Source organism: Zingiber officinale, chromosome 3A, assembly GCF_018446385.1.
Source record: "Zingiber officinale cultivar Zhangliang chromosome 3A, Zo_v1.1, whole genome shotgun sequence".
In the NCBI taxonomy this organism is placed as follows: domain Eukaryota; kingdom Viridiplantae; phylum Streptophyta; class Magnoliopsida; order Zingiberales; family Zingiberaceae; genus Zingiber; species Zingiber officinale.
Genome location: NC_055990.1, coordinates 114153756 through 114225844, shown reverse-complemented (window position 1 = coordinate 114225844; position 72089 = coordinate 114153756). Strand labels below are relative to the sequence as shown.

The 72089-nt window shown below is 36.1% G+C and overlaps 3 protein-coding genes across 4 annotated transcripts; 1 reads left to right on the top strand and 2 right to left on the bottom strand.

The window, feature by feature from the left end:
* Positions 1-17379: 17379 nt before the first annotated feature.
* On the top strand, positions 17380-22982 carry LOC122052309. The gene is made up of 6 exons (XM_042613780.1): positions 17380-17765; positions 17833-17930; positions 18774-19055; positions 21319-21367; positions 21444-21576; positions 22748-22982. Exons 1-5 carry the CDS (start codon positions 17440-17442, stop codon positions 21517-21519), a joined length of 831 nt encoding a protein of 276 aa, XP_042469714.1. The 5' UTR covers positions 17380-17439; the 3' UTR covers positions 21520-21576; positions 22748-22982.
* A 747-nt stretch (positions 22983-23729) lies between these two features.
* Positions 23730-26429, bottom strand: LOC122052311 (mitochondrial inner membrane protease ATP23-like). The gene is made up of 5 exons (XM_042613781.1): positions 26285-26429; positions 26067-26197; positions 25226-25363; positions 25031-25114; positions 23730-24148 (listed from the first exon to the last, which is right to left on the bottom strand). The coding sequence occupies exons 1-5, from the start codon at positions 26427-26429 to the stop codon at positions 24014-24016; spliced, it is 633 nt and encodes a 210-aa protein (XP_042469715.1). The 3' UTR covers positions 23730-24013.
* Positions 26430-35663: 9234 nt separating this feature from the next.
* On the bottom strand, positions 35664-40341 carry LOC122052308 (F-box protein SKIP14-like). Of its 2 annotated transcripts, XM_042613779.1 has the most exons (4): positions 40244-40327; positions 39010-39619; positions 35977-36680; positions 35664-35898 (listed from the first exon to the last, which is right to left on the bottom strand). In XM_042613779.1, exons 2-3 carry the CDS (start codon positions 39595-39597, stop codon positions 36195-36197), a joined length of 1074 nt encoding a protein of 357 aa, XP_042469713.1. In that variant the 5' UTR covers positions 39598-39619; positions 40244-40327; the 3' UTR covers positions 35664-35898; positions 35977-36194. The 2 variants fall into 2 exon arrangements, with proteins under 2 accessions (XP_042469713.1, XP_042469712.1); XM_042613778.1 differs by having other exon boundaries at positions 39010-40341.
* Positions 40342-72089: the final 31748 nt, after the last annotated feature.

The following is a 72089-nucleotide window of genomic DNA, read 5'->3' as shown; positions in this document are numbered from 1 at the left end:
TAAATAATCAGCATGATGATAGGTATGAAATTAGTCCAAGTATGGTGCATGATAATCTAGATTTAAATGATTTAGATTCAAAATCACAAAATAATCTAGACTCTGATCAAGTCAATCAAGACTCTGATCAATTTGGCATTAACCTTGACTTGGTCAAACCGAACAATGACCAAATCAATTCAAATAATTTAATCAATTCAGAAAATTTAAAACTAGGTGAGCATTTAGACATAAATAAGTCAAACATTAAAATAAATTTGAATTTAAATGCTAAAAATGAGAAAATGGATAAAATCAATAAATACCTTGATAAAATATTTAGTAATCAAGATAAAATCAGTTTAGAAAATGCTATCCAAAACCAAGATAATTTAATTAATAAAAAAATAAACTTTAAAGATAAAACTAATCTAATAAATTCAATTAACCATATCAATTTAAAAGGCAAAGAAAATGTAAGGATAAAATCAAACACTTTGATAAAATCAAAACGGAATTTAACAAACTTAAAATTAAATGTTAAAGATAACATATTAAACAAAAATAATCTAGAAATTTCAAAATTAACAATTAATAAAAAGCTATTAAAGAAAGATAATTTGACCAATTTAATTAATTCAAAATTAAAAACTTAAATTTAAATTACACATTAAAACTTAACTAAAACCAACTCTAATTATACAAAAATCTTAAATTAAATACCAATGATTTAGGGGGAGGCTCCAGAATAGCTGGCACCTCCAAAACTAACTTACCCGATAGGGTAACCCAAACAAACTAACCCGGTAGGGTGATTAGGATTAGTTAAAAAAAGACAGCGTCTAACTTGAATCCTGGTACTGGTGAAGTTTTTGGATGATAGTACGTTAGGGAAGCTTGGGCATCGCATGTCTAGAAAGATATGGCTTCAATCTGGTGCATTTGGCCAAGTGGAACTGACTGAAGCTACCCTTAAATGGATCCTAACTAGTTAGACCAAGGTTTAGTACTAAGCTCCGTAGATAGGACTATTCGGAAAACCTCGAAAGGTTGGTTACTTCTAATGATGTCCAAGTGACTCACCAAGCTTAGAAGTTCATCCGAAGAATGCCAATTTGTTGAGACCAAAGCTAAACCTGAATCTAACATAAGTTAAACCAAACTCTATAATTAAATCTAATTCATCTCACAAAATTATAGGATTCCCTGATTGAAAACTTAGATCGGGTGAGATGACTAAGAATCAAAACTAAATTTCGAATTAAATTAATTAAATTAAATTTCGAAATAAGTTAATTAAAATAAATTTCAAATTAAGTTAATTAAATTAAATTTCGAATTAATTAAATTAAATTTCGAATTAAGTTAATTAAATTAAATTTCGAATCAAATTAATTAAATTAAATTTCGAATTAAATTAATTAAATTAAATTTTGAATTAAGTTAAATAAATTAAATTTTTTACTAAATTAATTAAATTAAATTAAACTTCGAATTAAATAACTAACAAGAACTACGATTAATATATGTTAAATTTTAAATTAACTTTAAAAATTATTTTAAAATTAAATTAACTTTAAAAATTATTTTAAACTTAAAAATATTTTAAAAATTTTATATTTAACTAAAAAATTTAACTTTAAAAATTTTATTCTAAACTTAAAAATTATTTTAAAAATTCTTTAAAAACTATTTTAAAAATTCTTCAAAAACTATTTTAAAATTCTTTAAAAAACTCTTTTAAAAATTCTTTAAAAATCTTTTAAAAATCCTTTAAAAATTATTTTAAAAATTCTTCAAAAACTATTTTAAAAATTCTTTAAAAACTATTTTAAAAATTCTTTTAAAACTATTTTAAAATTCTTTAAAAACTCTTTTAAAAATTCTTTAAAAAATTATTTTAAATTTCTTTAAAAACTATTTTAAAAATTCTTTAAAAACTCTTTTAAAATTCTTTAAAAACTCTTTTAAAAATTCTTTAAAAAATTATTTTAAATTTCTTTAAAAACTATTTTAAAAATCCTTTAAAAACTCTTTTAAAAATTCTTTAAAAATTATTTTAAAAATTCTTTTAAAACTCTTTTAAAAAATTCTTTAAAAAATTATTTTAAAATTCTTCAAAAACTCTTTTAAAAATTCTTTAAAAATTATTTTAAAAATTCTTTAAAAACTCTTTTAAAAAATTCTTTAAAAAATTATTTTAAAATCCTTTAAAAACTCTTTTAAAAATTCTTTAAAAAATTATTTTAAAATTCTTTAAAAAAAACTCTTTTAAAAATTCTTTAAAAACTATTTTAAAAATTCTTTAAAAACTATTTTAAAATTCTTTAAAAACTCTTTTAAAAATTCTTTAAAAAATTATTTTAAATTTCTTTAAAAACTATTTTAAAAATTCTTTAAAAACTATTTTAAAAATTCTTTAAAAACTCTTTTAAAAATTCTTTAAAAAATCATTTTAAAATTCTTTAAAAAACTCTTTTAAAAATTCTTTAAAAACTATTTTAAAATTCTTTAAAAACTCTTTTAAAAATTCTTTAAAAACTATTTTAAAAATTCTTTAAAAACTATTTTTAAAATTCATTAAAAATTATTTTAAAATTATTTAAAAACTCTTTTAAAAATTCTTTAAAAACTCTTTTAAAAATTCTTTAAAAACTATAACAAAATTCTATTAACTTAAAAAAAAATAGTAAAAAATTATTTCTATAAATTATTTTCACTTTAAAATTTATTTTTTTTTTACTTTAAACTCATTTTTAATCTTAAACATCATTTTAACCTTAAAATTATTTTTTAATTTAACTTAACTGAAAATTAAATCTTAAATTAAAACTTAATATTGAAATTACAATTAAAATTAAAAATTTTAACTTAAACTTAAATCTTAACTTAAACTTAAATTAACCACTAATATTAATTTAAATCTAAAATCAAAACTGAATCAAACGTATGTTAATTGACATAAAACATATTATAAAAATCATTTTAAATTCTTTTTAAATGCTGTTCTAGAAATCCCTTTAAAAAAAATTAATAAATAAATAAAAATAATAATAATAATTATAACTAACACTTTCATTGACCAACTCAATCAGGTAATATGAAATTTAAATTATTTCACTAAGTATTAAATTATTAAATCAAGTAAAAACTAATCAATAAATTATTGATAATTCTTAACTGTTATTGAATTAATAAAATCCTATCTTATTTAACCTTAAACTAAAGTTAAGCGTCTGAATCTAAAATTAATTAATAATTGATTAATCAAATTCAAATAAACAGTTATACCAAGGATACAGAGATAATAACATAAGTGTTACTAAATTAGACAAATGTGTTAGGGCTTTGAAATTTAACATAACTAAACCTTAGTATTAACTTAAAGGGGAGATATTAAATTAAGGGGAGTAACAAATTCAGGGGGAGGTTCAATTTTTTCTTTTTATCAAACTTTCTATTTAAATCCCCTAGAAGAATTAATAAATTAAGGGAGAGTAATAAATTAAAGGAGTATCTAATTTAGGGGGAGGTTTATTTTTTTAATCTCCTTAAGTGTTATTTTTTTCTCTTTAAAATATCTTTAGAAAATTCTATCCCAATTACTTTGAAAATCTTATATTAAATATTCTTAGCAAATATTTTCAAAAGCTTTATTTTAATTATCAGGTTTAGGGGGAGGATTAAATCAATACTTAGCACCTAAATTATTTTCTCCACCTTAAATTTTTTTTGTTTTTTTTAAATTAAATTGAATCTCGGTGTTCAAATTTAAAGGTTTTACAAACCTAGTCAGTATTGAAAAGTAGATTTTTTTTTCAAACTTAGTTTTGAAATCCTTAATCTTGAGAACTTAATCTTTATAAACCTATTCTTGAAAACTAGTTTCTCTAAAACTAAATTCTTCAATTTGACTTTATAAACTAAGGCTTTGAAAATTGAATCTTTTGCAAACTCAGTCTTGAAACTTTGATTTTGAAAACTCATGGTTGAAAAGTGTTTCAAAGTTGAAACATATTTTGAAAATTTAAACCTTGAAATTTTGGTTTTAATAATTCATGTTTTAAAAGTTGAAACTTACTTTGAAAATTTGATCTTAAAATTTGTAACTTATAACCCCATGTTTAGAAATTAGAATATCTAAACTTAGCGTTCCTAAACTTAAGCTTGAAAATTAGCTTTCAAAAATTTCTCTTAAGTTTACAAAGTCAATTAATTTTGCAGATATTATCTTTCAAAATTACTCAAAATGTACTAAATACTAAGTTATGTTGCTAAATTAGCTATTTTCAAAACTTAGTTATTTTACAAAAGTTAAGAAACAAAAGCTAAATTACTATTTAAACTCCCCCAAGTTACCTTGACATTTTTTTTACAAGTTTTACTTTTTCTGCATTCCAAAATTACTTGGCTTATGTTCGTATTTGATGAATGCCAAAGGGGGAGAGATATGTGGTTAAGTTAGAGCAACTAAATGCAAACTTGAAAAACTAACTTAAAACCTTAAAAACCTCGAAAATCATGCTTGATTTTTGCATATATTTATCACTAACTTAACCAGGTTGTTATTCCATCAAAAAGGGGGAGATTGTTGGTGCAGTTAGCACTAACGGTCTAACTCAGGTTTTGATGAATGACAAATCAGGTTAAGTTAGGTTCGTCGTTATCTAACACTCTGATCGAGTGTGCAGGATAAGTCCAGACAGGTCGACAGGCTGACCGGATGTCTGGCACGAAGTCCAAGCGGGTCGACGGGCTGACCGGACGCTTGGCGAGAAGTCCAGCTAGGTCGATGGGCTGACCGGATAGCTGGCGAGAAGTCCAAGCGGGTCGACGGGCTGACCGGACGCTTGGCGAGAAGTCCAGCTAGGTCGACGGGCTGACCGGATAGCTGGCGAGAAGTCCAGACCGGTCGAAGGGCTGATCGGACGTCTGGCAGGTAAGTGAGGTAAGTCACTAGAGGGGAGTGATTGCGAGGACGCGTTCCCGGGAAGGGAACATTAGGCGTCGATCCGGCTTAGATCCAGTTCGGATGTCTAAGTCGAGATCGTGACTAGATTCCGGTCTCGGAAAGACGGAATCTAAGTCATACTATTTGTGCTAATTTATACTATTATAAAATGTGCTAACGATCTATTTTGCAGGATATATATTGCCTCGGACTAACTTTGTTTTGCAGGAAAAGGGAGCTTTCTGGAACAAAGTGGTCCGGACGCCCGGAGGGGATCCGGGCGCCCGGAGGTCCGGACGCCCGGAAGGCAAATCATATCCAGCCAAGTCGTCGCCACGTGGAGCATCTCGGTTTGAGCAGCTACGTCACATTCCAGGCGCCCGGAAGGAATCCAGGCGCCCGGAGCAACATATAAAAGAAGCCCCAGGCAGGAGCTTCAGAATCATCTTTTATCTGAGAACTCCGCTACTGCTGGTTCTGCTGCTCTACGTTCTTGCGACGCCAACAAGCTCCGACAAAGTGCTCCTTCGAGTTTTAGTTAATTTCCTTGTCAGTATTTTTTCACTAGCATTTCCTGTACTTATTTTGTAACTATATTCGAATTGATAGTGATTGCCCAACGAAAGTGGTCAAGGACCACGGGCCTTCGAGTAGGAGTCGTCACAGGCTCCGAACGAAGTAAAAACAACTGTGTTTATTTACTTTTCCGCTGCGTATTTTAACTCAACTTTTCGAATCGATATTCACCCCCCCTCTATCGAACGATCACGGTCCTACAGTTATTATATGGGGATTAAGAGTATGTACATCCATAATAACAGAGGTTTTGTTCTTTTATATAGTCAGTATAAAAAGAAACTACCTCAAATAGTCCTGCTCAACGCACACATAGTGTACTAGTGTAATTTTATAGTCAAGATAAACTAATACTAAATTACTATACAACCACTCCAATGGTTTGTCCCATTCCATCTTAGTTATGAGCTACTATTTATAATTTATAAGGAACTGATAACATGATCTTCTATGTGGCACCACACACCATGTTATCTACAATATAAATTAAATGGACAACTGCATTTAACATAAATGTAGACATTTGACCAATGTGATTCTTATGTTCATACAAAAAGCTAGGCTTTTAGTATACATCCTAACACTTCACTCACCAGGTCTTTCCACTACCTGACTTCACTCACTGGGACTTCTACCTGCCTGGCTTTACTCACCAGGACTTTCCATTGCCCAGCTTCACTCATCGGGACTTCTACCTGCCTGGCTTCACTCACACGGACTTTCAACTGCCCGGCTTCACTCACCAGGACTTCTACTTGCCTGGCTTCACTCACCAAACTTTTCTCTACCTGACTTCACTCACTAGGACTTCTACCTGCCTGGCTTCACTCGCCAGGACTTTCACCTGGTTTCACTCACTAGGATTTTCCACCTGCCTAGCTTCACTCACTAGGACTTTCCTAGTCAACTTGACTCTTCTTCATATCTAACTGGTCAACCTTGATCAGAGGGGAATTGTATCAACAATCTCCCCAAATGGACGATTGCATCTACAATCTCCATATATGATAAAACATCAAGACTCAAGCTTGAGTCAATTCAAGCATAGTCAAACTGGTCAACCTTAACCTAGGGGATATTGCACCAGCAATCTCTCCATTTTTTATGTTTAACAATACCCTTAAGTTAAGTTAATCCATAGCCTCAACTTCTTCCTCATGCCAAAGCATGAATGAGGGTTTCCTCCATTCTCCCCCTTTCCAAGAGGGCAAACTCCCTCTTAAGGTAATGAAGGTATAGTACAAACCCTGTATTCTCCCCCTAACTTTCCTAGAGGGGTAAAGGCCTAACTTAACCCTACATTCTCCCTCTATTGACACACATTAAAAAGAACTCTCCCCCTGAAGAGTTATTTACCGTTGTTCACAACTTCACTCGTTGTTCACAACACCACAATGAAGGTCACATACCCTTCTCTCCAATGCTCACCCTTGAGCATTAACCAATCCAATAATCAAGGTCTCATATCCTTCATTATCTTCAATGCCCACCCTTGAGCATTAAATCTCTTCACAAACACAATGAAGGTCTCATACCCTTCATTGTATCCAATGCTCATCCTTGAACATTTTTCAAGAGAAGGATATACTACCTTCCATAGTTTCAAAAAATAATTTCCATGTCCTTAGCGAGTGACTCCCCCTAAAGACATGCTCGTAACTTCTGTCATTGCACCAACAATGACTTGAAATCCCTAAACCTTTAGGAAACCCAAATTTAGAAGTTTTGAGGTTCAAAACTTTAATATTGAAACCAAAACTCAATATAAACTTCTACTTAGTCTCTCTTAACCAAACCATTCATGTTATCATTATGAAAAGTCCCCCTAAATGTACACAAATGTGTGTCAAGAGGTTTGGAATGGTTACCTAGACTAAAAATGATTTAAAATGCTGAAATCAGACATTTGCAGTCAAAATCAGCATTTTCAATCGATTGGGTTGGGTCTCAATCGATTGAAACCATTTCAATCGATCCACTGATCGATTCAGAGAGGTTCTGTTCGCAGAATCTGCCTCTGAATCGATTGCCCGATCGATCCAAGAGAGAATGGATCGATCGACTGATCGATTCCATGAGCTACTGTTCACGGGAAATATCTCCCAATCGATCGGTTGATCGATTGGGGCACTCCAATCAATCGGCTAATCGATTGGAGCTCTGATTTCCTGAAATAAAGTTTAAGCGAAATTTAAAAATTCTCCAAAAATTCTATAAAGTTCTAAAAATCATAAAAATTATTGTAGACATTATTTAGGGTATATATTATCATGGAAAAATAGTTTTCTATGAAAATACTTTCTATTTTCAAAAATTGACACAAACTTGAAAACTTGTAAAAACTTTAGTATTTTCTTCTAGTTTGTGTCTAACTTTTTAATGATGATTACTATCAAAAGATGGTCTTCACCAAGGTTTTCCAAAAGTATTTTAAAATTATTTTCAAAACCAATTTCCAACCATGTTTTTTAGGCTCAATGCACATGACTTGTACATTAGCTTTCCCAATGATTGGAGTACACACAACTATGTGTTTTGATGAACCTAAAACTCAAAAACAATGCACTAAATCAACATCTTGAGTTTTGTTCATCATCCTAACATCTCACTTGTATCTAATGTGTACTAAAACACATATAAGTCACCTTATAGTTCTTTGTGAGATGTAAAGTTTGGTTTAGCCCTAAACTAGAAATCATGCATATCTATCTAAGCATTTTGGACTATGAACATCCACCTAGGATGTTACTTGTTAGTAAATGTCATTATGCTTAATTTCAAGGAATTAAACATAATGCTTGATGAGTTATGACATACATCAAAAAGAATAATTTTCAAAAGAAAATTTACTATAACTACATGATATATGTATGACATGACATGATATTTTTTGTATTTTTCATAATAAAGCATGAATGCTAAACATAATGTCATGACATATGATGGGCAAACAAAGCATGATAACTTAGCTTAAATAAAGTACCTAGATTATCTATCTAAGTATCCTTAATCCTTATCTAACTTAAAACAAAATCCTAGATTGCTTACATTATCTCAAGAAAATGTCACCACCCTGTTGGACCCCATGATAGTTTTGATGTGATCAACCAAGTTGGTTAGGTCATGTGTTGTATTTGATCCCTGTGTCTGAGTGTGCAGGAGCTTAGGAGCACAGGAAGTCGAGCGGAAGACGCAGCTAGCGAGAAGGACGGCACGGGAAGGGAGCCGACGGACTCGGTGCGTCCGAAGGACGAGAGAGCTGCGGAAAAGTACTCCGGTGGGCGTGAAGAGCGTGCGCGGCGTTCGAGCGTTCGAGGGACGTTAAGCCGGGACGGAAGGCTGCTCGAGGAAGGCTGGAAATTGAGTTCGGGTGAGCCCTATTTCGGTTGGCCACAATCACTCAAAAGATCGGAGCATCGGAAGTTGCAACAAGCTGGAAACGAAGTCAAAGGAGCTGAGCTGCCAGCTTAGAGGCGCCTCCAACCTGACTGGAGGCGCCTTCAACCAGGTTGGAGGCGCCTTCAACCAGGTTGGAGGCGCCTTCAACCAGGTTGGAGGCGCCTCAACCAGTCAAAGTGACCGTTTGCGTTGCGGATAAAGTTTTATCCGCTGACCGAGCTGGAGGCGCCTTGGACCCTCGGGATAGACTTTCCAGGAGCTATATAAAGGCCCCTGGAGCTAGGAATGAAACATCAACTCAAGCATTCAATCTGTAGTGTTTCCTAGCAATAGTTCTGAGCTTTTGAAAGTGTAAAAGGCTTCTCCTCCTTCAGCAAAGGAGATTTTTTTTACTGCGCTTTTTCTACTGCCCTGGATTAACAACCTCCTTGGTTGTAACCAGGTTAATTCTCCCGTGTCTTTATTTACTGTTTTATTTAACTATTGTACTAATTGAGTTGAAAGTACGAGGAGGGTATATTTATTTTTTCAGGAGCAATTCACCCTCCCCTCTTGCCGGCCTCTGCTGCACCAACAAGTGATATCAGAGCCTGATCGCCTCAGAAGGACTAATCGCCAACTGAAGCACTACGATCAAGACGATGGCCGGAGCGAACATCCATCCCCCGAAGTTCGACGGAGACTTCGCCACTTGGAAGCGAAAAATGGAGGTATTCTTCAAAACCGAGTTCGATATCTTACTAACAATGAAATACGGTTTTGCAGCTCCTAAAGACAAAGAAGAGTTCCAATGGACGAAGAAGAAGCAGGCGGATTTCGTGGCGAACGGAAAAGCTGAGTTTCACTTGCTCAGCGTTCTTCCGCCCCAAGAGGTAAGTCGGATCGGAAGCTACGACTCCGCAAAAGACCTCTGGGAGAAATTCCTAGAGCTCCACGAAGGCACCTCAGAAGCAAAGCTAGCGAGGCGCGACATTCTTCGAACACAACTAACGAATCTCCGAATGAACACCGGCGAGAAGGTAGCTCAACTCCAAGCACGGATCAAGGAGCTGATAACGCAACTAACGAATCTCGGTGAAACAGTAACGAACCGAGACTCCATCCGATACGCGCTCAACGCCTTCCCGAGGACTCCGGAATGGGCGTCCTTAGTAGATGCTTACTACATCTCTAAGGACCTTGAGGTAAGTACCTTAGAAAGTTTGTTTTCTACCTTTGAACTTCACGAGTCTCGGATTGCAGAGCCTAAAGAAGCAGTGAAGTCAAACCTCGACATCGCCCTACAAGCAAGGAGAGACGATCCCGATTCCGAAGCTTCAATCGACGAATCCGAAGCGGCACTACTGGTAAGACGGTTTAATAAATTTGTAAATTCTAACAAATTTAGATTGCGGTCGAAAAAGCTCCAGCGAAAGAAAAGGGTGGTTCGTTGCTACAATTGCAACGAAGAAGGACATATCAAAGATGACTGTCCAAAACTGAAGAGCAAAAGTAAGGAAAGGAGCAAGAAGCCCACTCGACCCAAACACAATCTAAAGGCCACGTGGGATGATTCGTCGTCCTCCGACTCCAAAGTCGAAGAATTCTCGGGACTAGCACTGATGGCCAACCATCAGCTAGAAGAAACGTCTAGCTCAGAAATGAGCATAGATGAAGGGGGAGGAACATCAGAAGGAGAAAGCAATGATGAAGGGGGAGCATCGCAAGATGAGGTAAGTAAGGTACGTGCCCTAAACTCTAAGCAGTCTTTTGAGTTTATTAAAGCTTTGTCTAAAGAATTGGATCACTTAGAAAAAGAGAATGAAAATTTAAAATCTGAAAATAAAAATCTAAAACTAGAAATTGAAAAATGATGCATGCTTAAAGAAATTTCCAAAGTCAAAAATTAGAATTTATAGTAAATTAAATTGATATATAAGGAAGCATAAAGGACAACTTAGGAAAATACCAAGAAACTATGTACCCCCTAGATTTTTGAATAATCCTGTAGGAAGGAACCTCTATTGGGTTCCAAAATCTGTACTTAATTAATCTATCAAAAATTAAAAGCTTACAGTGAGAAAATTAAACATTAAAATTCTTTATGGAAGCTTTGTCTAAGGAAGTGGTTGTTGCTCCAATAACCAAGAAGGTCTAGTGCCTCGCCACGACCTGGAAGCTAAAATATTGAAAGAAAATGTTTAATTAACTTTCTGAAAAAGAATTAAACTAGAATTAAATAATGCTTTAAAAGTTTTTAAATCTTTTTAAAATTCTAAAAAGTCAGATTGTGAAAATTCAAAAATTTAAATTTGACTTAAAATTATTTTTTTCATTTTTAACTTAGATTTTTTTTTTAAATTCTCACTTAACTTAAGTTATTTTTTTTCATATTTTCTTAACCCCATTTTTGCTGTGATCAAAGGGGGAGAGAAAGGTACAAGTTCAAGGGGGAGATAAAATTTTAAATGTTTACTTATTGTAAATTTTTTGTTAAGGTGTTGCAATTTTATTTATTGCAAAATTGTACTTAAACCTGTTAGTCTAGTAATTTGCCTTTAAAATTACTATGTTGTCCCTAACTTGAACTTGGGTTGATGCACATCAAAAAGGGGGAGATTGTTGGACCCCGTGATAGTTTTGATGTGATCAACCAAGTTGGTTAGGTCCTGCGTTGTATTTGATCCCTGTGTCTGAGTGTGCAGGAGCTTAGGAGCACAGGAAGTCGAGCGGAAGATGCATCTAGCGAGAAGGACTACACGGGAAGGAAGCCGACGGGCTCGGTGCGTCCGAAAGACGAGAGAGCTGCGAAAGAGTACTCCGGTGGGCGTGAAGAGCGTGCGCGATGTTCGAGGGATGTTAAGCCGGGATGGAAGGCTGCTCGAGGAAGGTTGGAAATTGGGTTCAGGTGAGCCCTATTTCGATTGGCCACAATCACCCAAAAGATCGGAGCATCGGAAGTCGCAACAAGCTGGAAACGAAGTCAAAGGAGTTGAGCTGCCAGCTTGGAGGCGCCTCCAACCTGACTGGAGGCGCCTCCAGCTTGAAGGCGCCTTCAACCAGGTTGAAGGCGCCTTCAACCAGGTTGGAGGCGCCTTCAACCAGGTTGGAGGCGCCTTCAGCCAGGTTGGAGGCGCCTTCAACCAGTCAAAGTGACCGTTTGCGTTGCGGATAAAGTTTTATCCGCCGACCGAGCTGGAGGCGCCTTGAACCTTGTTGGAGGCGCCTTGGACCCTCGGGATAGACTTTCCAGGAGCTATATAAAGACCCCTGGAGCTAGGAATGAAACATCAACTCAAACATTCAATCTGTAGTGTTTCCTAACAATAGTTCTGAGCTTTTGAAAGTGTAAAAGGCTTCTCCGCCTTCAGCAAAGGAGATTTTTTTACTGCACTTTTTCTACTGCCCTGGATTAACAACCTCCTTGGTTGTAACCAGGTTAATTCTCCCGTGTCTTTATTTTACTGTTTTATTTAACTATTGCACTAATTAAGTTGAAAGTACGAGGAGGGTATATTTATTTTTTCAGGAGCAATTCACCCCCCCTCTTGTCGACCTCCGCTGCACCAACACACCCAACTTGACATTTCTTTTTCTTTTCTTAATTTGTGTCAATTTAAATTAAGCATAATTCCTCAAGGTTTGGCACACTTTACTCTTTCAAGAGTAAACAAATAATCCATTTCATTTTCAAAGGTTAACAATAACCTTGAAAATGCTCTCCGAGTGTCAACTTCATCAAGGTTGGATTAACTACCCTTCCAATTAGAGTTGATACTCTCTAACCCATCTAAGGGGTAGAGAAAATGCTCCTAGGAACCCAAAACCTATTGGTGCTCCTTGGATGCTTTAGGTACTCACTAGGGATAACCTCCCTAGTTACCTTCCGAATGACCTTCCTAGGTTTCTTAGAAGCCTTGGTCATCTCCTCTAGGTTAACTCTAGAGATTGCTTCCCTTGTGACCTTCTTAGTGATTTTCTTAGAATTCTTAGAAGTCTTAGTCACATTTGTAGTTGTAAAGATACTCCTAGGAATAACTTTCCTTGTATCCTTGACTTGACACCTAGACCTAGAGTTGGTTCCATAGCTATATGGAATCCTATGGTAAGAAGTTACATCCTTCTTAGCGGCTTAGCCTTAGATTTGTATCTCAAACATCTATGGTCATTGGATGACTTTTGCACTCCTAGATCTAGTTATGTTCATTTTGTCCTTTTAAGATATTTTCCATCTTTTGTAGGGTCTTTTACATTTTATTAAGCCTTGACCTCAAGATTTAATTTTCTTTTCATAAATCTCTAGATTTTGGTTTTTCATTTTATCCTTGAGCATTTTTATTTTTAGACCTATAACTAAAATTCTCAGAGTTATTACCTAAATTTTTATCTACCTTCCTAACCCTAAGTGTGGTAGTCTTAGCATGAAGAGCCATATGATTTCCATTAATTCTATCATGCTTCCTGTGTTCATGGTAAATAGCATTAAAATGATATAGGTTAAAACTAGCATGCTTTTTACCATGATTTAGAGGGATAGACTCAATAAATGATACCTTGGATTTTACCTTGGAAGTTCCTTCTTGACTTGTGCTTCCTCCCTTAGGCTTGACTGACTTCTTCCCCTTAGGACATTTATTTCAATAATGTCATTTTTGGTTGTATAAGAAACACACAATGTGTTTCTTGCTCTTCTTTGTTGTGGGGGGGTGGTATCCTTGAGCTTCTCCTTGCCCTTTTGTGCCACTTGACCCTTCTTCTTGGCCAATTTAGGATATTTACTCTTATAGTATCTATGTTTCCTACACTTAAAGTAAATGATATTATTTTTTTATTAACAATTGAAATTGTTATATCTTTGCTTGTAGGGGTGGCATCTTCTCCTTTTGGTCTGGATGTAGAGGCTTCCTCTTGATCCGGAAATGATGGTCCACACTCCCCCTCAATCCTAGAGGTGGAGGCTTCTTCCTCTTCATCGTTGGATGTTGAGAATCTCTCAACTTCCGAATCCTCATGCACATGAAATCAGGAGTACACTCCTTTGCCTTTATCTTCGTGCCCTCTTGAGGATGGACTTTCCTCTCCTTCCGATGTTGAGCACCTCTCAACCTCGGAGACCTCTTTCTCTTGGTCTTGCTCCAATGAGTTGTCCTCTTTGGATTTGTCTTGATTTGATATAGTGGAGGGTTCTTTATGAAGCTTGGCCAATTTGCTCCATAGCTCTTTGGCATCTTTAAATTCTCCAATTTGAGTCAAAATATTGCTTGGCAATAAATTGACCAATAGCTTGGTCACTTTGTCATTTCCCTCGCTCCTTTGAATTTGCTCTTGGCTCCATTTGCTCTTCTTGAGAATTTTGCCCTTTAAATTTCTTGGAGCTTCAAAGCATTTCATTAGAGCAAACCATTGCTCTATCTTCATCATAAAGAAATTTTTAATTCTTGATTTTCAAGAATTGAAGCTCGTCATTGTGAATGGTGGAGACACCCTTGTGTCGAACCTGAATCCATCTCGGAATTCCATCTTGAAGTTGAGCTTTTGATGAAGTCTTCGACTTGATGAAATTGGTTCAACTTCTTCACCCTCTAGCCTTTTTGCCCCTTCCGGCGATGATTCTAGTGAAGAGCGACCTCGCTCTGATACCACTTGTTAGGGTCGAAATGTGCTAGAAGGAGGGTTGAATAGCTCGTCACGCTTGATTGCTTGCTTTGTTGTTGTTGATAGGCAGCGGAATAAGACTACGAAGCACTCTACAATGCTAACACGAGGATTTACTTGGTATCCACCTCAAGAAGAGATGACTAATCCAAGGATCCACACGCGCGAGCACTCTCTACTAAGAAAATACTCTTTTTTGGTAACTACCAGAGGTGGAGAAACCTCGTACAACACTCACACAAACAACACTCAACACAAGAAGAAAAATACAAAGAGTACAAGTGTAAAATCCTCTCTTCTTGCTTACTTGTTACTTGTTATTGCCTCTTGAACCTTGGAAGTGCACCAGCACTTGCCCCCAAAAACCTTCAAGAACTGGCGGTGAGAGCTGGAAAGAATCGCTGAGAGTGGAGTCAAAGATCTGCAAATGAAGACGCTAGACAATGGTTATAACCTGCACAACGATCGGATCCCAATCAATTGAATTTGTTGTCAATCGATTAGGGAGGCTTTGAATCGATCGGTCGATCGATTCAGAGTGCCTCTGTTCTCTCTGGAAATAGCCTGAATCGATCGACCAATCGATTCAGACTTTCTCGCGATCGCGCAAGAAATCCAGCCTATCCCCAATCGATCAACCGATCGATTGGAGGTTCCCAATCGATCAACTGATCGATTGGGAAAGCTTCTGTGCGCGTGACATAAGCTCCCAATCGATCAACCGATCAATTGGACCATCTTTCTTCGCGGCACACATCCAATCGATCAACTAATTGATTGGACTTCGGTTCAATCGATCGATTGATCGATTGAACCACCTTTGACTTGCCTAAAACCAAGTCTAAGGTTTCCAATTCCAACATTCGGTCAACCGTGACCTGTTGGAATATTATGTCTAGCATCTGATCAACCTTAACCTGCTAGGCCTTCTTCACCAAGTGTCCAGTCAATCCCTTTGACCCACTTGGACTTTTCTTCTCGTGCCAAATGTCCGGTCAACCTTGACCCACTTGGACTTACCGTCTCGTGCCAAGTGTCTAGTCCTTCATGACCCACTTAGACTTCCTTCCACTAGATGTCCGGTCATCCTTGACCCATCTGGATTTTCTTGTGCCTAGTATCCAATCAACCCTTTGACCTACTTGGACTTCCCACACCAGGTGTCTGGTCAACCTTGACCCACTTGGATTTCCATGTGTCTGGCTTCACTCACCAGGTCTTTCCACTGCCCGGCTTCACTCACCAGGACTTTCCACTGCCCGGCTTCACTCACCGAGACTTCTACCTGCCTGGCTTCACTCACTAGGACTTTCCTCTGCCCGGCTTCACTCACCGGGACTTCTACTTGTCTGGCTTCACTCACCAGGACTTTCACCTGGCTTCACTCACCAGGATTTTCCATCTGTCTAGCTTCATTCACTAGGACTTTCCCAGTCAACTTGACTCTTCTTCATATCTAACTGGTCAACCTTGATTAGAGAGGAATTATATCAACAATCTCCTCAAACTGACGATTGCATCTGCAATTTCCATGTATTGTCAAATATCGAAACTCAAACACCAAGACTCAAGCTTAAGCCAACTCAAGCCTAGCCAAACTGGTCAACCTTAACCCAAGGAATATTGCACCAACAATAATAATGAGTATAATTAGTTCCTGTCCTCCCAGGATTAGGAACTAGTCAAGGTTTCATATTAGGGATCCGAAATGGACCTAACCTGGACCGACGCCGACTGTCCCCTTAATCGCAACACACCCTCATTTAGTCACTTTTCTCAGTGACTTACCTTTATTTATCAATCTTGCCAGTTGCCCAATCCACAGACCCAACTAGACTTCCTACCAAATATCTGGTCAGCCCGTCGACCTATCTGGACTTCTTGCTAGATATTCAATTGGTCGTTCGGCCTATCTGGACTTTTTGCCAGATATTTGGCCGCCCTATTGACCTATCTGGATTTCACAGCAGATATCTAGTCGACCCGTTGACCTATCTGGTTAACTCCTGCACACTTGGTAAAGTGGTTAGATTATAACAATACCTAATTTAACTTACTTTATCATTCATTAAAACCTTAGTAAGATCATTTGTGCAAACTACACCAACAAATACTACTTCAATGTTGTCGAGTACTTTATGTCTTACATATTGGTCTCGGTGCAAGCTCTGTCTTATTCGATTCATGTATTTCGATAGAGAGATTGTTCCGTTATAGTGATTTACTTTTTTTTTATTTCATTACGAGAGTGATGGTAAAAGATATTTGGGATGAGGAGTTCAGATCCTCTAGCTCGCAATACCTGATCTCCTCTACGTTCCTTTCACAATTTGCACGTCAGATCACGATTGAAATCGGGCTAAAATTGACTGCGATTTCTCCTGAGTTCACTTTTCAACATATATTATAGTTTGAGTCAAGTCAAGCACCCGGAGATTACCGGCTATTGGACAGACTGTATGGTGCTAATTAGGAGGTGACCCGTCCATCGTTGATGGCCTCCAACCACTTGGGTCAACTCAAACTATAAACTAAGTGGGAAGATAAATTCAAAGGAGATTGTAGCCAATGTTGGCCAGATTCCAATCAATCGATCATGATCTCATATACAAATTATAAAAGGAACTAGAAAGGACCAAGAATTAGGGACAAGGATCTGATCTATGGGGTGAGCGAGTCACCTCTTGTAACATGTGTTTTGATGATGAATCAGTCAAAGTTGGTGACTAGCCATGGGTCTAGCTAGCCATCCCTCTCTAACTGGGCTTTCCTTACCGGGCGGGGCCGTCTCCAGCCCAGCATTGTTATATGGACCGTACAGAAAACCCTAAAGCAGCCCAATCGAGAGATGCTTCTGCGACAGCCATACCGAGTGCATCGCCAAGGCGGAGAACGGGGGAATGGCGGCGGAGTCCGGTGGAGAAGGAGGATCACAGTCCTTAGACTCAGGTCCTGACATGAAGAACGCTTCTTCGAAGGCGAAGGGCGGCGGCTGCAAGGCGGATAGGATGGAGGTGGATAAGGAGGGCGCCTTCTTCCTTGGCCAACCGACCTTCTTCGACTTTGGAGGAGGGAGGCTGCGTTGCCTGGAGACTGGGCACGAGCTTCGCGCCAACGAAAAGGACGCCTATAGCCGCACCAAGGCTTGCCGGCTCGGACTCATTGACGCAGCGGTGGCCAAGAAGAGGCTGCCTCTCGACGCTTTTCAACTCCACCCGACTTCGAGGTAGTAACTGAATTAGGGTGGCATTTTATTTTCTATTTGGAAGAGTTTTATCGGCGCTTTGCTGCAGGGCCATGTTGTTGTGCAAGCTGACCGGAGATACAGTGAACAAGACCGAGGAACACATCTGGAAACACGTCACTGGAAAGAAATTTCTCCACAAGTTAGGTAATTTTTTACATGCTCTTGGGAGAAACTTGCTCTGTTTGGATACTGTATTCCCTGTTTCTGGAGCAGGAACTAGTTTTTGGTATTTTAACGATCCAAATCAGATGTATTCCCCATTCCTAAAAGAATTCAACAATTGGTTATGTGCGTAATATCTCCATTATCATTGTTTGGAGTTCTTTTCAATTATGAACTTTTTGGTGAGATGTACACTGCAGTGTGGAAATTATACTGGAAAATACAATATTTTGGAAATAATCTGCAAAAATGAAAGTATCATAATGAAACAAATGAAAGTCCAAAGCCTGAGGAGTAAGGCATGTTTAGTGTGAGTTGGAAGCAACCTGTATGTTTCATGGATTAGTGACCAAGGCTGTGGTCTTTTTTGGTCAGAATTCATTCTATTCACAAATAAATTTCAAACTTCCAAAAGCTGTTCAAACAATCAGCAAATTTAATCTGTGGATTCAGTCGATTCTCATTTCTATTGCTGACTTCAAGGCGATTCATATTCTTATTCAGGGTTGCTTAATGAATAATCCATGCAGATGTGAAAGGATATTACTACTCCACAATGCATTATAGATTGCTTGTTTCTGTAAAACTAAATTATATAGTTACTGTGAGCACTGAAAACCTTCTATTCCCATAGTTTCATCGTGAACCTATGATCCCTTTTTTTAATCGATTTTTGAGTCATCATGTATGTTGAATTAATTTCTTCATTTCCACCTAGAAGCATTCAACAAATGGCCTTCAATGTTTTTTCCCAGCATTTAATACTCAATGTATCATGCTCCGTCAATGGTCAATATGATGTGATTTGTGTTGTCCTTGTTGTAGAACAAAAAGAAATGGAGAAGCATGCTTCTGCAGAAGGGGAGAAAGATGCAAAACAACAGAAAAAACAACAAAATATGAACATTTCTTGCAAACAAGGGCGACAGACAGATGAGAAGAATAATAAATCACTTAACAAACACACAAAGGCAGAGAGTATGGTTATAGAGGAGCCTAATTTGTCGGCCCCTCATATTGGAAGTCATTTGGGTTTTGACGATGGAAAAGATTGCTGGGATTTGCTTGCAAATTCAAATGATGAAGGAGATGGTGTTAATGAACTAGGTAATATGAAGATGTTATTTTTCTACACAAGCTATGTTGACGTAATGATTATGGTTATCTTTGAATGATATTTTTGATACTTGAAAAAAAAACTTTTTTCACTTATCTTTGTCATGTTTAAACAAGAAAAGCCTACTAATTCTAATTATATGAATCTTGAAAAGCTTGGCGCTTGTCAAGCTATTAGCTTCAAGTTTTTTCCTTCTTATTTCTAAAGATCACCATTCATGTATCTTATACTATCTTAACTTGTTTTTGGTTTTCCATTGCCTCACATATTTTAATACTTGTATTGGCATTTTAGTATTGTATGTTGGTCCTTAGTGCCATGGTTTGTACGTTTCTTTCCCTTTTTCCCCAAAACATTTAGCAGTTCTGACCAAAAAAAAAGGAGACAAGATTGCTTATTGTTTATGGTAATGCCATCGCCCTTTTTGTGGAATATCATTTATGTTGCATGAAGATAGATCGTAGTAGTTTATCTTTTCTGCTCCAGCACAACTTAACAATGAAGTCAGACTGCATTGATATTTCTTACAAAACCCATCAAATAGAACAATAATCTTTCTATTCTACAAACTCAACGTATCAGTTACATAAGAATATATATATATATATATATATATATATATATATATATATATATATATATATTTATAACTTGAAACTTAATAAATGAACAATTTTATCCAAAGATATCTTAGTCATGAATATAAGTGCTCATGAGAGCCCAGCTAGTACACACGAAAATATTAAAAAAAGCCCAATGGATGTACATGAAGATAGATCGTAGTAGTTTATCTTTTCTGCTCCAGCACAACTTTACAATGAAGTCAGACTGCATTGATATTTCTTACAAAACCCATCAAATAGAACAATAATCTTTCTATTCTACAAACTCAACATATCAGTTACATAAGAAAAGTTATATATATAACTTGAAACTAGATATCTTAGTCATGAATATAAGTGCTCATGAAAGCCCAGGTAGTACACACAAAAATACTAAAAAAAAGTCCAATGGATGTGAAAAACATGAGTTATCAATGGGTATTCTCTCAGTGGTGAGCAAGAAATTCCTAAAAATAATATTCAAGACCTCTATCTTTAGATTGACTAAGATGATTTTTTGTTGTGGTTTGGACTTAATCATACTCAATTAGTTTAAAAGATTATCTTGAATCAATTAATCTAGAAAACTAGTTGTTGTATTCAGTTTATGTTGATCCTTGAGATTATGTTTTAGTTTTCTCTTATGTTGACTTGACCAAATTGATCAAATATTTGGAATCAGTGATTGTTGCACTATATGAAGCAATTTGATTTGTGATTATTTCTCGATCTTGTCTTTGTTTGATCCATGAAGTTTGATAATTTGATGTATTTGGTTTAGTGTAACGTGTTGTATTCCAATTGATTTGTTTTGAAAAACATGTATATAGGATTTGGCTGACCCATTGTATATTATATATGTGGAATATGGGGGGCAATAAAAGTAATATTTTAAAATTATTTATATTGATAAAATGACTAGCATACTCAATAAATTATATTAACCAACACATCTAATTTATGCATCCATATATATATATATATATATATATATATATATATATATATATATATATATTTACAAGGGCAGCTCGGTGCACGAAGCTCCCGTCATGCGGTGTCCCGGGGAAGGATCCATTGTACGCAGCCTTACCTGCTTTTTTGCAAGAGGCTGTTTCCAGGATTTGAATCCGTGATCTTTTGGTCACATGACAATAATTTTACCGTTGCAACAACTTCATCCATATAAAAAAATAATATATAAAAACACAAGATATAACTGCCAATACTAATCAGCAATGAGAGGCCTACATTTCAAAATGCATGAAAGGTACTAGTATGCTTTTATGTCACCTCATGTAAATTTTGAACTTTGATTTTATTTTTCCTTGACTTTCATTATCACCAAGTCATGATTTTCCGTAATATTTAGAGAGAATTATTTGAGTCTTATTTGTCTATTAGGTTGTGGATTATACTATAGCTATGATTATATCACCAATAATATTTCAATCAATTAAATTACTTTTTGTTGCATTGACAAATGATTCATTTTGTTTTCTATATCTATTCTGCAAGTTGTCTTTATGATGCAAGTGGAGAAACATAGGAAAATGAATAAAACGAACTGTAGCATGTTTTGCTAATATTGGAAGCTGTCAATGAGGATGATCTTTTAATTTTGCTGACGTATGCTTGTGCTATTTATCAGATGGGCCATTCAAAAATGATGATCCAGATGCTACTGAGCTATCCATACGGTATTTGTCTCTTCTGATCCTTAAAATTTGGTTATGGTATTTTTTTTCCTTGCCTGTGGAACAAATTCCTTTGCAGGACCAAACGGATGTCAATAGCTGTTGGGCCAAGCAGCTTTGCTTCGAGGAAAAAGAAAATTAAGAAAGGCAGCTAAACACGAGATGAGCCACTCAATACATTTTGCATGTCTGGTTCTCCATCTTCTAAATTAGTAAGTTGCATACCAGTATTTATCCCATGTTTTGAAACCAATCTACATGTTTGCAGAAATTTTTTAATAGTCTATGACTGCTTGTGGCAGAGCGGCCACACATTTTAGTCATTTTATTTTCATTCATATCTTAATTTTTGGGTTTTAAAGAGCATCTCAACTACAGAAACGTCAATTTTTATCATCTTTATTCATAGCAACCTGGTGGCTTGAATATTGAAATATGTTTGCAGGTTCTTCTTTTAACTCCGGTTGCATTTGCACATTTAACTGTCGGGAATTTAAAAGTTAAAAAGAAGCTACACAATGAATTCAATATTTCAGGTTTTGCAGGAAAAAAAGTCGTTGTGCCCTGCGGGCTCTCTTTATCTTTAGCATTTCTCCTTCAGTTTCAAATGTTTCATTTTGATTCTTATTAATTTGCACAACATGATCAAGTTAAATGGTGAATTGATAGGGTGGTTGGGTTGTAATCTGGATGGGGTTGTAATGGATCAATATCCCAAATTCGTTTTTATGAATTGAAGATCCAACTGAAAGGTCAGGATCACCTATATATTTCTGGTTGAAAATCATAGCCACTCCTTTTAGTGGTATATCAGATTGACCCGATATTTTCATGCTAAGTCTAATTGCTACAATTTAGAATTTAATAAGTTTTCTAGAGGATCAGATAATTGATTGTCCTTTCATGCTTACACTAAAGATTTGAACTTTTAACTGCTCTAGTAAAATGGAGAACAACATTTTGGCAGGTTCATCTTAAATCCCAAGTGTTCTAGTGGCACTAAATCTATATATTTTCTAATAATAATAATTACCATATCTTGGGGTGCTTGTCTTGGAAAGATGAAAATTCTAATAATTTATCTTAGTTCCATGGAGGAAGAATCCTTTGACCTTTATTCTTAGTTGCTTGTGTCGAAAACTATTGATTGTTTTACAGTCTTGCATAATTTATTTTATGCTAATTACTTGCTTAATTACCATACGTTATATTCTATATCCTTTGTATTATCATCTTGCTTAATGTTATTGCTTCCTTAGTCAGTATCATTGTTTATATGCTGGCATAAAACATTATAAAGATTTCCCTGCATAATTTTTTGCTTATGTTTACATTAATTTGCTGCTTCATTTGTCATAATCTCCCTTTTATTCTTGCCTCTAGATATATCCAAAGGGAATAATAGAGGTGTCAAATGGTTCACTGGATTGCTCTCAAACATGCCTTGCTATGGGATTCATATGGACTCGGAGGTTATTATTTGCTTTATTCTTTTTTGTTTTGGTCTCATGTTTTTTCAATTTGTACTTAATTTTGCTTGTTTTTCTCTGTCCATAAATTGTTTAGCATGTTCTTTAAACATCTCAAGTTCATATGAAAATCAATTGTTTTTTTTTAATTTATTCATGTTGATTAATCTTCTATCATGTTCTCCATGGAATGGAGCAACTGAGTCTGAGATTATAATAATTTTAATTTTTACTATAAAATCTATCATGTTGCCTAGGGTTCTAATCCAATAATGATCATGTTAATTGATTTATTGACATCAATGTGGTTGACAATCCAGAGACTTTCTCCTTTAAAATAGCCACCTTTGCTAACTTCATTACAAATGCTTTCATAATGTCTCTATTGAGTAAATTCTAAGCGCATATTTTGCACACTCATAAGTTGATCGTTAGAATATTCGTCTCACCGGGTGCCTAGAAGAATGACCTTTGATAGCAAGATTTGTTCCGAACAACCAAATGAGAGTAAACATGAAGGACATTAGTAGCGACTTGAGGACCCTTAACGTGAGTCCCTTTGCACCGCAAACACTTTTATTTAAATAGACGAACTACAGCCGCCCTATGGCTAGTCACTTCCGTGTCACTGGTCGCATAGCCCCAAACTCTGTGGAGCTTCTTAATAATCATTCCTCAATACATCCTTTCTTTGCACTAGCAACACAACTCAAAGTGCATGTTTGAACCAAAACAAGAATTACATAATCCTTAGAAGTGTATTGAAAATACGAAGAGATCTTTTCAGTTTATGTTAAGAAGAAAAAAAAAAAGGGAAAAACACACGTACAATCCACCATACTAGTAATTTTACCCAGAACTTCACCTACTATGCCGCTGCTAAGATTACAATAGGGTTGAATAACAATTTGTAATTGGCATCCCAATATTGTAAAAGCAAAATGGTTTCCTAATATTATTACCCAACTCAAAATGCCATGATACACACAAGTGCACATTGTTGGCAAAAAAAGATGGTCGTTAAGTAACAAACTAATGATAAATTAGTAGTTTCGACTGTATCAAAAATATTTCTTCCTCGAGAGACCACCCTGAGTGATAGACACTTGAAGGAACTGACTCCGGAATGAATAAGCAGTCAGCAACGGTTATTTCAGGAGGTTTGAGGTTTAAAATGAATCTATGGAGCTCTCTCAAAAGGGTATGTATCGTTGTAGCATATATCCCAAACAGCCTCGATGGCATCCTTAGCAGCTGCTCCTGAGCAATTTGGATTAAGTTGAAGTGACTTTAACGCCCGCCTCTTAACGCATTCCTTTTAGCACACCAAAGTAAATGGCACAAAAAACAAATTTAGAAAAAACTAATAATAATAGTCGTCAATTGAGAAACTACAAACACTCGACGAGGATATAGCATCAGTTTCCAACATAACAATGAGCTAAGCTAAATCAGTTCTGATCATCTAGCAACTGGACATTGAAAATAAATAAGCTATTTCCCACTTCCTTAAATACTTCTCTAAGAAACTCATATCCACTCCATTACCACAGCCCACGAGAGAAAAATTGATTTCTATTGATTTTTTTCTTCCCAATCAACTTAAACATCAGTGAAATCTTGAGCATGTAAGAATTAACTTTATTATATGGAGACATTATAATTTTTCTCCTGATTTTTAGCAGGTTGGCTTCTTGATTCCCATTAGAAAGGAGGATTCACTGAATATAAGGCAAATTTTCCATGAAGATAATTTCTCAACATTTTAGGAGTTAAATTCTTCTTAACGAATAAGAATGATGCAAATAAAATTATGTTTCTAATTTACTATTTTCATCACACTTAGCCAATGCCTGCCTAGGCATCCGGATGTACGCTCGGATACATACACGGGCGCCCCGATTCTCAAAAAGTGAATCGAGCCGCTCGAGAATGCTTATGGGCATCTGGACCTGTGAGGGTCGTCTAGGAGTGTGTAGGTTAAGGATGTATAGGGTATCATTTCTCTATGAGTTTCTACTTCATATTTTACTTCTCTCCTATGAGATCACCAACCGAAGCCCTCAACCTCATGAGATTGAGGATTAAGGCATGCATATCCATCATGTGCAATTCAGCATTGGTTGAGACATAGGGCCCCATGAAATCATCAACTAAGGCACACAGATCTTCTAATAATTTGAGTAAGGAAGCTCACTTGTTCGTGCCCCCGTAGTTTAGTGTATCCACGTAGCAATTCACGTTTGTAGTGGCAATCACCACTCAAATGATTTGCACGAATCTGAATGAATAAGAAACTCACTTATCAGTTAAATCGGTGGCAAAACACTAAACTGGATGGAAACTACTAACTAATACTATAAACTTTTATGAGATTAACGATTTACTTCACCTCGGAGCAAGCATGATGAGCACAATTTGACCAGGTGATGTTTTTTGCACGGCAATCATCATAAGCGTGGATCAATTCATGAATAAGTACTTGATTTATTTCATCTTGGAAAGTCATGTGATTGCAACAAACACTTATCTAAATTGACGAAAAAAGAAAAAATAAGTTAATAATGTGTACAATTATAGAAGCCAGAATTTTCAAGCAACTACATTTACAATAATACCATATTTGTTCACCATTAGTTGTGCATAATAAGTGAAGAACATTAATTCAGCAACAAAGCATACTGTCAAATGCCATTCATGATCAACCATCAGAAAGTTGATAAATGTTGTCGACCAGTAATGTGACATAAATTTTGCCCAGATGCCTTCCAATCAACTTTCCAACAGTAACAATGGTAGATTAGAGTGATGACAAACATGCACATTCATATTAACAAACTTCACCATGCAAATGCCTAACAAGCTCCACAAGCATCATCCTAGGTTGGTAGTCCTATAAACAATTGCCTAATACAATAACAAAACCAGCAATCAAGTTTTATCCCTAAACTCTAAACAATCTTTCTATGCCATTGGACCCTACTATATCATCATCAATACTTAAATAAATTTTATTTTCTCGCTAACCAAGACTATGTAAACAATCTCCCAAGGGGTTAATCATCCAGCATTTCTTCCTATCAAATGGCCATTTATTTTGTGTGCAGGAATTAAATGTTAAAAGGGCTTGATGATTTGCAATCAACAAAGGTATATCTCCAACAAAGGCCAAAAACCGGCACAGTAAAAAAATTAAAAGGGAGCTACATTTTCAGTAGGAGGAGGAGACAAACCCCTTTGCCACGAGCGTAGCCGCCGGCGTAGGACAAACCTTCGCTATTGCAATTCAATGGCATGAGGAGCTGCACCCAGACGGGGCAACCGGCCTTCAGCATGTGCTCCCTCAAGAACCTCACTTTGGGATCTGATAAAACCGAAAGCATCACGAGAGATCAGTCGCCAGGAATTTCGGTGGAGGAAAAAAAAAGGAGGTAGGGTTCTTTCTTCGCACGGTCGAGGCTTTTGTTGATCCGGTCGACGCATTCCCTGAAGGGCATGCCACTGCCGCGTATCGTCGTCTCGACGCCCGTCCCGGCGTCCGGGATGGGCGCGCCGGCGGCCGCTCCGGACCCTGTATCGGGAGCCGCCTCCGCCATTAAGCCAGACGACGGGCGAGGGGTTTGCTTTTTTGTTTTTTTTTGCATCGCCGCTATTGCAGTCTCTTATTAATTCTACAGATGTTAATGGGCCGAGCCCCAATCTATATATGTATACTTATGGTCCGGCCCATCACATGGTATTAATGGGCAACTTACCCATTTGTTGTTTCCATATGTTGCCTAGTTAATTAAAGTATGATAGATTTATTATAATAGAATCGGGATTAATTCAACGCATGCTTTCTGAAAAACAAACTTCATCCATTCCGTATCTCATAATTTATCTCCTTTTATATAATCTTACCGATAAGTGTAATTATTTTTTATTAAATATAAAATTCATTTATTTTTTTATTTAAATATATAAAAATATAATTATTGATAAAATTTTATAATCTTAAAATAATTATAATGAAATTTTTTAAATTTCAATGCCCAATATTTTTTATATTTTTGAGCTACCTTTAAATTATGATTTTAATCGTGATCCTTTTTATTATTCCTCTAAATATTTTACGATATAAGTGTTAATGGGCAATGCCAGCTTATGGTCCAGCCCATCACATGGTATTAATGGGCAATGTCAGCTTTTTGTACTCGTGATTAGGACTGTAAATAAGCCGAGTCGAGCTGAGATTTGGGATGATCAAGCTTGTTTGATAAGGTAATCAAGTCAAACTTAAAATGAACCAAGCTTTTGAAATAACTGTTCAAGCTTAACTTGGTTTATTTTTTATTAGCTTGAGCTTGTTTGAAACTTGGCTTGAGCTTGGTTCGTTTAGATGTTATCAAGATCTCAATTCAAGCTTGGCTTGAGCTTGGTTCAAGCTTGGCTTGAGCTTGGTTCGTTTAGATTTTATCAAGCTCTCAATTCAAGTTTGTTTGATTATTTGAAACTTTTAGGAGGTGTTTGGTTCTTTCCTAGAAATATAAATTGGAATGGGAATCATAGTATTGTGGAATGGAAATGAACATGAGCATGGATATCATTCTTAAAAGCAATGTTTGGTTAGTTGAATATTTTTTATCGGAATAAATTAAAATTTTCTTTTTTACCCTTAAAGGAAAATAAAAGAAAAAAATAGATGTGAGAAAAAGTTGAATGTAAGAGAAAAATATAATGAGAGAGAAAGTATGATGAGAGAGAAAGTGTGATGGGAAAGAATGAAGAGAGAGAAAGTGCGATGAGAGAAAATGAGAAAAGAGAGTGTGATGGGAGAGAGTGACAGAAGATGAGAGAGAAAATATGATGAGAGAGGATGAAGAGAGAGAAAGTGTGATGAGAAAAAATAGGAAAGCGAATATGATGGAAGAGATTGAGGAGAGAGGAAGTATGATAAGAGAGAAAACATGATGAGAGAGAAAGCATGATGAGAGAGAAAGTGTGTTGAGAATAAAAAAGGAAAGAGTGTGATGGAAGAGATTGAGGAGAGAGAAAGTGTGATGAGATAGAAAGCATGATGAGAGAGAAAGCATGATGAGAGAGAAAGTGTGTTGAGAATAAAAAAGGAGAGAGTGTGATGGAAGAGATTGAGGAGAGAGAAAGTGTGATGAGATAGAAAGCATGATGAGAGAGAAAGTGTGTGAGAAGAAAGAGAAAAGAGAGTGTGATGTGAGAGATTGAGGAGAGAGAAAGTATGATGAGAGAGGAAGTATGATGAGAGAGAAAGTGTGATGAGAAAAAAAAAAAGGGAAGAGAGTGTGATGGAAGATATTAAGGAGAGAGAAAGTGTAATGAGAAAAAAAGAGGAAAGAAAGTGTGACGAGAGAGATTAAGTAGAGAGAAAGTGGGTGATAAAATGAGTAGAGAGAAAATATGATGAGAGAGAACAAGAAGAGAGAAAGTGATATGAAAGAAAAATTAAATAAATATATTTTGATATTTGATATTAAAGGGAAAATTGTAATTTTGGGTTAAGGGTATTTTTGGAATAAGGGAATATTTTGATTGTTGAAAATAGAGTAATGATGGCAAAAGGCGAATACGCTCGCCCCCAGCGTCCCCGCCAACCCGTCCCAGGGTCAACACAGAAGAGGTAAATCACGGACGGCTACTAGCCTTTGGAATAGTGACTAGCACATAAGGAAGGCATTTACCTCAACTTTGTCGAGATTCGAACCCCATATCTCATGATGGCAACACCTCATTCGCTAGCCATTAGACCCATTAAAGGGGGGGGGAGATATGAGAATGAGTCATTACTCAGTTATAAGGATTCATTCTCTATTTGTATTTCCATTCCTATAATCCAAACATCAACAATGACAATAAATGATTGGTTATTGAGTTTGATAATTTAAATTTATTTATTTATTTATTTATTTTATTATTTATTTAGTATATTAAAAAGAATTTTATTAATAAATATGGTTCGTTAACATTGTTCACGAGCATTGTTCATGAACGTTGTTCACGAACATTAACGAGATGAACACATATGTGTTAAAGTTTTTTTATTTAGCTTAACGAATTGTTCAAGCTTCTTTGTTTAATTAATTTTATGTATATTGAACGAACATAAACAAGCTCTTACCAAGCCGAACACCAAACTTATTCACGAATGTTTGGTTCATTTACAGGCCTTCTCATGATTAATTTGATAATTTAACCTTCTGAACAAACTTACTATAAAGCGCATTTATTGTTTCTATAGGGTGCCCAGTTGGTTAAAGTACGATAGATTTATTATAATAGAGTTGGGATCAATTCAACGTATGCTCTCTAAAAAGCAAACTTCATTCATCACGTATCTCGTAATTTATCTCCCTTTATATACTCTGGCTGTGATAAGTGTAATTATTTTTTTATTAAATATAGAATTTATTTATTTTTTAATTTAAATATATAAAAATATAATTATTGATAAAATTTTATAATCTTAAAATAATTATAATAATTTTTTTAAGATTTCAATGCCCAATATTTTTTATATTTTTGAGCTATTTTTAAAATATGATTTTAATCGTAATCCTTTTAATTATTCCTCTAAATATTTTATGATATAAGTGTCAATATTATCTTTTGAATATATATACAAATCTAAGATGAGTAAGATGGAATTTAAAACATTAAAATAAGAGTTTCATACTATGAGTGATTTGTATTTAATTAAATATATTTATTAATTTTCATTAAAATTACTGTAAGAGATCATTTTTTTTTTTAAGAAAATGAAAGAGGAAAAAGATATATTTATTGATTTTATTATAAATTTCTTAAAACTATAATTTAAAAAACTTATTTAAAAGGATTTTTTTAAAAAAGCCAAAACTATTAAGTGAAAAATATAAATGAACTCTAATGCCCTGTTTAGGGTAAGGTGTGGATTGAGAAAAGAGAAATTCATAGTGGAAAGAATTTCATAGAAAAAAGGAAAGGAATTTTTTTTATTTACTTTAATTGAGATAGATACATCCATCTATCATCATTTAATTACAACAAAAGAAAGAAAATTAAATAATATATTGTCTAAAATGCCTTTTTTATTTTTCCATTTTTAGATAAAAATTTAAAATTCTTTATTAAACTAAACAATATATAAAAACTATTTATAATTATGTTCTCAATATCCAATGTTTTTATTTTATGTTTATTTTTTTTTATATGGTCATATAATTGTGAATTCAAAAGAACGCATGATGCATTTTTAATATGATAAAAAGCTTCTACTGAAAGAAATAGAAAAATACTGCATATAAGTGAAATAAAGTGTAAGAAAATATTACAGAGAAATGGAATAAAATGTTGGTCAAGATAAAGCATATACTAAAATAAAAAAAAATACATTATTATCGTATATTAAAATAAAAAAATTATCAACAATAAACATTACTTAAAAATAATTCATAATTATTATAAAATTATTACCAATTAAAAAATTAAACTACTTTTGTATACTAATAATTACTAATAAACTTATATAACCCTATACTCTGAATACTATCCAAATTTTACAAATTACAATTATTCAAAATATCACAATTCAAAATTAGAAAGAAAACATCTTAGAAGAGCAAGTCTCTTCTCCATTAGACATCCTATAACAAACATCATCTTCTCCTTATTCTCTCTTAGGAATATATAAACATCAAGTATATTGTTGAATATTTGTGAATGAGACTTTAGTCTCACATTAGGAGTTTCATGACATGTTGGTTGGTTTATATTGATTCACATGCATTAAGGATGTGAACAAATGCATGGAGAGAGACTCTTTTTCACGCGTGAGTGCGCAGGGAGGTGTAAATCAGCCCGAATTACACTGAACCATGTTGACTCGTGTGCGGGCACGACCTGCACCCGCTGAATGCCGGACCGGTCGGTGTAAAATTTACCCAAGTGGAACAACTAATATTTTACCACGTAAGCCTTTTTGCTGGTTGTGTAACGGATGCATTAAAGTAAGATTAATGCAGAAGTAAAACGATCGAGTGAAACAATGGCGTTTTATATCCACCTACGTTCCCTCTTCCTATATCATGCAACTCCTGCTCGGCGGAGTACCCGTGATAGCAGTCGAGTACCACTTAGTTTATCGTGACCACCAGTGCTTGATGGAATCACGGTTAACCATTGTATCATAGGAAATAGACGACCCACGTAAACCTCGAAGCACTTCCGGAGGTGGGGGCGAATCTGTTTCAAGGAAACTACGTTAATCGTAGACCTCGGTTAGCTCGCTCGGTCTCCTCATCCGCCCAGTCGGTCTCCTCGTCCGCCCGGTCGGCCTCCTCGTCCGCCCGGTCGGCCTCTTTGTCCGCCTGTTCGGCCTCTTCTTTTGCCCTGTTAGCCTCTTCGCTCGGCATGCATGTTCGCCTGATCGGCCTCTCACTCGGCCTGTCTGTTAGCCCGACTGACCTCTCACTCGGCCTGTCTGTTAGCCCGACTGGCCTCTCGCTCGACCTGTTTGCTCGCCCGGTCAGCCTCTCGCTCGGTCTGTCTGCTAGCCCAGCTAACCTCTCGCTCGATCGGCTCTCTGTCTGGCCGAACTTGCTCGGCCATATATTGCCCAATCGACCAATCTACTGCTTGCCCACTTGGCCATTAAGTCTGCTCGGACTTTGCTGCTCAGACTCGGAGCTCGGTCTGCACTCAACAATTAGTAGAAACCAGCCTCTGCTGGCAACCTGAGATTATCAGCTCAGGTCATTTCAATATATAAGTGAATTTAATTCAGTATATTTAAATTTAGCTAATACCTCATAAATCTCAGACAGCAAATTGTTTTGTCCAACATATATTTTTATCTAGAACATCAAAGACACTAAATCTTTGTGGAATTTCTCATTCAACTTTCGTTGATAAAATGACTTATTTTCAATAACTAAACTTGAATGGTTAATTACAACACAACTTTCTTGATACTTAAGTAGGGCTGAACTTTTCTTATTGCCACAAGCATCAACAAATGCAATTTGTATTTTCTTTAATCCCTAGACAAATGGTGAACTATCAAGATCCACTTCAGAACTCATATTTACATCATCCATTTGTTCTTCTTCTTGAATAATTTCAACATTTCTTGGAAATTTCTTAACCTTTCATTCTGTCATAATCAAATAACTCAAACAATTTCTTATAATGAGGTATAGGATAATATCTCCACTTTTTAATTAATAGATTAGCCTAGCTAAAAATAAAATTAATCATAAATATAATAGTTATATAAAGTGACAAAATATAAAATGAAATATCTACCATTAATATTTACATCAATAAGTTGCTTCCAAACTTCTTCCTAAGCCTCAAATCTCCTACTTCAGCATGTTATTGGACTTCACTTGCATTCTTAAATAAATCATAACACAAATTAAAGTTAGTTTTCAATGTTTTCATTCTATTCTTTAAATAGTCCTTTTTCAATGGAATTTTAGTCTTCTCATGGCAAATGACAATCATTTCTTTGTATACAATAAATGTGAAAGTGCTACCTATTCGTTGCCATTAACTTGTTGATCTAACATAGCATCTACAAATTTTATCCATTTCATTAATCCACTTAATTATATTATTTTTGTCTTGTTCGATTGTATAACTCATTTTTACTCAATACCTATATCAAATTCACATGTGACCATGCAAAAAATCAAATCTTATACATAAACTCGTAACATTCAACTATATAATATTAGATTAACAAACATAATCAATACATAAAAAATAATATCAATCAAAGAACATCTAGTATTAAGATTTAGCAATAGTATGCTCAAAACATCACATTATTCAAATTAAGCATTATTAATTAATATGCTACATCCAACTGTTCTCATAATTTTTCTAATAAAACCAATAAGTCTTCTTTAGTTGTTTTTGTAATCCGACCATATAACATTAGCTATGTTATCCCTGATCATATCCTTTATCTTTGGTCATCGTCCCGTCTCTCATTGCAACTCACTTCATTGTCATAATTTGCACTCAATTCATGATCCACTTCACTAATTAATCTCTCATCTAGAACCACCCCATTAAGAAATTATGAAGAATACAACATATTAAGATAATATCCGTGTGAATGCTAATTTCATAGTGAGGTTCTCATTCCACTAGCAATAATGAGAAACTTCTTTTTTCGAACCCCAAAAGCTCTCTTGATTGCATTACAAAGAGATACATGGCTAAGATTGAAAAACTCTTTTGCATTTGTAGGGTCACATCTCGAGTATTTCTTTAAGTGATAATAAATTTCTCGATAAGGAGTAATTAAACTCCTCTTCAGCATAAACCAGGAGTCAACTAAATATTATTTACCTACTAACAAATAAAGGATATAAATTAATCATATTTACTTACAAACATTGTCCATCAATGAACATTAATTGTAAACTCAATACCATTAGGAATTAATAATTTATCACATCTAGATAAAGCATTTTTGACTATTCGAGAATCAGATGCAGTTCCTTCCCACCCAGATAAGATATGTGAACTTCAAGTTGAAGGAGCATGCCGCCAACACATTTGTAGTTGGCTAATCCTTTCTTCCTCTATATCTAGGTGCAATTGTATCGAATACCTTAACACGTATATGAGTTTTAGCTAATGCTCCAACACAATTCTATAGTTAGGAGACAGGGAGCATATTTAGCTACAAAGTACCTTACAAACCTTCTAAAATTCAAAATGAGTATTACCTTGAAGTAAGGGTAGAATCTACTACTACATTGTATAAGCATAAGGATTTCAGAACCATCTAGTTGCTTTATAAATTCAGCATGAAGTCCAATAATGACTTTTAAGACTTCATGAAATTGATTATTAATAGTCCTTAAACTTCGACAAAAGAAAAAACCTAACTTTCGATGCTTGACATCATGACCAAGCAAATATAAAAACTTAGCAACCTTCTCTTCAACACTTGAATTTCTGTTGGCTTTTACCCTTGTATTGTGCTTTAATAGTTCACACAAGCGAATAAAGTCATCCACACTTACCCTAAGAATGTTACGGTATGTCTCATTAGATGTCATAAGGTTGTGCAACAAAATACGTTGTGCATAATTTTTTTGCTCATTATTCTCCATTAGACCTTTATCTACATATTTATTCATATCCTTCAACATCATCCAAAGAATAACTACAAAATTTCATCATTTGAACTCTCGTCTATATTATCATTGTTCTTCTCATAATAATCATTAACATTTAGATAATCTCCTTTATTATTATCCCACTCCATTTCATCAAATATGTGGAAAGATAAACAATAAAAATATACTACTATAATAAATTCAAGAGTGCCGCTATCAAAATCTAATATTTTATCTAAGTTATATTTCATCTAAAAGATAGAATTAGTAAAAAGAGCATAAAATTAAAATGAAGATAGAAATCAGAATTATAATTCATCTGAGTTATAGAAATCAGAAAAATTATATTTCATCTAATCAAAATTTTCTAATCAGCATTGCTCTACTGTTAAAAATTAAAATGAATATAGAAATTAGTAAGATCCAAATTTACCGCAATCACATAGCAAGAAAACTCAATGATAAGCAGTCACTTAATAATCGTAGAAGAAAGCTGGAGTGACGACATACATCAATCACAGAGCAATAGTTGACAACAATTGTGAATCAATCATGAGAGCAACAATCTTGGAGCAGTTGTAGCAGCCACAGAAGAGAAAAAGAGGGATCGATGGAGGAGTCAACGGGTGAGAAGTTAGAAGAAGAGTGTAGGTGAGAAGGAAGAAGAAATCGACGATTTAGTGGAGGAGTTGATGGATGAGGAGGAAGAAGAAGAGTCTACAGGTGAGAAGGAAGAAGAAATCGACGGTGGAGAAAGAATAAGAAGAGTTCGCGGGTGAAAAGTAAGAAAAAATCGACAGTGGAGAAAGAAGAAGAGTCCGCGGGTGAAACGAAAGAAGAAGTCGACGATTCAACGAAGGAGTTAACGAGTGAGGAAGAAATCAGCAATTCAACATAAGAAGAAAAGGAAAGGTAAGGTTAGGGGTATTTACATGATTTCCTTTTATTTACTTTTTGTTCCTTAATCTTCCCGTCCGATTCGGTCGGATGGAATAAATTTTCCGCCAAAGGAATATATTTCCATCAGCTTTAAATTTTTAATCAAGTAAATAATAGAAAACTTTCCGTAGCAAAAAGTACTCTTATTTTAGTTTCCGTACCTCAAAATAAACAGAGGCTAAAAGGTCATTGAAATTCATTTATGTTTTCAAATTTATCAAATGACTTAAAAGTTATTATGCAACACTTTTGGATCAAAATGTTTCTGCCTAGTTTCAAAGTGATTATGTTCTCAAAACTATTAAAGGACTTAAAAGTGATTATGTAGCATGGTGAAACAGCTTGACAGGATCTCTAGCCTAGCTCGACTTTTTCTACAAGATCACCCATCTATGTTAACACTGTCAAAAGCCTGAAGGCCCAGGGTGTAGCAAAGTCAGTACTCAAATGGTAAACTTGCATCCAATACACAAGGATTCAAGTCATAGCTGTAACAAATAACCCTCCAATTTAAAGGGGCACTTAGTACCTAATTTATCTCCCTTCATCTAACCGTAAGACCGGCAATAAGGGGCGCTTGATGTAAATGTTATCACATTTTTGCATCATTGTCAAAAACCTAAAAATAAAAAAATAAAAATACAAACTCTCATGTTCCATTAGGAGTCATTGCATGGAATTCATGAAACGGTTCTTTTACCATGGAGGAAATAATTGATCAGACAGCAGGTCAAGAGACTCTTTGTTTGTATGCTTCGGTCTAATAATTGATTGCTATATGAATTTAAACAAAGGAAATGATACATGTCGACGCATCAACCTAACAGAAATGGCGTGTTAAGAAAGAGTTTCAGATTTAATTTAACAAACGTCACAAGCAAAGATGGATACTAGAAGAAATCACTTTCCCTGTAGGAGCAAACCAGACTGATCTGACCTCCATGTTACATATCAGGGGAGAGAGGAGCACCAGAATGAAATGCAACAGAATTTCCTGCAAATGAGTAATAAAGGATGTTCAGTAGTCCACCGAACAACATCCACCTTAGAAACCTCCAAATAGTTAAAATACCTTATCAGCAGTTTCTGACTTATTTTGTAGTTCGCAGGCTTCGACTACTTTTCTGAAATCCTATCCAATTCCAAACATAACTCTAATGGAATTTGTATTTCCTTAACTTGTCATAGACAAGGCCAACTGACCTCCATAAACAGATCGAATAAGAACGAACACGACATTTGGTTTTTGTAATTTTAGGTTGCATAAACAAAACCATTTGAAAAGTAGGTTCACTTTTCTTCTTCTATCTCATTTAATGGTGGTAAACTCCAACAACCTGAGCAGAGATATTCAAGACAGAATGTCTCCATGTATCTGTGATCTTTGATGCATTTTCCACATTGAACACACCTTGAAATGCAAAAATCACAAGCCCTGCACCGTTTAGGGACTTCCACTTGACAACTTTCTGAAGGGCAGTCATAAACAAGCTTGTACTTTCCACATAATGGGCAGCTTTCAAAGTCAAGGACACAATCATCATCGCAATGATGCGGCAATTGATAAGTGTGGTAGAACCTTGATTTCTGGGGTTGAACTAGTTGAAGTTGATCCAAGCACAGCAATGATTTCAGCTCACTGTATTGTTCTGTAGATACAATGAAAAGCTTGCCAAGCTTGAGATTTTGTATTCCTAGCACTCCCTGTGATTGGAACTCCTTCAGGCTGCTTATGATTCCATCAACACTTAGCCTGACGCATCCACTAACATTTAGCTGCATTGACAAAACAGATAACAGTTGAACTAAACCAACAAGGATGCTTATGAAAAATATTGACAATATTTCATTAATTGAACTATGTAGATATCGGTAATAACAAATATATATATATATACATACAAAGTTGACCTTATTAATAAAGAAACACTAATAACTTCATCAAAAAATGGAAAAAAAAATTATTTTTAAAACTTGGTATTTAATAAACAAAGGTATTAATTTCCTTTCATTCAACCCTTAATTGACCACTAACATATTACTACAATCCTTCGATGAGATCAATTCTTTCTTGCTGCCATTTCATTTTATGTATTTAATCATTTCCTAAAACTCCCACCTTCAATTACTGTCTCTCATGCAGAGTTCCACCATCACCCTGCCTCATTGCTCCTTGCCCGTGGTCCTTCCCTGCCTCTTACTTCTACCACTCCCACCACTCATCCCAGATCATTCTCAACCCTTCTATGATTAAGACATTGTCAAAAATCCTAGAACTTCAAATTGACCAATGTTCCTCAAAATATTTGGCAAGGCCATCTCAATTCAATTGATCAAATCATTAGAACCAATTGATCTCAAAAGTAGTATTGTAAATATAAATTTATATTTTACAAGTATTGTATAAATATAAATTTAATAGAAGTATCAAAAACTATGATAACAATTTTTGAAATGAAAAACTTGTAATGAATACAAGATAAATAGTTTAACCAAAACATATACAATACTATGTATCAGACATAATACAAATATTGTTATAAACCCTTCGAATATTACTAAAATACCTGATGAACAGATTATAGCATCTTAGTTCCAACTATTTGATAGGCTATATAAATTTTATTCCTCCATTGATCCCTACGCAAAGTTATATCACTAATACTATTCAAACTAATTAAATCATCTTCCATCATTTGAACCAATTGGCCTGAAAAATAGTATTATAAATATTAATTATATTTTGTAGGTATTAAATATTTATATAAATTTTATCCAAATATCAAACACTATGATAACTAATTTTTAAAATGGAAAGCTTGTATACGATAAATATATAATAAATAGTTTAATAAAAACATATATGATATAATATGTATCAGACATAATATATATAATATAGTAATAAGAGAAGAAAAACCATTCAAGTTATCAAAAAACCCTAATGGATGGATTATAGCATGTTTGTCCCAACGAGCTCTTTGCACAGATATATCACTAATAACATTTAAATTAATTAAATCATCTCACTAGTATTCTCTTATATCTCTCTCTAGACCTTATACAAGTATTATGAAAGAAAATCATACCAACCCTTGAATCTAAAAAACCAACAGGGATGAAATATACATTTCAACCACTATAGCAATGATATGATAGTATATATCTTGGATGGAATGTTTTTGATAAAAAAGAACTTAGTCTTGTCAATTCTACTGGATTAACCCTTTTTTATTTCCAGTTTTATACACAAAGCAGACCAGATAGTGTTGTGGTTCCAAGTCAATAAGTTAGACTGGCAGTGAATAGTTTAAGAACATTGAAATTGACAAGTTGGGGATGAAGGCCTAGATATCCACCACTGTCAATATATGGGTTATTCAATTAAGTTTCTTGTTTTGGGTTTGGGGGAAATTGCACTAACAGTTAGTATCCTCCCATAATTTTATTTTATTTTTTCATTTCTAACATGCTTCTTTTCACTTTTTATGTTCAACATGTTAAAAACCTAAAGCATTTGTTCCATGTATAATATAAAAAAATATTAAAGAGCTTCTTTCTCTGATAAATTAGAAACAATCATTTTGGATAGTAACAAGTGAGAGTTGAGTTCATCCTCCACAACTATCCCAAGATACTTTTATATTCACTGATTGACTATCGATTACATGTTCTCAATGGATGTATAAATTTTCATACAGATCTGGCACCACAATAGAATTAGGACATTAAAAATCTAACTATGATTCACTTAGAAAACTTGAATACACTTATAATTAACAAATTTGTGAAATTATTGGCCAAATGCAATGACGTAATACCCAACAAATTCAGGCGAGATTCTTTCTCCTCATGGAATTTTGTGACCAATGAATGATAGATAAAAGGAAAGAGATCATCACCTTAATCTGCCTTGAATCTCTGGCAGCAGTATTTTAGATTTTTAAATAGTATAGATGCAAGATAACTGCTGTTATTGGACTATTGAATAAATTTTAAAAAAAAGGTGCAAGAAAACTGATGCATAAGAAGAAAAAAAAATATATAGCAACACAATTAAAAGTGGAAACAAGGTGTAAAGCATATTCCTCTAATCCATACTAACCTTCCTTAACATTGGGCAAATGTTTAACACACGCTTGAGCCCATCATTTGTGATCTTTGAACAACCAGATAAGCTCAAACACTGCAAATTACCTTGAAATCTCTGAGCCAATCGTAGCAAAGCATCATCAGTTAACTTCTCACTCAAAGGAGAGTCCATATGTAAACATGACCATAAAAGAAAATCACACCGAACAGCTGCATGCAAGGACCTGCAGACCCCTTCAACTGAGAGGAGATCCTGAAAATTCAAATGTTCAAGCACAAAAACAAAAGCCTCATGTGGAAGACCCTCATTTCCATGACAGGTTTCTTCATGATTGCATTTTGAAGATTCTCCTATATCCAAGCTAGATTGTTCATTTTGGATTTTAGGAACAGATAACCAACTGAAGGCATCCTCCACCCAGCTATGCTCTTCTTCCAACCAACCATCATGGTAAAACTGAAATTCAGGTGAGTTCATCAAAGTCCATTCAAACAAATCACCACCATTAGCCTCAATAAAGCTGGCAATTGCAGCTTCCATACTTCCATCAAGCCCCATCCCAAATGGGTCATCAGGCAGTAAGTCCGCTGGATCAAACATCCACTCCGCATCAGCAAATTCACTATCAGGCAGAGAGTTAAGGGGGCTCTTCTTGAATCCCGCGCAGGAGGACTCATCGTCGGAATGAATAAATGGAGTAGGAAAGACAGAACAAGATGAAAAATTTAGTGCCATGCTAACGCACCTAAAGTATCCAAATCCCTTCCTGTTCAACCCAACTTCTGTAGGGGAAAAATTATCGTCACTAATTTTACAAAGATCGTTTTTTGGCGGGGTTCAATACCTAATAAATCCGAACTAACCTAATCCTCAGCACTCCAAGAAAACCCTCAATTTTGGATAGCAAATAAAAAAAACAGCCCCAAACACATCATTGAGCCCTCTTGAGCCGTATGAAAAAGAGCAAAAGAATAGAACAAAGGATTAAAAAATGGGATCATCTACCAATTACAAGATCAAAGAATCAAGGATCTGAATTAACCTCCGACGCAACCCCCAACAGGAACTGAGCAATCAATCAACCCCTCCTCGGAACCAATTAATCTAAACATCAACTAAGGATAAGGAAAAAGCCGGTCAGCGTACTCTTTAGCGAAGCAGATAAACAAAGGGCAAGCGACCTTCAAAGATCTGAGCGAGGAAATAGCGAGCTAGGAGACGATCCGAAGGCGGAGAGAGAGGATACAATCCTAGGGTTTCGGAACGACTGGACCAAAACCTATCGTCCTCCTCTCGGTTGCCAGGCAAGCGTACGAGGAGAGAGAGAGAGAGAGAGAGAGAGAGGAATGCGTCTTCGAGCACCTATTTTAGGATCGAGATCGACCACCAAACTGTCGATTTTCTCTGAAACCCTGCAAGATATAAATACTTCATTTAGATCCTTTCCAGATTCTCGTAGGGACTCAGGAAAGTGAAGAATGAGTGGTGTAATTGAGAAATAGAGGAAATGAAGGGTTTATGTGTAAATTGGCCTCTGTTTTGTTAGTCGCTATAGGGTAATGTTTTGGTTGGTGACCGACACGTGTCTGATGGGGAATCCGTTGCAGGTGCCTCTGGAGAAATCTGGGCCGTTAGATTTGGGGAGACCGGTGACGAGTTGAAGGCGGATATCGGAGGAAGTAGCTGGGAACGCGCGTGGTCCGCCACGTTGGCTGAGAATATCAGCGAAAAGATTAAATGGAAATAGTCTTTTCTTAAAAGACAAATAAATCGGCCATTTATTTCATTTTATTTTCGAAAATGAAAATAAAAAAAATAACGGAACAAATCCCATGTTTTATAATAATAAAAATATAGCGGAACAAGTCTAACTGGTATATTAAAAGTGTTTAAGATTATATATATATAATCTTAATTATATGATTATCAAATAATCACATAATTAAAATTATGAACAATAAAATATAAATAATACTATTTGATTTAATTTAGATAATACAATAAAAATTTATTTATTTAAAAATTTTAATGAATAATTTATTTTAATACTTTACTATATTATATAATATTATTATTATTTTTTATTTTTTTCACATTTTTCTTTATTATTATTATTTTTCTTTTTCTTTTTTTTTATTTTTATTCATTTAGTTTATTTTTAAGTTTTTTTTATTTTTTACTTTTTTAAAAAAAATTTTATGTTTTTTTTATATTTTTTACCTTTTTAATTTTTATGTTTTTTTATTTTTTTTACATTTTGTCTTATTTTATTTTTTTACACTTTTTATGTTTTTATATTTTACATTTTTTATTTTTTAAAATTTTTATTATTTTTGAAATTTTTTACGTTTTTTTCTAGTTTTTATGTTTTTATTTATTTTTTCTACAATTTTTAAATTTTTTTTTTATTTTTTAATATTTTTTATTATTTTCTTTACGTTTTTTTTATCACATTTTTTTTCTTATCTAAAAAAATTTTGGGTAAAAATAATATTTTAATCTTAAAATTAAAAAAAAATCTCATTTTTCTAAACTTTTCTCAATGCGAATTGTACGCCCCTCTTCTTAGGGGGTAATAAAGCTTGTAATAAACTTCGTAACACAGTGGAATGTAATTTTGAGTATATTATTATATTTAATAATGTAATATAATTTATTAGGATGATTATATTTTTTCCTTTGATGGCTATTATTTTTTATAAGAATTATAATTTATATTATTATAAAATAATAAAAATATTTTGTCATCTCCACCGGAGGCGACGACCGACCCACCTCTGTCGAAGGTCGATAGTATAGGATCGAAAGAGTGCGATAGAGGGAGGGATGAATATCGTGCTTTTAAAAACTTTTCTTTTAATCGTTTAAATCAAAGTCGTGCAGCGAAAAAATAAAGAACATATTCGGTTACTTGGTTCGAAGCTTAGGTCGACTCCTACTCCAAAGCTCGTGATCCTTGTGTTAGTTGGTCCTAGGAAGATCGTATCGATTCCACTGTAGAAAAATTTTATACAAGTGTCGAACCTTTCCTAAACAACTTATTGTGTCCTTTAGAAATTAAATTAGGAATCGCAAACGGAACTTAACATTATTGATTCCAAATTTAACTTATCTGTTTTTAATAGTTTAGATTTGGATTGCAAGAGGAACTTAATATTATTGATCCAAATTCACCTATGTTATAAAGTTAATTAAATATTTATTTCTAAAATTGGCTCCCAAGTCAAACATGGTGAGACACTAGACCTTCTTGGGTATGGGATCATCCACCACTGTCTCGACAAAGCCTTTAATAGAAATTCAATATTTAATTTCCTAAAATAACATTAGGTTTAACCGAAAAAAACAATCGAATCACAAATTCGAAAAACAAAACAAACAAACACAACTTCGAAACAAATCCGAAACTCTAGAATCATATGCCTCTTGTGTTTGGAATTCTAACAAAGAAGACCTAGTATGATGCGGAAAATAATTACTAGTTATATCTCTTCTTTGTATGCTAATAACCTCGAGATCTTCTGCCGTATTCCTTGTCTCCTCTTGGACGTTGTGTGGGTGACGCTCCTCCAAGATGAACACCACCCAAAGCTCCTCCTCCTTCTCTAGTATTCGACCACCACCACCACCAAGGAACAAAAGAGAGCAAAGGGAAAAGAAGAAGAGAGGGGCCGACCAAAATGAAGAGCTCCAACAAAAGAATAAGAATTGATATCTCATGAGGTCTCTCCTCCCCTTCTTTTATATTACTTGGCCAAGGCAAATAAGGAAAAGATTTTTACAAAAATTAAAATCTTCCTCATGTTTTTCCTTTTTCCCCTTTTATTTTTCCTTTTCTTTCCTCTTGATTGATTCAATATTGGATCATTAATAGGATGATTGGTCGACCCCTTGCTTGGGCAGGCGGCCGACCCTTTAAAAGAAGGAAAATAATCTTTGTAAAAATTTTATAAGCAAAGAGAAAAAGCTCTTATAAAATTTTACAATCTCTCTTTTAATTTCCTAATGTAGATGTTAAAAAATGAAAGTTCTAAAAATTAAAACCAAGTTTTAAAATTTAAAACTTCTCATCTAAAATTTCATTTTTTAACATGGTTACAAAAATAGAAAGTTTCAAATTTAAAACTTCTCTTCTTTTTTTCTAAAAACCATGAGGATGGTTTAAAAAGGAAAGTTTTAAAACTTTTGAACTTTCTTTTAAACCATGTGGCTTAATTCAAATAAGGAAAGTTTTGTAAATTTAAAATCCTTCTTTTAAACTTGTAGTTATCTACAAAGAGAATATTTTAAAAATTCAAAACACCCCTCCTAATTTGATTTATGGTGGTCGACCCCTCAAAACTAATTGTGGTCGGCCCCCTTAGGAAGAATAATGGTCGGCCCTTGGCTTGGTCACCAAGCCTTGGGCGGGCCCCCTCTTGGACACCAAGATGGACTTTATATGGATGGACTTGAGGGTTTAATGAGGCTACGACAGGGATCTAGAGAAGAAATTGGTTTTGGCCTTCCGACGAGCTTGAGTATCCCGTGTTCGCCCCAAACACACAACTCAAGCTCATCAATAATAACTCATTCCACTAGAGAGTTATTATTGCACTACCGCACCAATCCCAAATTATATTATGGATTCCTTCTAGTGTGTTAGTATCCCTGTGTTTAAGATATCGAATGTCCATTAATTTAATTGAGTTACTGACTGTAAAATACCGAAAATGGCGAATAATGATAAGGAATTTTTAGAAATTTTTAGAAATTTTTTGGAGACCGTATGGACAAGTTTACGGGGATAAAAAAAAACTAGGCCCCAAGAAAGCCTGTTTAGGCTACCCCATTTAAGCGAGGAAATGTTTATTTTCCTAATTTCTTTTCTTTTCTTTTTATTTTCATTTTCTTATTCTCCTCCGCTGAACTCACACTGTGCCCTAACCTCCTCATGCCGACGGTTCCTTGCCTCCCTGAGCATACAAGAACCCTACCTGATCCTTCTTCATCCTCTTCTTCTCCCTCTGTGCTTCTGCTCGACATTACCGAACTCTCCCCTCTTGCGCCGATCGGCCAGCATCGATCAACGCCGAATGCCGGTAGTCGGCTAAACCCCTCTGCCCTTTGCGAAGTCGTCGCCGTCGCACAGGACAACGCCAGCCTTCTCCACGACGAGCCCTAGTTTCCCGACGCCGACTTCTTCCTCTCTGTCGCATCTCTGCATAGCGCCGACAGCCGAGCCCTCTCTGCTGCTGAGATCAGGAACGCGCCTTCTTTTCCTCCTTCCTCGCGCCACCCACAGCTGACGTCGCCACAGCTTCCTCTGCCCTAGTTCCTCAGCCGCCTTCTGTGTAAGGTCTCCAGCCGACGGTCCTCTGCCACGCCAAAGAACCCTAGATTTTCACCAAATCCAGAGAAGGGTAAGGAAAAGTATTTCTATTTGTGGTTGAATTGTAGCGGTGAATGGATTTCTAGGTTGATTTATGATTTTCTTTTGATCCGGGCAGTGAGGAGGGTCTTCCAGCAGCCACCCATTTTCCGAAAATCACCTTCTAGCGGCAACCCTATTGGGCAGCAACTCTTGGATTCCAGCAGCGAGAAAGGTTGTGATTTGAGGTAAGGTATAAGGATTTGATATATGTGTTGAATTAGGGCTAAATTGGGGAAGATGCTATGATTGCGTATGCTTATTGTAAGTCCTGAATGGATTTGTAGAATCGATTGAGGAGTTAGATGATCCAATTAGGGTTTATAATTAGATCTGGATTTATGTTAGCTTCTCGAGAATTTGATATATGTGTTGAATTAGGGCTAAATTGGGGAAGATGCTATGATTGCGTATGCTTATTGTAAGTCCTGAATGGATTTGTAGAATCGATTGAGGAGTTAGATGATCCAATTAGGGTTTATAATTAGATCAGCTAATTTATTTAAATGTAATTAGCTAAATTTGGATACTATGTATCACAGGACTTTGACACGAGATGAGCATCTCGACGTCGGATTTGGACTGGATTGGACCTTCCTATTGGAGGCGGGTACCTTGACTTATCTTTGATAATGTCATTTTGATATGTTTAGTAGGTTATAACCTTTAGTAATGATTATGTTTGTCTTTGCTTCGGTTGGTCACTACCCGGTACCTATTACATGCATGTTTCGTTTACTTATTATGCACTTCATGATAGTACCTACCTGATTATACATGCTTATTGGAGTAGTGACACAACCATATGTTTATTGTGTTCAGGATCTAGGTTTTTATACCTTATCTGATCTGTGTACCTTTGATTAGGTTCATTGTCCTATGACACACATTTTATATATATATGGATATTGCTATGCTGTTCAGGATTTTTGCAATGTTTAGTGTCATGCATCATCTCGCATGATTTGCATGTTATGCGATAGTCTGCTCCATTATTGTCGAGCATATCGCCAGTTACATGGATCTGCACACATCATCACTCATGGGTTAGTGGTATGTCAGGCAGGTGTGTGACAGTTTTGCTGTTAGGCTCCGCTGGTCCGGTTACTCAGCGTGGTAGTCGGCAGACAGTTCTGCTCTATTAGGCTTCGCTAGTTTAGTGTAGCAGCGTGGTAGCTGGCAGACGGTTGGACTTTGTTAGGCTCTGTTGGTCCGCTCATGAGTAGTGCGACGTAGCGTGGTAGCCGATAGAGATTCCTCCCCGTCATCGTGTACCGGGAGATGAGAGCATTGTGCTCCCCCACTTATGATTTAGGGTAGGAGAATAGGTGTACTCTGACAACATCCCGTCCACTTGGTCACTCATCAGGAGCAGTGACGACAGAGTGCACGGTTGTCACAGCCCTACCCACTCGGTCTCACCATCGTGTGTGAGATGGCTGACTGGCGTCAGGGGTGACCATGACATTGGCATCATACGCATTTATGCATTTACTGATTGTGTTTGCTGCACTTATATGCTGCATTTTGATGGATGCATATGTTTGACATGCATACGGGATTTATGATACTCTCGGTCTGACGACCTGACTATTCTGATAGGAGACCCTGGTGAGTACAGTTCTCTTCAGCCTTTTCTATTGTGCATCTTCCAGCTTTTGTCCAGGAGACTGTACTCCATAGTTATTACTATTTGTTATAGTTTACTATACAAGTCAACTAGGTATCTGCTGAGTTGTTGAACTCATCCCCCATGGACACTATCTTTTTCAGGTACCAGGTTGCTTATGGAGTCGCTTGGAGTATCCTGCCTGCCGGTTCCCACGTCACATCAAAAGATTTACCGTTTCCATTTATGTTTTATTTGTTTTATGTATCAGTGTATTTAGCTTTGTGCTCCGATTTTGTTTCTGGAGTGTTGTTTTGTTATGTGGTGTAAGCCTAGCCGGCTAGTAGTCTTCGTTTTTAGTTTGTATGTGTTGTCCATTGTATTTCCGCTGTGTTTGGTTCTGGTACAACCGAGTGGGCTGTTAGTTTTACATATAACTGCATGGTTGTATTTTTTTTATTGTATCAGCCGAGCATGCTTCATATAAACTGTGTGGTTGTGTGTATATTCCAGCCGCCTGTGGCTGAGATATATTATGTCTGTAGAGATGACTCAGATTGTCAGCCGTACAGGGGAGATGCTGCCAAAATTTCTTCGGACAGGGGCTCCCTCGGGGTGTGACACTGACAACTCACTATAATTAATGTCTTAGTCCAAGAGTAGTACCACTCAACCTCATTATCATGTCGTTCTAAGTCCACCTGTAGGGTTTAACATGACAATCCTTATGAACTCCTCTTGGGGACATTCTCAACCTAGATTACTAGGACACAGTTTCCTTCTATAATCAACAACACACACTATAAGTAATATTATTTTCCAATTTATCGGGTCTATTGATTTATCGAGCTAAATCTTACCCTTTGATAAGTCAAAGAAATAAATACTAAATATATGTGCTTGTTATTATATTAGGATTAAGAGCACACACTTCCATAATAACTAAGATCTTGTTCTTTTATTAAGTCAGTATAAAAAGAACTTACCTTAAATGGTCCTACTCAATACACTCAGAGTGTACTAGTGTAATTTATTAGTCAAGATAAACTAATACCTAATTACACTACGACTATTCCAATGGTTTTGCTCCTTTCCATCTTAGTCATGAGCAATTGTTTATAATTTATAAAGAACTGATAACATGATCTTCTGTGTGTGACACCACACACCATGTTATCTACAATATAAATTAATTGAACAACTACACTTAATGAATGTACACATTTGACCAATGTGATTCTTTTATTTCAAAAATAAATGTTTACAAAAGCTAGGCTTTTAGTATACACTCTAACAATCTCCCACTTATACTAAAAGACTAAGTTGTCATATCTGTTGCCATACATCTGATTCTCATCCCCACCACATGTCGATCAAAAGCTTTCGCTGGAAGGGTCTTAGTGAAAGGATCTGCCAGGTTATTTATGTTAGGATCCTTCGTACTCGGCTAGAGAGGGGGGTGTGAATAGCCGCCCCAAATCGCTCGTTTCTTCCTACAATTCGTTAGCGCAGCGGAAAAATAAACTAGAAACGAAAGGAAGAATATCAAACCTTAACACAAGGATGTAACGAGGTTCGGAGATTAGGGCTCCTACTCCTCGGCGTGTCCGTAAGGTGGACGAGTCCAGTCAATCCGTCGGTGGATGAGTCCCCGGAGAACCGGCTAATACAATATACTCCTTGTGGGTGGAGAAACCTCGCCACAAACGTTTGCAACAGCAAACAAAGAGTACAAGAGCAGTAATAAAAGCAATACAATATGAAATACAATAACACTCTACCAATTACTTGCTTTCTTGTCGACTGGAGGTGAAGCAGCAACTTCACAACCCAAACGCAGCAGCTGGTCGACGATTGAAGCTCACGCGAAGCTTCGAGGCGAGCTCAATCAAAGCTCAAGCGAAGTTTCAGCAGGAAGAAGAAGTTCTAGCGAGAAAAGAAGAGAGAGATTGCATGAAGATGCCCTCGCCTTCTTATACCGCAAGAAGAAACAATGAAGAAACTAGCCGCGTACTGGCGGCTAGAACCTCGATCGATGCCGTGGACCGATCAGCAATATCCTGATCGGTCGCAGACCGATCGTGGAAGAAGCTTCGCTTCGTCTCGATCGGTCCATGGACCGATCAGAACATCGATCGGTAGACCGATGAACCGCCCGATCGGTCCGTAGACCGATCAGCTTCCTACAGGATCGTCACTGATCTTCGGACCGATCAGATAACCATCAGTAGCATACTGATCGGTCACTGATCGGTCACCAGACCGATCAGATGACCCATGTATCATTGGATCGATCTGCAGCCCGATCCAAACTTCTCAGCCCTAAACCTAAGGCTTCCACACCAACATCCGGTCAACCTTGACCTGTTGGTACATCATGCCTAGCATCCGGTCACTCCCTTGACCTGCTAGCACTCCCCGCTAAGTGTCCGGTCAATCCCTTTGACCCACTTAGACTTTTCCACACCAGATGTCCGATCATCCCTGATCCATCTGGATTTTCCTCTTCGTGCCAAGTATCCGATCACTCCCTTGACCTACTTGGACTTTCCAACACCAGAAGTCCGATCATCCCTGATCCATCTGGATTTTCCCTTGCCCGGCTTCACTCACCAGGACTTCCACACTGCCTAACATCCCAGTTAGGACTTTCTCACTGCCTGGCTTCACTCACCAGGACTTTCCAACTGCCTAACATCCCAGTTAGGACTTTCCCACTGCCTGGCTTCACTCACCAGGACTTTCCGCGTGCCAAGCTACCTGCTTGGACTTTTCCCCGTGCCAAGTCTCCGTACTTGGACTTTTCCAGTGCCAAGTCTCCATACTTGGACTTTTCGCGTGCCAAGCTCCCTGCTTGGACTTTTCCAGTGCCAAGTCTCCATACTTGGACTTTTCAGGTCAACCAGGTCAATCCTTGACCTAGGGTTGCACCAATAATCTCCCAACCATCTATTCTTGTCTCACATCAAGAATAGAACTCTCTCACGAGTGTCAAACATCAACATGCAACTCAACTAGGTCAACCTTGACCTAAGGTTGCACCGACAATCTTCCCAAGTCAAACATCAAAATACAACTCGAGTCAAGTCACCTCGAGTCGGGTCAACCAGGTCAACCTTGACCTAAGGTTGCACCAACAATCTCCCCCTTTTTGATGTTTGACAAAACCCATAATCAAGTTAGGTTAACCCGATAACCTAACTTAGGTTTTCCAACCATCTTCCAATGTCCAATGTTCTTTCCTTGAACATTCTCTGGACATTCTCCCCTTAGGTTAACCCGATAACCTAACTTGGGTTCTCCAATAATTCTCCCCCTTTTTGACACACATCAAAAAGAATTCCAATGTTCTTCCTCGAACATTCCTTGACATTCTTCCCCTGGCTTAGGTTAACCCGATAACCTAACTTGGGTTCTCCAATAATTCTCCAATGAACACTCTCCCCTTTTTGACACACATCAAAAAGAAAAAGGAGAGTATCAAGGTCAAGAGTTTCTTCCTAATGAAAGTCCCATACCTTTCATTGAAACTCTTAATTTCCCCCTTGACACTAAACTCAACAATCAACTTAGTGATAATCCCATATCACTAATCCTCAAAAGTCTTAAGGAGTAAAAACTCCCCCTAAAAGTCAACTCCCCTTGACAATTAGGTAAAACTCCCCTTAAAGGTCAACTCCCCCTTGACCATTGCACCAACAATGTCTTTGTGAGTTCCAAACCTTTAGAAATCCAAAACACAACTCCCACAGCTGAAATTTCAGACCACAGTCGAAATCAGCAAATTCAGCATTTGGCACGCCCTGATCGGTCACCGGACCGATCAGGCCTTCCCTGGATCGGTCACAGTGACCGATCCACACAGACCTGGACCGATCAGACTCCCTTCTGATCGGTCCACAACTCTGATATCAGAAGTTTCTGATTTTTCTCCTTCCGAAATTCAGAAACCTCTAGAAAATCACAGAAAATTCGAAAAATTATGAAAATTTGAGGATACATTCCTCATACCACATACTATCATGGAAAAATAGTTTTATCTGAAAATAACTTCCATTTTCAAATCTTGATACAAAGTTCAAAAACTTTGAAATAGTTCAAGTTTACCTCAACTTTGTATCAATTCGCTCAATGATGAATGCTATCACTAGAAAAGCTTCATCAAGGTTTTTCAAATCAATTTTGAAATGATTTTAAACCCTTTAATTTGGGACCACAATCTTTGGGCTATATGTACATGACTTGTACATAAGCTTTCCCTATGATCCCCAATTTCTTGAATTAGGCTCATCTAGGTACAAGAACTATGCACCTTGATCCTAACTCATGATCCTAATATCTCACACACATCTAAAGTGTATCAAACACATCCAAGTCAATTTTGATGTGAGATATGGGTTTAGGTCATCTTAGGCTAAGTTCTCATGCATTTTCTAAACACCAATTTGATCTCAATATCAAATTGTGTTTGTCCTCAAATCAATTTCATTGATTATAATGCAAGAGATGATGACATGGCATAAAATGATATCATAAGTAAAAACATGTGCCAATGTCATGATGTCATGGCATAAAGTTTGAAAACTTAAATAAAGCATGACATATAAATAACCTAATCATTATCATGACATTTCAAATGATCATAAATTAAATATGATGTCATGACATGGCATATGGCAAACAATCATGGTAAGTTAGCACAAATGAAATACCTAGATTACCTATCTAAGTATCCTTAATCACTTAGCTAATTTAACATCTAATCCTAGATTGCCCTTATATCCCTAAGAGAAACCAAAATCCCAATTATGGTATTTCTCTAGATTTTCCTCAAATTGTGCCACTTAAGATTAAAAATGATATTTCCACCATTAGGCACATTTAGCTCTTCAAGGAGTAACTAGTAATTCTATTTCATTTTCAAAGGTTAACAAAACCTTGAAAATGCTCCTTGAGTGTCAATTTCCTCAAAGTTGGGCTAACTACCCTTCTAATCGGAGTTGACACTCTCTAACCCATCTATGAGGTAGAGAGGATGCTCCTAGGAACCCAATATCTATGTGAGCTCATTGGGTTCACTAAATATTCACTAGGGATGACTTCCGTAGCAACCCTCCTAATGACCCTCTTAGGCTTTGAAGCCTTGGTCATTTGGGACTCATCAAGATCAACTCTAGGGGTGACTCCCCTTGTGACCTTGGTGGTGGTCTTCCTAGCCCTAGGCTTTGTTCCATAATCGAATGGAACACTATGATAAGTGGGCTTGACCACTTGGGACTTAGGTTTGTGACCCAAACCTTTCTTGTCCTTGGACTTGGGTTTTCGACTCTTAAACCCTAGAGATGACTTCTCCATGTTTTTAAGAGCCTTTTCTAAATTATCAAGTCTTGACCTCAAGACTTGATTTTCCCTCTCTAATACCTCAAGTGTTAATTTGTCATTTTCTCTTGAGATATTCCTAGGCATGTGTCTAGTCTTCTTGGGATTTCTACCTAGGTTTTCCTTAGCCTTAGATGAGTTAATCCTAGAGTTGGCCTTCCTAGTATTATCCTTATCTAAGTTAACATGTTTAGCACCTAAACACATGTATTGATTTCTAAGGTTAACATGCTTATCATTCTTGACAATTGCAATAAGACTACTAGCATGTATCTTATTAGAAGTGCAAGAATGAACCTTAGAGGATACCTTAGGGTTTGCCTTCGCTCCCCCTTTACACGTGCTTGGTCTTTTGTCCTTGTGAGATTGCCTCCCCCTTGGACATTGACTCCTATAGTGTCCTCGTTGCTTGCATTGGAAGCACACCACGTGCTCCTTGCCCTTGCGTTTTGGGACTCCGACTTCCTTGATCTTTGGCGCCGGTGGAGTCTTCTTAGTCTTCTTTGGACATTTACTCTTGTAATGTCCAAATTCCCTACACTCAAAACACATTATATGCATTTTACTTGAACTTAAAGTGTTTGAGTTACCTAGGGTCGAGGATGGATGGATGCTCTCTTCTTCATCCCTCCCGGAGGTAGAAGCTTCTTCTTCGTGCTCCGATCTTGAAGAAGAACTCACCTCCTCTTCTTCTTTAGATGTTGAGTAGCCCTCAACTTCTAATTCCTCACCTCCACGATGTGAGCTACTTGGCTCACTAGGCTCCTCTTCATGGCTTGAAGTGGGGCTCTCCTCATGGAGTTTGGCCAAGTTGTTCCACAACTCCTTGGCATTATTGTATTCACCTATCCTACACAACACATCATTAGGTAAAGAGAATTCAATGATTTTCGTTACCTCATCATTGATGGTTGATTGGTGGATTTGCTCCTTCGTCCACTTCTTCTTCTCCAAAAGTTCTCCTTCTTTGTCCAATGGAGGAGTAAAACCTAATTGCACACACCTCCAATTCTCAAGATTAGTCATAAGAAAATATTTCATCCTTACCTTCCAAAACGCGAAGTCGTCGCGATCGTAGAAGGGTGGAATCGTGATGTCCTCTCCGAGTTGATCCATCTCTAGCTTGTGCTCCCTCGGGTGTTAATCCGGCGAAGAGCGACCTCTCTCTGATACCACTTGTTAGGATCCTTCGTACTCGGCTAGAGAGGGGGGTGTGAATAGCCGCCCCAAATCGCTCGTTTCTTCCTACAATTCGTTAGCGCAGCGGAAAAATAAACTAGAAACGAAAGGAAGAATATCAAACCTTAACACAAGGATGTAACGAGGTTCGGAGATTAGGGCTCCTACTCCTCGGCGTGTCCGTAAGGTGGACGAGTCCAGTCAATCCGTCGGTGGATGAGTCCCCGGAGAACCGGCTAATACAATATACTCCTTGTGGGTGGAGAAACCTCGCCACAAACGTTTGCAACAGCAAACAAAGAGTACAAGAGCAGTAATAAAAGTAATACAATATGAAATACAATAACACTCTACCAATTACTTGCTTTCTTGTCGACTGGAGGTGAAGCAGCAACTTCACAACCCAAACGCAGCAGCTGGTCGACGACTGGAAGCTCACGCGAAGCTTCGGAGGCGAGCTCAATCAAAGCTCAGTTGAAGCAGAAGCTTCAGCAGCAGAAGAACAGAAGTTCTAGCAGAGAAAAAGAAAGAGAGAGATTGCACAGAAGATGCCCTCGTCTTCTTATACCTGCGAAGAAGAAACAGCGAAGAAACTAGCCGTTGCGTCACAACGGCTAGAACCCTGATCGGTCTGTGGAACGATCAGGCAATATCCTGATCGCCCGGACCGATCGGGGAAGAAGCCTTCAGTGTTCCCCGATCGGTCCATGGACCGATCAGGGACCCCGATCGGTCCATAGACCGATCAGAACCGCCCGATCGGTCCGTAGACCGATCGGGCTTCTCTTCTCTACTAGTTTGCCATCGATCTTCCGATCGGTCTGCATCGATCGATAACCATCGCGCATATCGATCGTCACCGATCGGTCACCGACCGATCGATGACCCATGTATCATGGATCGATCCGGCACCGATCCAAACTTCTCAGCCCTAAACCTAAGGCTTCCACACCAACATCCGGTTAACCTTGACCTGTTGGTACATCATGCCTAGCATCCGGTCACTCCCTTGACCTGCTAGCACTCCCCGCTAAGTGTCCGGTCAATCCCTTTGACCCACTTAGACTTTTCCACACCAGATGTCCGATCATCCCTGATCCATCTGGATTTTTCTCTTCGTGCCAAGTATCCGATCTCTCCCTTGACCTACTTGGACTTTCCAACACCAGAAGTCCGATCATCCCTGATCCATCTGGATTTTCCCTTGCCCGGCTTCACTCACCAGGACTTCCACACTGCCTAACATCCCAGTTAGGACTTTCTCACTGCCTGGCTTCACTCACCAGGACTTTCCAACTGCCTAACATCCCAGTTAGGACTTTCCCACTGCCTGGCTTCACTCACCAGGACTTTCCGCGTGCCAAGCTACTTGCTTGGACTTTTCCCCGTGCCAAGTCTCCGTACTTGGACTTTTCCAGTGCCAAGTCTCCATACTTGGACTTTTCAGGTCAACCAGGTCAATCCTTGACCTAGGGTTGCACCAATAATCTCCCAACCATCTATTCTTGTCTCACATCAAGAATAGAACTCTCTCGCGAGTGTCAAACATCAACATGCAACTCAACTAGGTCAACCCTGACCTAAGGTTGCACCGACAATCTTCCCAAGTCAAACATCAAAATACAACTCGAGTCAAGTCACCTCGAGTCGGGTCAACCAGGTCAACCTTGACCTAAGGTTGCACCAACAATTTACTGATGCAATCTTGGCGACGACAACTTCTCCTCGCTTGACGATGTCTCGTATCAGGTGGTACTTGCACTCTATATGTTTACTCGCCTTATGGGCTGGTGGTTCCTTCGAGTTTGCAACTGCACCACTATTATCACAATAAATTGTGATGATTTTGGGCAAATCAGGAATCACATATAAGTCCATTAGGAAGTTCTTGAGCCATACAGCTTCTTTGGCTGCCTCAGAGGCTGCCACATACTCAGCTTCCATGGTTGAGTCTGGAATGTATTTCTGCTTAACACTCCTCCATGCAATGGCTCCACCTCCTAAAGTAAACACATAGTCTGATGTAGACTTATTATTGTTCCTATCTGATTGGAAATTTGAATCCATGTAACCCACAGGGAGCAAATCGTCTGCTTGGTAAACTAACATATAATCTCTAGTCATTCTCAGGTACTTTAATATATGCTTTACAGCAGTCCAATGTCCTTGTCCAGGGTTACTCTGATATCTGCTAACCATACCCACGGCAAAACAGATATCTGGTTTCGTACACAGCATTGCATACATTAATCTTCCCACAGCCGAAGAATAAGGAACTGCCTTCATGTCCTCTATCTCCTTTGATGTCTTCAGAGACATCTCTTTAGATAAAGCTACTCCATGCCTAAAAGGTAAGAAACCTTTCTTAGAGTTTTGCATGCTAAAACGAGCAAGGATTGTATCTATATATGAAGCTTGAGATAAGCACAACATCCTTTTCTTGCGATCCCTTATGACTTTGATCCCAAGAATGTATGCACATTCTCTTAAGTCCTTCATATCAAATTGTTTGGATAATCATACCCTTACATCCGATAACACTTTGACATTGCTGCCAATTATCAAAATATCATCTACGTATAGTACAAGAAATACCATCACGTTTCCGTTACACTTCTTGTATACACAAGACTGATCCGGACACTGAATAAATCCATTTGACTGGATTACTTCGTTAAACCGGATATTCCAAGATCTTGAAGCTTGCTTCAGTCTATAAATGGACCGATTCAGCTTGCACATTAGATGCTCTTTGTCTTTTTCAATGAATCCCTCTGGTTGCTTCATATGGATGTTTTCTTCAAGACTTCCGTTAAGGAAAGCTGTCTCGATATCCATTTGTCAATTCTCATAATCCATATGAGTGATAATGGATAAGAGTATTCGGATAGACTTTAGCATAGCTACTGGCGAAAAAGTCTCCTCATAATCAATTCCCTCTTTCTGAGTATACCCTTTCGCAACAAGCCTTGCCTTGAAGGTTTCTACCTTTCCGTCTATCCCTCTTTTCCTTTTGTAGATCCACTTGCATCCAACGGCTTTTACACCATCTGGTGCTAACAATGATCTTCTGATTTTTAGGATTATAAAACAATCCCCTTTCGTTCCCTTAGGATATCCCACAAATAGACATACTTCTGTACGTGATTCCAACTTATCAGTATCTCCCTTCAGCACATGTGCTGGACTGCCCCATATCCGGATATGATTCAGACTAGGCTTACGCTCATTCCACAATTCCATGGGAGTAGAAGGAACTGTTTTAGAAGATACCATATTTAGAATGTACACCGCTATTTCCAGAGCATATCCCCAAAACGAATTTGGTAATTCTGAATAACTCATTATCAATCTAACCATTTCCATAAGAGTCTTATTCCTTCGTTCTGTCACACCATTCTGTTGGGGTGTACCAGGTGCGGACAATTGGGATTGAATCCTGGCTTCTGATAAGTAATTCCTAAACTCTCTAAAGAGGTATTCGCTACCACGGTCAGACCGTAGTGTCTTGATACTTTTACTAAAACGTTTCTCCACATCAACCCTATATTCTTTGAACTTATCAAAGCATTCAAACTTATGGCGCATCAAGTAAATGTATCCGTATCTTGAATAATCGTCTATAAAAGAGACAAAATATTCATAACCACCTCTTGCCTGGATTGACATAGGACCACACAAATCAGAATGAACCAGTTCTAACACATCTTTGGCCCTATACCCCTTGGCCTTAAAAGGTCTCTTAGTCATTTTACCTTCTAAGCAAGATTCATAGGTTGGAAAGTTTTTCAACTCTAATGAACCTAAGAGTCCATCGGCTACAAGCCTTTGAATCTTACTTAAGTTAATATGACCAAGTCTTAGATGCCAAAGATATGTTTGGTTCATTTCAGAAGGTTCCTTTCTCTTATTAGAATTAGAAGATGTGTTATTAATTTCTATTTATTATTTTGTGGAAGGAATTGAATTTAAAGTATATAAATTGTCAACCAATGCACCAGAACAGATAATAACCCTATTTCTCTTTATAACCACATTGTCATTAAAAGAAACAGAATGCCCATCCAAATACAGTTTAGAAATTGAAATTAAATTCTTTCTAAAACTGGGTACATAAAGACAATTTCTTAAAACCAAACTTCTATTCCTATCAAAAGATAAGTAGACATCTCCCACTGCAACAGCCGCCACCTTAGTAGCATTGCCCATGTAGACAGTTATCTCTCCTTCAAATAGTCGTCAGGTTTTGCTGGAACCCCTGCAAAGAGTTGCAGACATGATCAGTGACTCCCGTATCTACACACCAGGTGCTAGTAAATAACACCGTTAAACATGTTTCAACTACTAGAAAATGAGATATACCTTTATTGTTCTGATTCCTATGAGGACAGTCTGCCTTCCAATGTCCAGTCTGCTTGCAGATGAAGCAATTGCCCTTCGGCTTTTTCATTCCAGCTTTTGGTCATGTTCCTAGAGGTTTATTCACCTTCTTTGCTGAAACAACTTATTTTTTCTTCTTCTTGCATTTCGACTTAGAAGTAGAACCATTTTCAGCATAGTGAATCTGAGAACTGTGACGAAATATACCTTCTACTGCCTGTAGTTCTGTCAGAAGTTCCGCCAACGTATACTCCCTTTTGTTCATGTTATAGTTCAGGCGGAACTGCTCAAAACTTGTGGATAGCGTTTGGAGAATAATATCGACTTAGGTTTCCCCATCGATTTCACCTCTAAGGGCTTGTATTTCATTCAGATAAGTCATCATCTTGAGGATATGATCTCTTACGGGTGTCCCCTCTATCATGGTGGTTGTCATTAACTTTCTCATTGCCTCTTGCCTAGCAGTCCGACTCTGGTGCCCCAAAAGTTCTTTGAGATTGTTCATTAAATTATAAGCAGTTGGTAAATCTTGATACTGATGTTGCAATATATACATTTGACATTGAAGCCAAAATGTAACACCGCGCCATCTCATCTGCTTTTACCCATTTCTTTTGATACTCAATCTCCTCTGAGGTAGAATCACTGTTAGGTGTATCTGGGCATACCTCTAACAGTACAAACTTATACCTTTTAGCAGTTAAGACAATGTCCAAGTTTCTTTTCCAATCTATATAGTTGGGACCAGTAAGTCTATTCTCTTTCAGTATAACAATATAATGGCCAGTGGGTTGAAAGTCATCCAAAGAATCACAAAAATAACTTTGGTCAAGTCTCTAAATTTAGAATAATATTGATTCCTCAAACAATACTATTTAAATTTACCAACACCTCAAAACACCGTGAATATTACATGTCACGTTAGTGTGGACGTATACAAATTCAACATTTGTAAGAGGAGGGTCTTACCCATTAATTTTATTATCTTGTCATCCTAACTTTATAACAGATAAAATTAATAGTTGGTTTTCCTTTAGTCACACAAAACAATAGCAGTGACTCCGTTGAGGAAGATACTATTGAATGCGTCTAAGTGTATACCATTACTTGATACTTAGTCCATCAAAATAGGGTTGTGCCCCTTCAGCTGGAGAAGATCACACGCTCCTAAATAATTTCCTATAATCATCCATAAAGGAAGTTTGATCTAGTGATCCGTAATAAACCCATCCGTTGTGGAGGGAGGCACTCAGAGCCAACACGCAAGCTTGTTGCATCACTTACAAACCAGTAATGGAGACCATGGAATTTATTTAAAAACCTCTCTCCCACTTAGTTATTTAAGGTGAGGAATTTTAAACTATGCGAGCACACATCACAGCAAATAAAGCAACAAATATGGAAAAATATTTTTCCAACTATTATGACATTTTCTATCGCTGTCCTCCGTGTGCCGCCAACCCTAGCTACTGTCATTTTTAGCCACCGAAATCAGGTCTCGTCGTTGCATCCATCTTGCTTCCTATTTCGCTGCGTCTCTGGTGCTCCAATAGTATCACACCTCATAAGGATATGATCCGCGACAAAAATAGAATTTTACATTTATCAATCCTATATTCCACAAGGGAATGTACATGAAATCTAGATCGAAACAAAAATGTAAAATCCTAATAACTAATACAGCTCTTGTTGTATTTAATATTACAATCATGCACACACAATAAAATGCCCTTGACATGTCCAATGGTCCAATCACACACAACAACCATAATCCATAATAGTTGAAGCTTGCAACCACAAAGTTAGCACATCCTACTATTATCCTGCTAAATTATGTATGACATGTGCATAATTAACTGAAAACCAAAACACACAGAGGCAAACCCTAGCTCTGATACCAATTGTTGGTTGGTCATAGGAAGATCGTACCAGTTCCACTGTATAAAAATTTTGTACAAGTGTCGAACCTTTCTTAAACAACCTATTGTGTTCTTTAGAAATTAAATTAGGAAACGCAAATGGAACTTAACATTATTGATTCCAAATTTAATTTATCTATTCTTAATGGTTTAGATTTGGATTGCAAACGGAACTTAACACTATTGATCCAAATCCACCTATGTTATAAAGTTGATTAAATATTTATTTTAAAATTGGCTCCCAAGTCAAACATGGCGAGGCACTAGGCCTTCTTGGGTATGGGATCATCCACCACTGCCTCGACAAAGCCTTTAATAGAAATTCAATATTTAATTTCCTAAAATAACATTAGGTTTAATCGGAAAACACAATCGAATCACAAATTCGAAAAACAAAATAAAAGAAACACAACTTCGAAACAAATCCGAAACTCTAGAATCATATGCCTCTTGTGTTTGGAATTCTAACAAAGAAGAACTAGTATGATGCGGAAAATAATTACTAGTTATACCTCTTCTTTGTATGCTAATAACCTCTAGATCTTCTGCCGTATTCCTCGCCTCCTCTTGGACGTCGTGTGGGTGACGATCCTCCAAGATGAACACCACCCAAAGCTCCTCCTCCTTCTCTAGTATTCGACCACCACCACCACCAAGGAACAAAAGAGAGCAAAGGGAAAAGAAAGAAGAGGGGGGCCGACCACAATGAAGAGCTCCAACAAGAGAATAAGAATTGATATCTCATGAGGCCTCCCTTCCCTTCTTTTATATTACTTGCCCAAGGCAAATAAGGAAAAGATTTTACAAAAATTAAAATCTTCCTCTTGTTTTTCCTTTTCTCCTTTTATTTTTCCTTTTCCTTCCTCTTGATTGATTCAATCATTGATTGGATCATTAATAGGACGATTGGCCGACCCCTTGCATGGGCACCAAGCAAGGGTGACCGGCCCTTTAAAAGAAGGAAAATAATCATTGTAAAAATTTTATAAGCAAAGAGAAAAAGCTCTTATAAAATTTTACAAGCTCTCTTTTAATTTTCTAATGTGGATGTTAAAAAAGGAAAGTTCTAAAAATTAAAACCAAGTTTTAAAATTTAAAACTTCTCATCTAAAATTTCCTTTTTTAACATGGTTACAAAAATAGAAAGTTTCAAATTTAAAACTTCTCTTCCTTTTTTCTAAAAACCATGAGGATTGTTAAAAAAGGAAAGTTTTAAAACTTTTGAACTTTCTTTTAAACCATGTGGCCTAATTCAAATAAGAAAAGTTTTGTAAATTTAAAATCCTTCTTTTATACTTGTAGTTATCTACAAAGAGAAGATTTTAAAAATTCAAAACATCCCTCCTAATTTGATTTATGGTGGCCAACCCCTCAAAACTAATTGTGGTCGGCCCCCTTAGGAAGAATAGTGGTCGGCCCTTGGCTTGGTCACCAAGCCTTGGGCCGACCCCCTCTTGGATACCAAGATGGGCTTTATATGGATGGACTTGAGGCTTTAATGAGGCAACGACAAGGACCTAGAGAGAAATTGGTTTTGACCTTCCGACAGCTTGAGTATCCCGTGTTCGCCCCGAACACACAACTCAAGTTCATCAATAATAAATCATTCCACTAGAGAGTTATTATTGCACTACCGCACCAATCCCAAATTACATTATGGGCTCCTTCTTATCATGAGTGTGTTAGTCTCCCTGTGTTTAAGATATCAAATGCCCATTAATTTAATTGAGTTACTGACAACTCACTATAATTAATGTCTTAGTCCAAGAGTAGTACCACTCAACCTCATTGTCATGTCGGACTAAGTTCACCTACAGGGTTTAACATGACAATCCTTATGAGCTCCTCTTGGAGACATTCTCAACCTAGATTACTAGGACACAGTTTCCTTCTATAATCAATAACACACACTATAAGTAATATCATTTCTCAACTTATCGGGCCTATTGATTTATCGAGCTAAATCTCACCCTTTGATAAGTCAAAGTAATAAATACTAAATATATGTGCTTGTTATTATATAAGGATTAAGAGCACACACTTCCATAATAACTAAGGTCTTGTTCTTTTATTAAGTCAGTATAAAAGAACTTACCTTAAATGATCCTACTCAATACAATCAGAGTGTACTAATGTAATTTATTAGTCAAGATAAACTAATACCTAATTACACTACGACTATTCCAATGGTTTTGCTCCTTTCCATCTTAGTCGTGAGCAATTGTTTATAATTTATAAAGAACTGATGACATGATCTTCTGTGTGTGACACCACACACCATGTTATTTACAATATAAATTAATTGAACAACTACACTTAATGAATGTAGACATTTGACCAATGTGATTCTTTTATTTCAAAAATAAATGTTTACAAAAGCTAGGCTTTTAGTATACACTCTAACACCTTGATCGCACAATTGGGAAATCCACTAAAACTCTTCTTTTCGAAAACCTCGGAAAGAAGCAGTGCATACAATATGCAAGAATATAAGATAGTAACAACCTATTATCTTATGTGAGTTTAAGTACAATTCAAGATTTTTAAAATAAAAGTATACCGACACTTATGTGGAAGATGATGCTTGGTCGGCGCTTGAACGAGGTAGTTGTTTGCGTGAGTTGTAGAGCACGAACAACAGCGGCTAGCACAGAGATGGACTTAGAACCAAAACCAATTTCATTTTTTAGCCTCAGACCTCGAACTCACTTTTATAAGAGTTATCAATGTTCGGTCAACTGATCCCTAGGTTCAGTCGATCGAACCATCTCCCTTCTATTTTCGTTGAGATCTGATGCTGATTCGATTTTTGACATTTAATGACATTAAAGTGTTCGATCGACCGATCCCCTTGTTGGGTCGACCGAACAGAGATCCTTCCTTGTTCGTCGAGATCTGGAATTAATGCGCTATTAAATAATGATTGTTCGATCGACTGATCCCTTGGTTCGATCGACCAATCAGTCGCTCTTCCTTCTTTGCTTCTGCTCGATCCGAATTGTGCTAAGTCATCAGGGTTCAGTCGATCGATCCTCTGGTTTGGTCGATTGATCAAGCTTTGATCGGACTCTGCTATGTTTTGGTCTGAACTGATATCTACTCTGAGTTGGCATTGTTTGGTCGATCGATCATCTGGTTTGGTCGACCGATCAGGCCGAACCTATAAAACAGTGTTAGACAATAATCTTGCAAAACAGATATTAGCACAGTAATAATATATCTAATGCATGAGTAATAATAATAGACAGTTCAACTATCTTGATCTCAACTTAGAAACTTTCCCAGTTTTTTCAGTTGGATCAACGACCTTAGGTTGTTCCTTTCAGGAACACGACCTCACTGTCGCTCCTCCAGTTGCTTACCTTAACCTACCTGCCAAACGTTGATCCTCCAGATCTGTTTGGACTTTGTCTACTCAGTGTTTGATCGCCTGATCCACTAAGATTTTTCCTACAATACTACATTAGCCAATAGTAATAATAGTAATACATAATATTATGGTAAACCTAAACTTAGATTTATCAAGATCTGCTGGTCCGATCGACCGTCTGATCAACCTTGCTTGGAGTTCACTCCTACAAGACTTCTCGCTGCCTAAAGTTATCTCTCCCTAAGATTTTCACCATCTGGCTTCATTCACCATAACGTAAGGTTACCACCCCCTAGGGTTTTCTCCACCTGACTTCACTCACCAAGACTCAGTATTCGGCTACCCAGGGATCAAGTCTTCCAGACCTATCGAATCCACATGGCTTCCACAATCTATCAAGATTTCCCTTGCCTAGCCTGCAACTAGGGTTTCCCTTGTCAAACCGCAGTTAGGACTAGTCACTCAATTGACTTTCCCACCTTGCCTAGCCACGACTAGAACTTCCCATGATCAAGATCCATTAAACTTACTTAAATATATTTGTCGGACATTAAAACCTTGGAGGTCGATTGTACCAACAATCTCCCCCTTTTTGATGATTGACAAATATGTTTAAGTTAGGTTTATTCATAAGATTTAGATTTCTAACTTAAAATCTTCTTCTCCCCTTTTTGTCATTCATCAAAAAGAATCCTTCATAAATATCATTGATTTCTATGGTATTTCCTAAGCTTTGCACCAACAATGAAGTAATATCTCCCTCTTGAAATACACTAATAAGATATATTTAGGATTTTCAAAATGAGTATATTTTGAAAAAGCATTGGTTCAAAAAATTTGAAATATCATTTTCAAATATTTGAAACCAATATTCAAAAAATATTTCCACATTGGTTTTAAAAATATTTTCAAAGAACTAACTAAATTTTTTTAAGAATATTTCTCAAAAAGATATTTCAAGGCTTGAAGTATTTTTGCAAAATCAAAATTAATGCTTTAAAAAATTTTCAAGTTATTTTATAAAATTTAATTTCAAAAATATTTGATAAGTATTAAGAGTTCTCAAAGATAAATTTTAAAAAGATTTGTAAAATTTTTTTATCATCCATCCTTTTCAAGGAGTTTTTCAGAATAGTTTTCAAAACATGATGATTTTGAAGAAAGTATTTTAAAAAGAGAATGCTTAAACTCAAAACTTTTCAAACCTTTTTTGAAGATATATTTTTAAAAATATTTCAAATTGAAAAATATACCTTTCAGTATAGTTTCTCCCCCTTAATCAGACGCTCTTTTTAGATATCCTTCTTACTCACAAAGAAGGCATTCCTATATGTGTCTAAGGATCGTGATTGACTTAAAGATCTAAAGACGTAGGAGAGGAACAATAATAATTTATATAGTTAATACATCAAATCAATCATCAATCAAAGTTTTAAAAATATTTTTAAGAAAATAGATTTATAGATTTTCAAAAACATTTTCAAAAAAATATTTTAAATTTTAATTTTCTTAGCATTTCACTCATTCTAAATTTTCAAATATGGTAATCCTATAATTGTGTAAGATGACTTTAAAATTTTGGTTTGAATTTTAGTTAAACTTCTATTATTTTAAGTTAAATTTGGTTTAAATTATTAAGATTAATTAAATTGATATTAAAGGTAACATTATTATTATTATAGTATGAATTAATTGAATTAATAATGTTTTATTAATTTATTAGTTTAAGATTAATTAACTAATTAATCAAGGATTAATTTAAAGTTAATTAAGTATTTTTTTTTAAATTAATGATTATTAATTGAGTTACTGTAATTTTAATTGTGATGGTAAATTTAGATTAATGATTGAGTTAAACTTAATTTTAGAATAATTCAAAGTTAATTTCAATAGATTAATTAATTAGTATTTTGAGTTCTATTTAGTATGATTATTTTATATTTTAATTTATTTTTAAAAAATTTAATTTATAATTGTTGGATTAATTATTGCTTATTTCAATTAAGGTTGATTATTATTTTAATTGTTGATTAAAATTTCATAATTAATAGTTATGGTTTAATTGATCATGAATTATTATTAATTAAGGATTAATTTAATTTGTTTTTTAGGAATTAATTAGGTAAATATTTAAGAATTAATTTTATTTAAATTTTTTTAGTATTAATTTTGTTAATGTGTTGATTAAAGTTAAGATTTCAAGTTGAAATTCATTAAGAATTAATTTAGTGTATTAAGTTAAATTGTAAAGTTAATGATTAATTTAATTAAGTTAAACTTATTAATTATTGATTTAATATTGGTTAAGGTTAAAGTATTTTATTTATTGATTAAAGTCATTAAAGATTAATTATGTCTATTAAGGTAAATTAGTTAATGATTAGGGTTAATCAATCAATTAATTTAGCTTTAATTTAAAGTTGATTTAGTTTGCTTTTAAATTACACTTGAGTTAATTTAAGTTTAAATTTAGTTTAAATTAAGTTTATTTTAATTTTAGTTTAAATTAAGTTTAGTTTTATTAAATTAATTTGAGTTTTAATTAAGTTTGAATTAATTTAAAGTTGTAATTAATTTATAAAATTTATAAAAGTTTGAATTAATTTTAAGTTATGTTTTTTCATTTAAATTTAATTAGGTTTAATATTTGAATTAAATTTGAATTAAAATTTTAAAATAATTTTAATTAAGTTTTATGATAATTTTTTAATTAAGTTCTAAAATAATTTTTTCCTTTAATTAAGTTTTAAAATAATTTTAATTAAGTTTAAAATATTTTTAATTAAATTAAATTGAATAAGTATTTTGAAAAAGGTTGTTGAACCATATAAGATTCAAACTTAGTTTTTAGTTAATCAAGTAAGCTTTATAAGAATAAGTTTTCAGTTCAGTGGCGTGGCATATAACCTTCTTATGTATCAACAGTGAACCACTTGCTGAATACTTTCCAAAATAATCCTGTCTAAAAAACTTAATACTAAGTTTTGGTCTAACTAGTCCATGTTTGACTGGGATAGTTTCGGTCAGATCTACTAAGTTTAGTGCACCAGGTCGAATACACAGGATTTAGCCTAGACATGCCTTCAACAAAGTTTCCTTGATGTACTATCATCTCAATCCATTCTGATCCTATATTGTTAGGGTTTAGTAAACCTTTTATAATTAACCGTTCTAAACTAACATCATAAAGAGAAGATGCATGACATGATATATAACAGATAAATATGCATGATCATGGCAAGTCAATCAATTCAAAGAATTCATATTATTATTATTATTATTATTATTATTATTATTATAGTTGTTTTATTATTTTATTTTATTATTATTATTATTATTATTATTATTATAGTTGCCTTATTATTGTTTATTATTATTATAATTATTTTATTATTATTATTATTATTATTATTATTATTATTATTATTATTATTATTATTATTATTATTATTATTATTATTATTGATTTGTTTCATAATTAAAGGGTACATGATTATAATTAGATTTGGGGAAGTTTTGTTTTAGATTTGGTTTTAATTTATAACTTAAATCTAGATTTTGTGAATTATTAATAATATTTTCTAGTTTATCAATTTTATTTTTCAAAACATTATTTTATTTTTATAGTTTTATAAAATTTGATTTTGTATTTAATTTATATTTTAGTTTCTTATTTTTATTTTCTAAAATTTTAGTTAAATTTTGTTTATTGTTAGTTAATTTATATAATTATTATTTTGATTTAAATTTAAATTCTCTTGAATAAATAAATTTTGATTAAGTAGATCTAGGTCTTGATTAATGTTGGGTTGATTTGATGAATTTTAGTTACATTTGAATTAATTAAGTTTTTATTAATTAATTAGTTTTGTTAAGTAATGTAGGATTTTCATGTTTTTTTTAAATTCATAGTACAATTCAAAGAAGAAGGATCTAAAGCATATAATTTTTCATGTAAAATAAATTGTTTTACCTTAATTACTCCCCTTGGATCTTCTTTCCAGACATTGAGATTTGTAGTGTCCCATTGCACTTGAAACATTCGATGTGGTCCTTCATTTTCCGGACTCTAGGCATCGATTCCTCCTTTGCCTCTGGTAGTGCAAATCAGTTCTTTGGACATTTACTTTTGTAATGCCCTTTTTCTCTGCAATTAAACATGTTATGTGTTCTTTAAATTTTGTATTTACAATATTATCTTTTAAATTCTCATTAGGAATCTCCCCCTTGACCATTGCCATCTCGGATTCAGGCTCGAGCATTTGGTCGGGCTCAGGTTCAGATCCATCTACCTCCTCCTCAACGATTAGTGCCATGAAGTTGATTTGGTCTTGATCTTCTAAATTTGTCTTTGAGGATAGCTCTCTAGATTCAGGCTCAAATTTGAATTCACTTTTACCTTGATCTTCTAGCCTCGACGGAGTCTCGTAAAGCTCGATCAATTTGGTCCACATCTCGAATGTGTTCTTCTAACCTTCTAATTGACACAAAACTTTATTAGGCAAAACACTAATTAATATGTCTATTACCTTTGTGTTTGCTTCTGAGTTTTGAGAAGACTGTCTCAATGCGATCCAGTTGTCGAAATTGTTGCTTCCAACGAAGCATTCCATCATTTGCCTCCAGGAATTGAAGTAGATTTCCTCTAAGAATTGAAGTAGATTTAATCGTACGGTGGATGTTCATAGATGCTTCTCCTTTCTTGATAGGATGTCGATATTCTTGCAAGAAAAGAAATAGAAAACAAATTTCCAAAACTTTCATGTTGGGTTAGTAGTGCGGGATAAAAAATTAAAAAAATTACTTAAGAATTAAGAGAAAACACTTTTAAAGAAAAAGAAAAAGTTTTTAAAATTGCTCGAAAAAACGGTTAAGTAATTTCAGAGCTACCAGGCGTTGATACCAATTGTAGGATCGAAAGAGTGCGATAGAGGGGAGGGGTGAATATCACGCTTTTAAAAACTTTTCTTTTAATCGTTTAAATCAAAGTCGTGCAGCGGAAAAATAAAGAATAGGTTCGGTTACTTGGTTCGGAGCCTAGGTCGACTCCTACTCCAAGGCTCACAATCTTTGATCGCACCGTTGGGCAATCCACTAAAACTCTTCTTTTCGAAAACCTCGGAAAGAAGCAGTGTGTACAATATACAAGAATATAAGATAGTAACAACCTATTATCTTATGTGAGTTTAAGTACAATGCAAGCTTTTTAAAATAAAAGTATACCGACACTTATGTGGAAGATGATGTTTGGTCAGCACTTGAACGAGGTAGTTGCTTGCATGAGTTGTAGAGCACGAACAACAGCAGCTAGCACAGAGATGGACTTCGAACCAAAACCAATTTCGTTTTTCAGCTTCAGACCTCGAGCTCACTTTTATAAGAGTCATCAACGATCAATCAACTGATCCCTAGGTTCGGTCGATCGAACCATCTCCCTTCTATTTTCGTTGAGATTTGATGCTGATTTGATTTTCAACATTTAATGACATTAAAGTGTTCGGTCGACCGATCCCCTTGTTGGGTCGACCAAACAGAGATCCTTCCTTGTTCGCCGAGATCTAGAATTAATGCGCCATTAAGTGATGATTGCTCGGTTTACCAATCCCCTGGTTCAGTCGACCGATCAGTCACTCTTCCTTCTTTGCTTCTGCTCGATCTAAATTGTGTTGAGTCATCAGGGTTCGGTCAACGAATCCTCTGGTTCGGTCGACTGATCAAACTTTGATTGGACCCTGCTCTGCTTTGGTATGAACTGATATCTGCTCTGAGTTGGCCTTGTTCGGTCGACCGATCATCTGGTTCGATCGATCGATCAGGCCGAACCTGCAAAATAGTGTTAGACAATAATCCTGGAAAATAGATATTAGCACAGTAATAATATATCTAATGCATGAGTAATAATAATAGGCAGTTTAACTATCTTGATCTCAACTTGGAAACCTTCACAGTTGGATCAGTGACCTTAGGTTGTTCCTTTCAGGAACACGACCTCACTATCGCTCCTCCAGTTGCTTACCTCAACCTACCTGCCAAACGTTGATCCTTCATATCTGTTTGGACTTTGCTTGCTCAGTGTCTGATCGCCTGATCCACTAAAACTTTTCTTGCAATACTACATTAGCCAATAGCAATAATAGTAATACAGAATACTATGGAAAATCTAAACTTAGATTTACCGAGATCCGTTAGTCCAGTCGACCGTCCGATTAACCTTGTTTGGAGTTCATTCCTCCAAAACTTCTCGCTACCTAAGGTTATCTCCCCCTAAAATTTTCACCATCTGGCTTCACTCACCATAACTTAAGGTTACCACCCTCTAAAGTTTTCTCCACCTAGCTTCACTCACCAAGACTCAATATTCGACTACCTAGGGATCAAGTCCTCTAGACCTATCGAATCCACTTGGCTTCTACAATCTATCGAGATTTCCCTTGCCTAGCCTACAACTAGGACTTCCCTTGCTTAACCACAGTTAGGACTAATCGCTCGGTTGACTTCCCACCCATGCCTAGCCACGACTAGAATTTCCCATGATCGAGTTTCATTAAACTTACTTAAACATATTTGTCGGGCATTAAAACCTTGGAGGTTGATTGCACAAATAGACTGGCGATGGTGGCCGGCGGCCAACGACGGTGGCCAATGGCCAACAGCGGCGACTGGTGGCCACCAACGATGGCCGATGGCGGCGGCGATGACGGCGACGAATGCGGCCGACAACAACCGACGACCGACAGGGGCGTCAGGAGAGTGACGACCGATGAAGGCGCCAAGAGGGCGATGACAGCAGTGACCGATTGATGCCGAAAATAGACTAAGGGTATATTTAACATTTAAATTTTAATTAAATGGTGAACTCGTAATATAATCGAATTACATGATGTTGACTTTTGTAATCCAAATTATAAAACTTTATTACCTTTCATAATCTAAATTATATTACATTATGTGGAATTGGATGAAGAGAAAAAGAACTTAAATCTTTTTCATTATTTTATAATTTACAAGAAGTCCAACTTAAATAGGAGGATGCAAGAGGCATTAGAAAGAAAGATTACAAACAAAAGGAAAATAAAAAAAGAAAATAAAAATCTCTCTTAATTACATATTTAATTCCTTTCCTTATGTGCCAATCTCTATTAATCACAGATTTAATTCCTTTCCTTCTATGCCAATCTCTCTTAATTATCAAATCAAATCAGATCGGAATATTCTTTAATGTTGTCAAATCAAATCAGAATATTCCTTAGTAATGTCAACACTCCCCCTCAAGTTGGTGCAAAGATATCTATCATGCCTAACTTGTTGACTTGAAATTCAAATGCTTGTTTCAACAAGCCCTTAGTCAACACATCTACCACTTGCTGTGAAGTTGGCACAAATGGCATGCAAATTATCCCTTCATCGAGTTTCTCCTTTATAAAGTGTCGGTCAATCTCAACATGCTTTGTTCTGTCAAGTTGAACTGGATTTTGAGCAATGCTGATCGCTGCCTTGTTATCACAGTACAACTTCATAGGGAGATTAATTTCCTTAGTAAGATCTTCTAGGACCTTCTTAATCCAAAGAACCTCACAGATACCTTGAGCCATAGATCTAAATTCTACCTCGACACTGCTCCTTGCAACTACACTTTGTTTCTTACTTCTCCAAGAAACTAAGTTACCCTAAAGAAATGTACAGTACCCTGAAGTTGACCTCCTATCAGTGATTGATCCTGTCCAATCAGCATCAGTATACACCTCAATCCCTCTCTTATCAATTTTCCTAAAGAAGAGTCCTTTCCCTAGAGTCCCTTTCAAATATCGAAGAAGTCGATATACAGCTTCAAGGTGCTCTTTAAATGGAGAATGCATAAATTGACTTACCATACTCACAGCAAAAGCAATATCAGGGCGTGTGTGTGACAAGTAAATCAACCTTCCAACCAATCTTTGGTACCTTCCTACATCTGCAGGAGTTCCCTGTTTGACTTCTCCAAGCTTAACACTAACATCTATTGGCGTTTCTGATAGTCTGCAGTCATTCAATCCAGTTTCTTTTAAAAGATCCAGAATATACTTCCGTTGGGTAACCACAATGCCTTTATTGGATCTTGCAACTTCCATTCCCAGAAAATATTTTAGTTGGCCCAAGTCTTTAATCTCAAATTATTTTGCTAAGCTTTGCTTTAATCTGCTCATTTCTTCAGCATCATCACCAGTCAATATTGTAGGACCGTTAGATTCGATAGAGGGGGGGTGAATATCGATTCGAAAACTTAGAGTATAAACGCAGCGGAAAAGTAAAATAGACACAAATGTTTTTTACTTCGTTCGGAGCCTGTGACGACTCCTACTCGAAGGCCCGTGGTCCTTGACCACTTTCGTTGGGCAATCACTAACAAATCGAAATATGATTACAGAATGAATACAGGAAATGCTAGTGAAAATAAAGCAATACCGACAAGGAAATTAAATAAAAACTGAAGGAGCACTTTGTCGAAGCGTTGTTGGCGTCGCACTGAACGTCGAGCAGCAAGACCAGCAGTAGAAGAGTTCTTAGATGACTTGTTGATGAAGCTCCTGCCTGGGGCTTCTTTTATATGCTGCTCCGGGTGCCTGGATCCCTTCCGGGCGCCTGGAATGCGACGTAGCTGCACAAACCGTGATGCTCCACGTGGCGACGACTCGGCTGGATATAATTTGCCTTCCGGGCGCTCGGACCTCTGGGCGCCCGGACCACCTTGTTCCAGAAATCTCCTTTTTCCTACAAAACAAAGTTAGTCCGAGGCAATATATATCCTGTAAAACAGATTATTAGCACATTTATAATAGTATGAATTAGCATAAGTTAGTATGACTTAGATTCCGTCTTTCCGAGACCGGAATCTAGTCACGATCTCGACTTAGACATCCGAAATGGATCTAAGCCGGATCGACGCCTAATGTTCCCTTCCCGGGAATGCGTCCTCGCAGTCACTCCCCTCCAGTGACTTACCTCACTTACCTGCCAGACGTCTGGTCAGCCCTTCGACCCGTCTGGACTTCTTGCCAGCTATCCGGTCAGCCCGTCGACCTAGCTGGACTTCTTGCTAGCTATCCGGTTAGCCCGTCGACCTAGCTAGACTTCTCGCTAGCTATCCGGTCAGCCCATCGACCTAGTTAGACTTCTCGCCAAGCGTCCGGTCAGCCCGTCGACCCGCTTGGACTTCTCGCCAGCTATCCGGTCAGCCCGTCGACCTAGCTGGACTTATCCTGCACACTCGATCAGAGTGTTAGATAACGACGAACCTAACTAACCTGATTTGTCATTCATCAAAACCTGAGTTAGACCGTTAGTGCTAACCGCACCAACAATCTCCCCCTTTTTGATGGAATGACAACCTGGTTAAGTTAGTGATAAATATATGCAAAAATCAAGCATGATTTTCGAGGTTTTTAAGTTAGTTTTTCAAGTTTGCATTTAGTTGCTCTAACTTAACCACCTAATCCTCCCCCTTTGGCATTCATCAAAAAGAACAAGGATACACATAGTGTAGAGTTACTGTAAAACAGCTGATCTTGAAAAATATCTGAGTTTGGTTCAAAAATTCAAGAAAAAATCCAAGTTAAAAAAAAATTTAAATCAGGTTTTTCAACTTTTCAAAAAAATTTTTGGTTTAAGTAACATTTACTTTTACTTTTCACTTTTTCAAAACAAAGCAAAAATTAAGTGAGATTAAATTTTGCCAAAATAAATTTTTTTAAGGCTAATTTGATAAAAGCTAAATTTGTAAAGTTTAATAGTCAACTTTTTAAATCAGGTTTGAAAATTAGGTGGAATTAATCTTCCAAGTTTTTCAAACACTTAGTTAAGTTTAACTTT

Excerpts from the sequence above, each read along its gene's own strand:
- LOC122052311 (XM_042613781.1), bottom strand. The coding sequence starts at position 26,429 with ATGGCGGAGGCGGCTCCCGATACAGGGTCCGGAGCGGCCGCCGGCGCG. Across the intron at positions 26,198-26,284 it reads GATCAACAAAAGCCTCGACC|ATCCCAAAGTGAGGTTCTTG; the intron begins GTGCGAAGAAAG and ends CGGTTTTATCAG. Across the intron at positions 24,149-25,030 it reads AACTACGGGGGCACGAACAA|GAATGCGTTAAGAGGCGGGC; the intron begins GTGAGCTTCCTT and ends GTGTGCTAAAAG.
- LOC122052308 (XM_042613778.1), bottom strand. The coding sequence starts at position 39,732 with ATGGCACTAAATTTTTCATCTTGTTCTGTCTTTCCTACTCCATTTATT. Across the intron at positions 36,681-39,009 it reads TTTGCCCAATGTTAAGGAAG|CTAAATGTTAGTGGATGCGT; the intron begins GTTAGTATGGAT and ends TTGTCAATGCAG.
- LOC122052309 (XM_042613780.1), top strand. The coding sequence starts at position 17,440 with ATGGCGGCGGAGTCCGGTGGAGAAGGAGGATCACAGTCCTTAGACTCA. Across the intron at positions 17,766-17,832 it reads CAACTCCACCCGACTTCGAG|GGCCATGTTGTTGTGCAAGC; the intron begins GTAGTAACTGAA and ends GCTTTGCTGCAG. Across the intron at positions 17,931-18,773 it reads GAAATTTCTCCACAAGTTAG|AACAAAAAGAAATGGAGAAG; the intron begins GTAATTTTTTAC and ends TCCTTGTTGTAG.